Raw genomic sequence first — 72,089 nt, 5'->3', positions numbered from 1 at the left:
AAATTGCTGACAAGCAACTCAAGAGTAACGAAGATTTTGTTTGGGCTGTTGAGGTTCCTGTAACTGGGAAATTCATCATCGAAGTTGAATTTATTGATTTGAAGATTGCATCTCCTGAGGTACATTTCTATTAGCTAGTCTTAATGTGTTCCCTTGATTGATCAACACGGATTATTATTACCTTAAAATATTTGCATTTTTAAAATTTAGATACCTGTCAATTTGATGGAATCACTAATAATTATTCAGGATTGTAATAATCCCATCTCTAGAAGAGACATTATGCAGTTTACAGTAATTGAGTGAAACTAGTAAACATGAAACGTTTTAGTGATTTCGATACCTGTACAGGCCATTGTTTTTCTTTTTATGTAACTGGACAATCACTAATGAGACCAATACACAAAAGTAAAGTATGCTAAAAATGTAAATAGTGTCATCCTCTCTCTCCTTACTTTAATTTCATTTTAGCTGATGTAATTCACATAACACACAGGGTGAGGAACCTTATTCTATCTGGGCTGAAGAATTTCCACAAAAACAATCGAATGCAAGAGCCCTTACGTCGCTTGGTAGAATGTTATCAGAAGGTATTCACACCGACATTGTAATCAATGCTTCTAATGGAAGCATTGGAGCCCATCGTGCAGTTCTTGCCACGCGGTCACCTGTCTTCCGGAGCATGTTCTCGCATAACCTCAAAGAGAATGAACTATCCACCATTGAAATCTCCGACTTGTCTATCGAAGCTTGCCAGGCTTTTCTTAGTTACATTTATGGGAACATACAACACAAAGAATTTCTGGCTCAAAGGCTGGCACTTCTTCGAGCAGCTGATAAGTACGACATTCTAGACCTGAAAGTGGCATGCCATGAGAGTCTTCTTGAGGACATTGATACTAAGAATGTGCTTGAGAGGCTTCAATATGCTTCTCTATATCAATTGCCTAGACTGAAGACCTGTTGCATGCAGTATCTTGTGAAGTTCGGTAAGATATTCGACATTCGAGATGATTTCGATTCTTTCCTTCAATTTGCAGACAGGGAGCTTATTGCTGAAATCTTCAATGAAGTTCTTGCATCCTGGAAAGGCTTCTGAAACTCTTCCTATGTGTCTGTAGTTGTTGGTTATGTCCATGAAATGGAATTGTTTGAAGAATTGTGTGGTGCAAAAATTGTTGCCAAGAATATTTATATTCTTTTGGTTCAAATTCGATTTGTTCTGTGTAAAATGTACATAATATTAGTTTCAATGAAACAGATCTTACTACCCTGTTTATATAGGTGTACATGGTCATGAATGTGTCATAATTCAATTATCACTGATGTATAATGTCAAAAATATATATTGTTATTTAAGCAAATTTACCTGTGTTAATTTTATTTATTTATTTTTATCTTTATCAAGATGTTGATTGGGGTTTTTTAAGTTGTTGCTAGTGCAAAATACTCGTAGCCCAACAGTTGGGTTATTCTCCGTAATCCCACAAAGTCCCAAACCTTTGCACTCACTAACTATTAATCTAACAATAGTTTTACTCTTTGAATTGAAACAAACTAGAATACCCTATTCAACAAAAGGCTATAAAGTAACATAGCTCTCATTCTAACATAAATCTCTTTTCGCTTGGGAACCTTTTTTATTTTTATAAATTAAATTATTTTTGGAATTCCATCTGAAAACGTATGATTTTACCGTTACCATATCATCATGTGTGTTACAACTATGACTTCATCATATTCTGGTCCATTGGATGGAATTGTATGATGTGTTACTACCATTGATTGAGAGTTCACCATCACCAAATATCCCTGCAGCACCAAGAAACACCAAGGCTATTTCTGGTACAGTGGAAAAAATAAATAAAATAATATAAAATAAAACATTTTAATAAGGGCAATTTTGGTACCATTTTACAAAATTTCATTAAAAATGCTTGTCATGTAAAATAGAAAATAAAATAAAAAAATAAAATAAAATAAAATAAAAAATGTCCTTGGTGTCAAGGGCAGATCCATGATTTCTTAATGGGGTGAGCTAATTTTGGATGAGGCTAATTTTGGGGTGGGCTAACAGTGCTATTTTATTTTTTTTTTCTTATTTTTATTTTTTTAGACTGGATTAAAAGTAGTATAATAAAAAATAAAAATAAAAATTTTTTTTTGGGTGGGCTGAAGCCTCCCTCCGCCCACGCTTGGTGGTGTTGTATACTTTCTCCTTACACACTAAGGGCCTGTTTGGAGGCCCATATCTGTTATTCGTTTTCATGTTTTGGTTTCATTTTTGGGCCAATATCATGTTTGGAGTGGGTTGATGTGGTATTGAACAGTGTAAAAACATTTTGAGATTTGGGCCAAAACCCATATCAAAGAATTGGTGATATTGGGTGATATGGTTTACTGTAGCGACCATACCAACCCAAACCTCAACCCTCATTTAACTGTAGCAATGATATCAAGTATAAAAAATCGCATATCAGAACCGAGCCATTTTTCATCGTCATTTTCTCTCTCATCGCGCAGCTCCTTTGGAGGCGATTTCATGGGCGATTGGTCTTCTTTTTCGTTACACCTTCGTTCCTAGGCTACAGATCAATCAATCCTCCTATACTTGGTTTTCAGCTCAATCGTCTCTCTGTTATGTATTTGTGTGACCCGAATCTGAAACCCTAGATTATTCTTCATCATCATTTTCTCTCCCATCGCGCAGCTCCTTTAGAGGCGATTTCTGAAGCCAATTGTTCTTCGTTTTCGTTACACCTTCGTTGCTAGGCTACAGATCGATCAATCCTCCCGTACTTGGTTTTCAGCTCAATCGTCTCTCTGTTAAATGGAGTGTGACCCGAATCTGAAACCCTAGAGTTCTTCGCAACCATAGATCGACGCTTCTTCTTTGGAAATTTCTGTTGGTCATACATTTTGTGTATTGATTTCGTCAAGGGCGATTCTTTCAGGTGCTCTTTCTCTCTCTCTCTCTCTCTCTCTATATATATATATATATATATATATATATATATATATATATATATATATATATATATACAGTAACAAAATTCCAGATTTAGTTCCATAACTATAGTTCCACAATTCCATATTCTTTTAGTAGCAAATATAGTAGCATAATCCAGATTTAGATATAGTTTTATTTTCTGCAAAGTGATGAATAATTCTGTGTATATAGAAATGGGAGTGCATAATTTCATAACTCAATTTTAATTTTATAGCTAAAAAGTAAAGCCTATTTCAGCAACTTATGAAAATTTATAAAGTATCATTCAAACCAATTATTTGGAAATTTAGCCTTTGTTAGTAACTGAGATCATATAACATGTTTAGAAATATAAATTGTCTGATTCAATTAAATTAATAAATTAGAAATAAGCATGAGAATAAAAATAAAATACCTAACTTTATGTCATACAATCCCTATCCGGCCTTATTATATTGTAATTAGATGTGAGATTTTTGTATCCTCATATTTTATGCAATTACCAGGCACAATAAAATGTGAGATTATAAGTTGCATTACCTTGAATAAGTTGCATTACCTTGAATCTGATACGTTGAGAGAGTTTTAAGATTTGAAATCATATACTTTGACAGATGTAATATAATAATTCTCGTCTGTGTAATTTGAAGGTAGAAAATTTAAGAACAATGTAGGTTTGGATCGTGATTACTGTATGTTGTTCACGTGTTTGGTTTTACATGAGGTCATTTACACTCCAAATTTGCAACATAGCCTGAAAAAAGGTTAGATATATCTTGCTTAGTACTGTTAAATTACTTCATTTCTACCATGTGTTATTTTGTTTATCTCTAATGTTGTTCATGTGTTTGGTTTTGCATGAGGTTATTTACACTCCAAATTTGCAACTTAATGTTAGATATATCTTGTAGTTGTTGGAATAGTTTAAGAGGAAAATAGGCAATTTTACTTGGATTTGTGGATTAATTTTGTGGGCGGTGTCCCTTATTAAATTGATTGAATGAATTTTGTGAGCGGTATCCCTTGTTGAAATAATTTTGTGGATGTTGTCCCTTGTGTTTATTGTGATAGGTTCAATTTTGAAAATGTCTATTTTTAAGGGGAAACCATGCCGGATTTTTGAAAAAAAAAAAAAAAAGAAAAGGAATTTAAACTTTGATTCCAAAAAGACATGTGGTTGATTTTTTTAACTTGAAATGGATTTTTGAAATATATAACAGTAGAAAAATGTGAAATATATAACTGTGAAACATATAACAATTTTTCAAGCTTAGTAGAATGCAGCTGTTTCGTGGTGAAGTTAAAGGACATGGTAGTAAGTTGTGGGCAGTGGCACCGGTGGGATTTATAGGAAGCATTCTCCAGTTGTTGCAACTCCAGGAAGCTGGTGATCTCTAACTTAAGCAAATGGAGGCTTATGCAAGTATAAAGAAGTGTGTGTACATTTTACAGAATGAATTTTAGTGATTTCTAGATGTAGATGTGTACATTTTATGTAAGTATAATGAAGTGTATATGTACACACATACTAATTTTAAGGAATGTCTAGCTCCCTATACGTGCAAGTATATATGTGAATGGTGCAACAACAATTTATTAAGTTTGTGATGTACCAAAAAAACTTCTCATTCCATGTCTAGCTTGTGATGTCTAGTTTTCTTGATTGCTTGCTTCTAATAATATTCCTATTTATCATTTCTAATTATGGTTGGAGATTGTATGAAATATTCAGAAGTTGGTTATCAAAATAAATACTCAAAAAAAGGAGAAATGGTCTCAGGAGTTAATAATAAAAATATTAACACTTTGAAGGATCTCCAACACAAAATTTCAAACTAATCTCAGTGAAGTAAACCCATTCACAAGCGTCAATGTTCACCAAGTCTCAACTCTGACCAATTCATGAAGATCAACGTTTTGGCTTTACTTCTTGTTAGTTTCAACTACAAGAATCTCTCTCTATCATTCATAATGAATTTATATAATATATATATATATATATATATATATATATATATATATATGAAATAAAACAAAGTTAAATGGGGCGCAAACCAAAAGAAAAAGATAAATAGAGTGCAAAGATCTACTCTCATTAAAAGATTATTACAAAGTTAGATTTGTACTTTGGTTGCCACTAATCATATCTATGCCTCATAAACATCCCACATGATCTTATTTATACATGTAAACTTATTCATATTTTTTTTTCCCAACTCTTTAATGCAAAATATTTTTATTTTTTTATTTTAACAAATTATCTCAAATCATAAAGAAAATGGACTATTACATTTAACCTTATAATTATTCATATTTATTCAAAACAAAAACAAAATAGTCTTTACCAAACATATATTCTGTTATTAATTCAGAATTTTTGAAAACAAAACAAACTTCCCAAACGTGTTTTGTTTTCGAATTCTTTAAAACGCATAACATTGCCAAACGTGTTTTCATATTTTTGATATACAATTAACAAAAACAAAACACTCGTTATCAAACATGAATTCGATTTCTACTAAAAACATACTAATACCAAAACGATTGTTTTCATATCATACCAAACCATAGCATATAACGTTATTGCAATCCAAACAGGCCCTAAGACATGTGATTTAGTGATATCTGTTGGAATGTGGCCTCGCGGTAACTCTTGTTCATTTAAATAAGGTTCGAATCTCTCTAGTATATAATTGGAAAAAGAAAAGAAATGGGGAAAAAGCAAAAGTTGCAAACTTTGAGTCTCCAAAGTATAAAAAGTCTAAGGTACGAGTCTTCCCAACTGCATAATTTGGAGTTATTTGTCAGAAAGAAAAGAAAAGAAATCAGGGGATATCAAATTTCTTACTATCTCCACATCTGCATATTTATTTTGCAGGCATATTCAGAGCAGATGATTGGGCAACACTAACCCACCAATTTATTTATTTTGCCTATTTTGATATTCAATGAGCCTGCTTGTCTTTAGATTAATATTATTTCAACAAAAATTAAATAAATTCAAGCTCCCTATTTTGATGTGTTCCATTAGTCAGTTAATTCAGTGGTTAATTGCTGTTTTGAATGTTAATTGATTTGTTTAAGGGGTGTTTAGCAAGCAAAATGTATGATTTAAACTGGTCTGATATACTAATTCATACTAATCTAAACTTGAATCTCAGAATGTAAATGTTAAAATAATAAATACATTAGCACTGTGTTTGGAATGCTGAATTTGATGAAATTTGGATTTGCAAAGTTGTTTGAAATCATCAAATTATAAATGGACGCTTTCCATCTTTGTTTCTTTCTTTTTTTAAATACAGACACGGAACACAAGTACCATACAAATACAGGGATGTGACAAATATAAAAAAAAAAATGGAAATGAGTAAAGCATGGATCAAAAAATAATATATATATATATATATATATATTATTTATATATAAATAGTAGTATTTTTTTGCCATTTATCTATATAATCATGAATAAAAATCACTAATTTAGAACTCTCCACCTATATATTTGTTATTTTTATTGTCTTACATTTATGTTATTTTTTAGATAAAGTGGCAAAAAAAACCTCCCATATAAAAATGTGTAAGAAACACTCCCACTATTTTGAAATTTAAAGCAAAGTACCTCCTCATCATTAATTTTGACCTTTTTTAAAATAAAATAATTAAATAAATAAAAATTACCCTTTTAAGTAACAAAAATGACCTTACAAATTTCTATATGAATAATGACAGGGAGACTGATGAATTAATTCCAAATAAATATCGAATCTCACGTGTTTTTGTCTACCTTATCTACTTAAACAGTTTTCAAAAATAATTATTTAACACGTAATAAGAATGATCAACCACATTAAATCCGATATTATAATTCGGTGATTTCTTTTCAATTTCTCAATCATTACTCTTTCTATATATATTTAAACAACACAAGGCCTTGTCTGGTTATGACATAGTGGCCCAAATTCAGCCACTTTACAGTCCAAAGATGTGTTGTTCTTTTGAGCTCATTTGAATTTTGAACCAAGTGGCCCAATTAGGTTGGAAATGGCCCAATCTGTCTGACAGTTGTTGGTAATGTGACTAATGTCCATGAAATAAATTATACTTTCAGATTGATATCATATGTGTCTATATATATATTGTGAGATTAAATATGAACAAATTAAATTGTACACGAACAGTTTAAATTTGTCTTTCAGAATTATGAATGGTTATAAAAATGAAATTATAATTATGCATAATTCTTCAGTTTTCGCACACTTTATTCCCTCTCGAGGGTCAATTTTCATTGCTGGACTTATTGAATGTTTGGTTGGCGGGAAGAATTAGGAGGGATGGATGATAGGAGGGATAAAATAACTCCTCGCTTCGTGTTTATTGGATGGAAGGGAGTATAGGGAGGAAATAATGAGGGATAAAGTATCCCTCTTTCATTTGTATTTTTTTATCACCCCAAAATTAGGGGAAGAGGAGAGAAAAAAAAAAAAAGTTATAACTAAGATATACATAATTTACATTTTTAACCTTGTCCCAAAAGTTTACTTGTTAAGTCCTACAGCACAGCATTAATTAGTATATATTGGTAAAAATAATATCAAACTCTATTTTTCTTTTTCTTTTTAACCATCACCCCATGTATCATTTCTATTATTCATTCTATCTAATAATAAGGGTGCAGTTTGGGCGGGCTAACCCGACCCAGCCCGAATCCAACCCAATTTTTTTTTAAAATTTGGACTTTTAAATTTACAAATCGGGTCGAATTTCGGTTAAGTTTTCCCCAAGCCCATCCATGTTCGGGTTGGTCTCGTATTCAACCCAAAATTTAAAATGCTTCCTTTTTTTATATCTAAAATACCTTCTAAATCTTTGATATATACGTATATTGTATATATGTACGGTCTGTTGGTCTTTGATGTGTGTGTGTGTGTGTGTGAGTGCGTGTGTGTGTGTGATTCGAGAGAAAACCCAATTGGAGAGGGTAAAGAGAGAAACAGGTTCCGGCGACCACTCACCTTTCGGAGATGGCGGTTGCCGCCAAGGCAACCTCTTTGGTCTCCGATGGCAACTTTTTGTCGCCGTCCGTGACAAACACCAGGTCGCGCTCCGGTGACATGGTTGATCAAAAAAGGAGAGATGACGCAGCGGGTTGCTGTTATTTACAACCGGAATGTTGCACTGGATAGTAGACTATGTCGTCAGAGAAGAAGGATAATAGGTCGTTGTACATTGATGTAAAGAAGGGACCCTTTGGGTCGCGGTTCTGGCATCATCTCGCTGTTGTAATTGCAGAGAGGTGGTCGTTGTTTTTCAACCCCTCTCTTTCCTTTTCTTTTGTTCAACATCTTTTGGTTTGTTTTAGGGTTTTTTGAATAATATAAAAACAAAAAAAATTATTTAATAACAAATAGAAAGAAAAAAGTTTTTTATTTTTATATTTACAATATAATAAGGTCAATTTAATTTTTTTTATTAAAAATAAATAAATTATAGTTGGAAGTACATAAAAAATTAATAACCCTTTCGAAAAATAAAAAAGAATATTGATGAATTAAAAATTTCTCTAACTAATTGATATTTCAAACCGAAAAAAGAAACAATTACATTTGCATATTTCTGCGTAAGAAGAAGATGAAGAAAAAAAAAAAAAGTTGAACGGATCAACCCGTCCGGCCCAAAACAATTGGGTTTGGGTTACTAACAGAGTCCATCTTTGTTTGACATTGGGCCGGCCTAGCCTAACCCGACTGCGGGTTGAGGTTGGGTTAGGAGTAGACTGCGTTGGGTCTGCCCAACTTACAGCCATATCCAATAGTGAGAGAGAGAACTTATCTTCCCCCTCATCCATCCCTTCCCCTGTCCCAACCAAACAAGTACTACTTACTGTTTGTTGTATGTGAAATGTGTAAGCCAGTGAAACAACACATAATTCATGAATCATAAAAAGACTCAAGATTGAGTATCAACTCTTGATGGAACACAAATAAGAGGTTATGTCCACGTGGCAGAATCACATCCAGATATAGAATGACCAAAGAATCGATTGTACGATTATCGTCATAATCACCACGTACTGAACCATGTTACCACATTTACATAAATACATGTGTAGCGACCCGAACCCAGGGGTCCGAATCCCTAACCGGGTTATTACCCGAATCTGAGATCATGCAAGGTACTATGGTCATTTCTCATTAAATTAATACTTTAAGGCCCAACAAGGGTAAAATAGTCCTTTACTAAGGTCCTCCAATGATTATAATGAAATCCGGGGGTAATACAATCATTCTTTTGGCTAAAATATAGTTACTGTGTTTTACTATATCACACGGTGTGTAATGATATCCTTAAGTGAGTAGAAGAAGGCAAAAGGAAAAATAAATCATGTAAAATAACAGGAACTGGTCAACGTGTAACGCTTACCCGTCGACTGGTTTGAGAGAATCAGTCGACGTGAACCCTTTTACGTCAACCAGTTTGTGCCGTGTATAGTGGAAAAGCATATTGTCCAAAATTTGGACCACGTGTGGGTTCTTACACGTTGACCGAAACTTCCCAAGTTTATGTATATTTGCTCCTTATTTGGCCAATCAATATACACTCAATTATATCCACTTACACCACCACTAAAACACAACCCAAAACATTGTCAACGTGTGTCACTCATTTAATCTAATTACAATTGTAATTGTCTAAAACATAACCATCCAACAGCAATAAAACACACGATGCATGCCAATAAATATATATACACACACACATACATATATGTGAAACAACATTTTAGGATATGAAATAATAAACTATCTCATTCCATGTAATTATATATACATATATATACTGTAATGTTTTCAAATTTCGTCATTTTCTATTTTCTGGAATTTTTCTGATTTTTTGAGGGTATTTTTGTCTTCTCTCGTTTTGCGTGCCTGACATCGTAGGGTGTGCTAGGTGTGTCAGAGTGTTTATTAGGACATTTCCTTGAGTCCAAAACTCTTGAAAATGTATTGGTTACCATTTCGGCATTTTCTTATTTTTCGGACCGAAAGGTCCCAAACGGGACCCGCTATCGGGATCGTTATACACGGAGGTTGTGTCATAGGTCCATTGCATTTCATACATTATTATTTTTGTGCATAAATTAATTGTTTAAAATGTTTATATGTGGTTGTGATTTGATTAGGGTGTATGTGTGTGTGTGTGTGTGTGTGTGTGTGTGTAATAGTAAGTAGGGAAGATTTTTTATGTTTGTGGGGCCCACCCCCTTTTTACTATTTTAATGGCCAAAAGGCCATTATTCTACATCAATTTCTCTCTCTCATTCTAATCTCTCTCTCTACACCATTTCATTTTCTCTATCTACAATCAAGCTCTTCAAGGCTAGATTCCTCTCACTGCATTTAGATTTTGTCTTTGCCACTTGAGGCAAAGTTGAAGAGCTCGCCGAGATCTTCATTTTGATCGGAGCAAAGTGTCGTTTGGCCACTCTTTGGGATTTCGAATTTTGGGTGATTTTGGGGCTTTTTCTTCAACTTGAGGTAGGGGTGCTCTAATCCATGACTTTTTTGATTGTTTGTGAATTTTCCTCTCTAATTTGACCTTAAGCATGCTTAATTTTAATTATCTTGTCCATTATTGTTGTGGTTGTATGTAGTCAAGATGATGAATGTGTTCTACATGTTAATTGGGTTCATATACATGACTATTTACATTGTGGTGAAAAAGCATACTTAATATTGATATATTTTATGTCTTGTGATTTTCAATTGCTATGAAAATTGATGTTATAGTTGTGAAAATGAATGTTTAGAATTCCCTATCAAAATGTGATGATGGTGTAGATGGAATGTGTGGAAATTCATTGTTCAACTGGCATTTAGAAACATGAAGCATTCATGCATTCATTGGGAAAGAAAAAGGGAAATGTTTTGAAAAGCAAATGAAATTATTTTGGGAAAATGTTTTCGAAAAGTGTTTTGCAAAAACCCGTACGCCTAGGAGTCGCCTAGTGGTTCGTGGCATTAGTATGGTCTAGAGGGGATTAGGGAGAGACCCTAGCGTGGTTGAGTTGCCTAAGCCTTTTAACGACGCCTTGGAGTTGCCATATGGTCGGGGATAATCAATCAATCATCCTCTCGTGACACCATGGAGTTGCCATGGGTCGGATTGCACTAACGGTTTGGAAAGGTGAAACGGTATTGTTTCGAAAACGGGGAGCGACAATGCATAACATTGCACTTCATCGGCATATATTGTATACTTTGTGGTCGGATAACTTATATACATTTTGTTGTTGTTATTGTTGTTTTGCTTGTTTCCCGTAGCATGATCCCATTTACTTACACCCTATTCTCTGTGTGGATTTATGGGGTCTTAAGAAGTGTGTCTTAAACATTTTCTACTGAGCGGTTGGCTCATCACAATTTATATTTACCATTTTTCAGGACATGAAAAGAAAGTGACGGATAAGGATCCACCACAAGCTTGAAAGGGACTAGGAGTTTATTTTTGCCATCTTTTGTAATTGATCTCGTTCTTTTGTAACATATCATTTTGGAAATGTATTTGTTTTGTAAAGTATAACCATGTATTGTAACTATAATCTCATGACAGTATTTTTGATGTAATTTGAGATTATGTTGTTATTTTGAGTTGAATGGGAATGATAGGGAATTTTTGGAAGTTTATTTATGTCATGATTATGGGGTATAATGTACATTTTTGTTGCCGTGAATTTGGATGTAGAATTGTATCAAGTTTGGCTCATAACGAGCCCTATTTGTTGGGGATCCAGCTATAAGTTTTTGGTGTTTCAAGGCCTGTCGCCTGGCTGACAAGGAGTGTCAGCCGACCGACATGGCATTTGTAGTCATTCTAGAGAGTTGGGTCTCTAGAAGTATCGTTTCTGCCGGCCGACAAACCCTGTTACCGATCCCTCACTTTTAGCCGACCGAACCCTCATCTTCGGTCGGCTGAGAGACCATTGTGGGAGGAGACCGAGAGCATGTACTTTGGTGCATCATTTCAGCCAGCCGACCCTTTAGGTCAGCTAACCAATCCTTGTGTTTCAGTTAGCTGACAAATGGCTGTCAGCCGGCCGATCCTCTTCTTATTCCTTGCATTGAGTTCCACCAGTGTATGTTTGTGGTTTGGGAGAGTTATAGACTATAAATGAGGTTCATGCATCGTGTTGACATAAGAAATGACGATTGTACCCTTAGTCGACCTCGGGTTCGGGTAAGGACCTGATTAACGGTTCGGACCCTCAGGTTTGGGTCATTACATATACATAGTCAAAACATGCCAAATAGTAAAAATAAATAAATAAATAACATTACTAGTTTAAGACCATTAAAGTCTTGATTACAATGGCTTATACAAAAATAAACGAAGTACCGACATTTTACAAATAAATTACATCCACTAAGTATTAATTACAAAATTGTCAAAAAATGTATCCGCCAATCCTAACTATACTTGTGAGGTCCGTCTTTAACCATATCATAGTCATACACTAAAAAATGATAAAGGAAAGGGTGAGCACGGAAGTTCAGTAGGAAGTGCCTAAAACGCATTCCTTAATAATCTCGTGAATCCAAACAAAGAATAACGTATCAAATGGAGGGTCATGTTTATTTTAGGAAAAATATACCATCATACCTTTCACATACAATCCACACATAATAAGTGCAATGCTATGCAAGCTCAGGCAATGAGATATCACTCCCCATTTCTAAAACCATTTTTTCAAAACAATTTCCTTTCCTTTCTAATAAACCAAATTTCCCTTTTTCCCTACCCATGCCAATGCATGAATGCCACATACACTTCAATGCCATAAAAACTCATACATTTACACCACAATCATACTTGCATGCTTTATCTATCAAGTATTAATGCAATTCTCATGTTATCAACCATACAACTATAGCATGTTAATATGTAGAGCATAATTCAAATATGCAAGAAACCAGCACAATTGCCACATAAGAACACCTAACATACTTTTTAGAAAAACTCCAACAACCATAACAAAATTCATAATTTTAACATGTTATACTCACAAAATAGGAGATAACTCCCTAAAATCAAAGGAAATATGGTTTAGAAACTCCTACCTCAAAAAAACTAAGCCAAAGCTTCCAAAAATGTGATACCCCTCGAATCCGAGACATGGGTTGATCAGGCCCAAGCCCAAACCTGAGGGAATATCAAACAATTAATATTTAAAAACGAACATGAATTACAAAAAAATGAAATAAGGAATAAATAAATAAAAGCTGAAAGAATTCTAAAAATATAAACCTTTAAAATTAAGCACTTTAAAGCCAATACTTCCAAACTTTCCAAAACCTCTAATACTTAAAGAACTTGGGAATCCATCTCTAATGGACCCCTAATAAAAATCCAAACTGAAATATAAATAACTGAAAGAACATTCAAAGTTAAACCACGAAGAGAATTCATACGTCGTCGGAAGAGTGAGTGATAGTCTCTGCTCAACACGATCAAGCCTAAGACTGCAACTGTCGAATACCTGAAAAAAATAGAAGTAGTTCAGGCCCACTAACAAGTTTTATCCTACTACAGTCCATACAGAGACTCGATACGCATGTACATCATAAATAACTCAACAATATCTATGTAGTCCATACATATATATATATATATATATATCCATACTACGAGACTCTCACTGGACTATGAAAAGGGTCTCAACTTGAATAGAAGGTAACATGCAAAACGCACCTGAGTGGGCATGAGTACCTAAGCCTAAACAGGGTATACCTCAACCAACATAGCTAGCTATGCATCGTACTGCATAGACGCTCCCTAACCGTCGATCCTGAGACTCAAGCTTATATCGAGGTATCATAATCATATATATATAATCCTATCCAATCCATCCATAAGAAATCCAGTAAGTCATTCAGCTTGTGCAGCTTCTTTGACTTAGCATGAATAACAAGTAATCCATTTAGTTCTTCAGCTTGTGCAGCTTCTTTGACTTAGCATAAATAACAAGTAATCCAGTTAATCATTCAGCTTGTGCAGCTTCTTTGACTTAAATATAAGTATGATTTATTTTATAATCCATTCCCTTATTCCGTATAGGTAGGATTTAGTATTTTGAAACTAATCCGTCCCTAGTATGCCACCGTCCCATACCGATGCATACAATCCATACATCCAGTAGTTGATAATACAGATAATGAAAGTAAATATCAACTAATCTATACATCCAACAATTGATAATTAAAATATTAAATATAAACATCAATTGTTCCATACTAAGTATGATAAAATTTTGTAATTTAATAGGCTTATTTGATACTACTCTGTATAGTCCATTAATTGATAACACAGATCATACATGTAAACATCGATTAATTCCAAGTAAGTATAATAGAATATATAAATTCACATGCTTATTTTATAACACTGGAACATGATTTAACTATAAAAACCATTCATGGAAAATTGTTAAAATAATATTGAACAATTTTAATCCTCCGCATCTAAAAACAGTATACCAATTTGTGTAAGAATTTTATACTATTCAAGCTATAATACAAGGTGGTTTACTATGCATTAACAAGGCCCTTGGGAGTTTTAAATAAGCTTAGGGCGCCTCTGAGAACCTCCAGTATAACTTCTAATTAAATTGAAACATCAAAATCCAAGTACAGAAGCAAAATCCATCGCTGAAATTAAAAACTAATTGAAAATCCACAAAGGAGCAGGCTCCAAAAAATGTAGAGGATGCTCTAATTTGAGGTAGAGGAGGCTCCAATTCAAGCTAGAGCAGGCTCCAATTTTAGGTAGAGCAGGCTCCACTCCCCTTGGAGCCGCCTCTACATCATGTGGAGCCAGCTCCACTTCAATGGAACCGCCTCCATTGAAGGGTGAAGCCGCTTCCACTCTTCCCAGCCTCCGTCTTCCCCGACGCCGGCTGTTTTTTGACTTTCTGATTGTCCTTGCTAAGGTTCCTAACCCTCTGTTCTAGGTTCCAAACAATCCCAACAATTTATTAAATTCATTATGCATCAATTAACATCATTTAAAACATAAATTATGCAAGGAAAATTTACAAACAAGCAAACACCAATTCATGTAAAGGCATACAATTATAATTAAAATTAACATGCGAACCAGATTAATCTTTAATATCTATTTACTCCTGGAGTTGTGTTAGGCATGTAAAGAACATGAGTCAAAGAGAGAGAGAGTTAGGAATAGAACTTGCCTGCGAGATTTTGAATTAAAATCTCTACGCCATCTTCTGAGATTTACCGGCAGTTCCCACAGTTCCCGACTCCTCTACTGCCCTTGGTTCCAACCGCGAACCACACTCCTTCCTTGTCACCCTGGTCCGACCTTTAATCCACGGCCGAGACACTAACTAATTCCCTCTGTTTCTCTCACAAGTCTCCCTTTATTTCACTCTGCCTCCAGTACTTGAATAGGGTTCTCAAACCCCTGGCAGACTTATACACGTAGTTTTTATAGGCAAATAAGTGTACCCTAATTCTAGTCCTAATAAGAGACGAAAAACTAAAAGAAAACCAAAACTAGTCGGCTCAAAACCTAAATACCTAAACAGAATATAAAACCCTAAATTATCGATGAATAAAAACCAATAAAACAATTAAATCAAATATCCACGTAAACATATATTAAAGAAAGAAAAATAATTAAAACAACTACTCAATTAAATAATTCAAGTAAATAAAACAATTTAAATAAAACAACCACGACAATTAAATCAATTAATTAATAACAATTAAAACAAATAAGCAAATAGCCAAATAAACACATAAATAGTGCAAAAATTATAATAAAACCATAAAATAAACTACCGAGGCTATCCTTTTAAAATTAAGGGTATTACAAAAAGCCCTAAAACTCGAAATCCCAAAGTGCTCTAAATTGAACTTTTCTCCAATCAAATCAAAGCTCTCATCGTGCTTATTAACTTTGCCTTCAATGGCAAAGTCAAAATCTCAAAGATGATGAGTGAATCTAAGCTTGTTTGTATGGGAAAAATAAAAATAAAAAAAATATAAAAAATGGATAGATAGAGAAAGCTACGTGAGTGGGAGGAGAAAATGATCAAACATTTGGTCACTTGTAATGGTTGTGACCATCAGTGGGTCCCGCAGTTATAAAAAATATCTCTTTAATTATATATATATATATATATATATATATATATACACACACACACTAAACACATCACAACCACACATTTCTAAACACATAACCTCATAAAATTACATCAATTAATAATGTATGACATGCAACAGCTCCGAAAAATAATTCTCGTACACCACAAATCCGGTTGCGGGTCTCGCCCGGGACTTTTGGGCCCGAAAAATTGAAAAATACTAAAATGGCCGGTGATGCATTTCTAAAAGTCCCGAACTCGAATAAATGCTTCAATTAACTCTCAAAACTCATTCGGCACACCCCACCTTGCCCAGCACGCAAAATGAGGTGAAGAAATAAATAATCCGAAAAATAAAAAAATCCCCGAAATTAGAAAATAGGAAAAATCAGAAACGTCACAACATGTATATATATGGACAATTTTTGAAAACCTTTCAACTCTCAACTTTGCCATATTTAGTGCAAGTTCTGCAATGTGCAGCATTTCTGCACTCCTGCCATCTCCACAGACAATTTCAGAGTTGGTAATTAGGCGACGCTAATCCAAGTTGCACTTTCAATTTTACATAAGAAGTCTCATTCTGGTGCAGAGGTGGGTTGTTGTTTTGAGGCCTATAGAAAGGCTATGTGGTGCAAAGTGTGGACTATTAAAGCTCATAAAAAAATTTATTATTTCTTTGGCAATCTCTCCATGAGAGAATTCCAATGAACCATCTGTTGTTTTTACATGGTAGTTCGGAAATCTCTGATTGTCCTTGGTGTGTATCGGCTGTCAAGACAATGGATCACCTTCTATATACTTGCCCTTTTGCTGCTTGGTGTGGAAATTAAGTCCTCTTAGATTGGATTTCAGTAGCCAAGGTCCCTCATTTTGGCTAAAACGTTGGGTTGATCTATCTGAGATTTGGAGTTCATTTGCAAACTAGGTGGAAAACTTTAGTTTGGCGACGTTCATTCGTTGGACTTTATGGAAATGCAGACATGACCTCATTTTTAAGAAGAAAATATGGGACCCTTTCGACGCAGCTCAGAAGGCTTTCTGGGATTACCAAGAATATTGGGAAATCTCTCACCAAAGTAAGTTACTCTCTTTCTCTTCTCCCTTATGGCCCTCAACCATTGAGGTGGAGTGTTCCCGATGAGGTATTTCAAACTTAACTTTGACGCCTCCTTTGATTCTTCTATGCAGACTTGTAGGGGTGGTCTAATTCTCAAAAACCATCTTGATTTTCCGCTCAATACCTCTTGGCTTTACTTCTTGTTTTCCGGAACCTGTAGGATTGGGATTGAAGTCCATCCCTTCCCAGAGGTCCAAGAGTTGGTGAATGGTTACCACAAAGAGGGCCCGAACTCCTCAATTCGCCTTGAAGATCAATATGAAGAAAGCTTACGATACTGTGTCAAGTGGAACTTTCTCTTTTCTGTCCTCAAGCATATGGGATTGCCTCTATAGAGTGAGAAATTGGATCGAGCAATGTATCACCACCCCTAAATTCTCTGGCTTGGGTTCCTCGGGGGAAAAATGTTGTAGCTCATGTTTTGAGCAAGGAGGCTTTTGCAGCCGCTCGTGGTGATTTTGAATGGAGCATTTGGCCCAAGTGTCTGTTAGATGGTCTTCTCACTGATTGTATTTTTCCTTCTGCTATGTGATTGTTTCCTTGTTGGTGTCAAAAAAAAAAAAAAAAAAAACCAATATATTTACTTTTGTCCAAATTGATATTCAAAAATATTTTTTCTTTGTCTTGCGATTGATATTTATATATATACACACACACACATATGAAAGTTGTAGCTCACTATTTTGTTGTGTTTCAGAAGTAGGTTTATAACCAAGCTCTTATGGTCATTAGGACAGAATCAATTTTTGTATGAAACTATTTCAGTGGATAATTGTTACCATATTGAATAACAGTTGTTTTGTTTTAGGGATGAGAATGCATGCAAAATAGATGATAAAAGGTATGATATCGTTTTTCTCTAGCACTGCCTCGGGCAGCTGTAGAGTATATAATATTAAGGTGTTGTTGGATAATTTAATTTCAGATTAAACACTTATTTAATTTATTTAATTAAGTGCATTGAAAAACGTCACTTAAAATGAGATAAAATTTTAAGTAATATTAACATTATTGGCACACTGAAAATTCAAAAAAATATCAAAAAATATTTATCATTTAATTAACACTTAAAAACTTCACTATTTAGGTGATATTTTATAACCCAATCAACTCTTAATTCTGAATAAATGATAATATTTAATAACTGAATTCAACGCTTAATTTTGAACGTTGTAAGCACATATTCAAATAAAGTGTGTGTTTGATAACACAATTTGAATATTACTGCATTTACTGTTTGATAATTCAATTCATTAAACGGAGTAAGCTTAAATCCAATTAAATGCGTTTCATAACCAACTTGAATAACATTGAAAAACTGTAAAAGCCATTTAATTTCGAATGCAATAAACTCAGATCCAATTAAATGTGTTTCATAAGCAATTTGAAAAAATGATAAAAATCGCTTCAAATTAAGTAAAATTTTAAGAACATCACTTATAATTGAATTTTGAACGCTAAAAATTTAAAAAGATAATAAATTTTATTTAAATTACCATTTAAAAATATTAGCATTCAAAAATTAGTTCTTAAAAATTTGGCACATAATTTTCAATTTTATTAAACAAAAAGTATTTACTCAATTAAGTTCTTTTTACCATGAAATTTGGGTACCACTTAAAATATTAAGCTCCCTCTAAAAACGTCATTTATCACATAACACTAAAAATTCAAAAGGTATATTAAAAAAAATAATTAATTTATAACTAGTACATAAAGTTTAAACAGTTAAATTAAGATCTTAAAATTCGACAACACTTTATATTTGTTGCAAGATTTTTAAAAGCAAAAAATATAAAAACACTAGGTAAAAAAATGTGAAGGGCTTACAATATAAAAAAAGCTAGTTTAAAATGCCATTTAAGAATTTTTTTTTTTTTTTTTTGAGAATCTTTTTTTTATCTTTTTGTGGTATATATATATATATATATATATATATATATGTGTGTGTGTGTATATATATATATATATATATATATATATCGGTACAATGTTTTTGCTATAAAGCAAAAGTAATCGGAAACAACAAAATTTGATTTACAATTTTAACTTCTTTTTCGAAAATATTACTTAGCTACACTAACCACAGTGAATGCCATCGTAATTTTCTTTGTTTTGTAGAATGAGAATGTTAGAGCTAGTTTGGTGCGGAAGAATGAAATAAGGTAAGAATAGAATGAACCAAATAATGGAATGGGAATGAAAATAAACGTTATTTATGGCTTAAAAATGAAAGCTATCTATATATGTAAACCAAATAAATATATATTTTCAATGTATATTTGGAAACTAAGGATGGAATATCAAGAGAAATTTATGTAAACCTAATAAATATATATATTTAATGCATATTTGGAAACTAAGGATGGAATATCAAGAGAAATTTTCTTTTATTGGATCTCTCTCATCGACATAAAAATTTACTCTCGTTTCTTAGTCAAGAATACAATTTCAACTCTCGTTTCTTAGTCAAGAATACAATTTCAACGACACGCATCTCTCTCATCAACATAAGCTTATCAATATATGCTTATTAATTATCGATCGACTTCATTGGATGCAAATCACCAGTTGATATCGGATTGATTTTCGATCAACTTCAATGAATTAAATTACCGGCTGATATCATATTAGTCGTCGATCTACTTTAAAGGTTGATTTTCGGAAATTTCGAATTAATCGTCGAGCAACTTCAATGGCTAATGACTAATTTTGCGCTGATTGCAAATTCGTTGTTGACCGCCTTCAAAGGTAAACATTGACCGCCTTCAATGTCGATCTCTGATGCAAAACTGATGGACTCAGATTAACTAATAAAGTTAAGTCCTACTTATTTTTCTGTCAGGTCAACGGAACAGTTGGATGACATTTTATTAAAATAATATTTGGATAGTTTATTTTGATGGTTGGATAGGACGGATTTTACAGATATAATTATACACCATGATATGAGCTTGAGTCTCAGGATCAGTGGTTAGGATGCGTATATTGTCAGGGATGTGTAGCTAGATATAGTGTATTTGCGTACCCTGGTAGGTCTAGGTACTCATGCTGATAAGTGCACAAAACTTGCAATTTAAGGTTAAAGAATATTTTTGGGATGACCCCTACCTATTTAAGTATTGTCAAGATCAAATCATCCGTAGGTGTGTCCCCGAGGTAGACCAAGAGTCCATCATTTCCTTCTGTCATGATCAGGCCTGTGGTGGCCATTTTAGCTCTAAACGGACCGCTGCAAAAATCTTACAATCAGTCTTTTATTGGCCCACCCTTTTTAAGGACACCCATACCTACTATGTAGCATGTCCTAGATGCCAACTCTTAGGTAAGATTACCAAAAGGAATGAATGGCCCCAACAATCCATACTGGTGGTAGAAATCTTTGATGTTTGGGGTATTGACTTCATGGGACCCTTTATCTCTTCATATGGGTATACCTACATCCTTTTGGCAGTTGATTATGTGTCCAAATTGGTAGAAACCTTAGCCACCAAGACAGCCGACCATAGGGTTGTGGTGAAATTCTTGAAAGACTAAATTTTGTCTCGCTTTGGTACACCTCGAGCCATAAACAGTGATAATGGTTCACATTTCTGCAACAAAGTCTTTGCTCTCCTAATGTCTAAATATGGGATCACCCATCAGGTAGCCCTATCTTACCACCCACAAACCAATGGTCAAGCTGAGGTGTCCAATAGGAAAATCAAGCATATCTTAGAGAAAACGGTTAAACCCACAAGAAAGGATTGGAGTCTCCGCCTTCATGATGCTTTATGGGCCTATCGTACTGCTTATAAGACCCCTATAGGAATGTCTCCATATCGATTGGTCTATGGCAAAGTTTGTCACTTGCCTGTCGAATTGGAACATCGTGCTTATTGGGCCATCAAGGCCATGCACTTTGATTATGATCAAGCCGGTGAACGTAGGACACTTCAACTTAATGAGTTAGAAGAAATCAGAAATGATGCCTATGAGAGTTCGAGGATTTATAAAACTAAGACTAAATTGGAACATGACAAACAAATTTTAAGAAAGGAGTTTTTCCAAGGCCAAAAGGTTCTTTTGTATAACTCTCGTCTTGCATTGTTTCCTGGGAAGTTACGGTCACGATGGTCTGGTCCATATTATGTACACCATGTTGCTAGTCATGGTGCCATTGAGGTACAAGATCCCAAAACTGGAAAACTGTTTAAAGTCAATGCACATCGTTTAAAACCTTTTCTTGAGTTTGCGGCTCACGTCATTGATGAAATTTTCCTCGTCAATCTGGTCTATTCGGACTAATCTCTTTTGGGGGAACTTCCCCCATTGCGTCTGGCTGAAGACGTTAAACTTAGCGCTCTTGGGAGGCAACCCAGCCGGTTGTGTCTATCCAGTTACCTTGGATTGATTTTCGTGTCTTAACCAATTGTATCTCACTCCTACTCGTTAGCTCCGTAACTGTTTAGTATTTGAATATAGTTATATTTTGTTTGGGGGTGCTATATTTATCTGATATGGTTTTCGATTGTTTTCCATAACCTCTTTTGCAGAAATTGTACTCCATATCGAACCAAGTGAGGTAATATGTTCCAATGTTTCTCTATATATCTCCACCTATACTTGTCCATTTAATTTCTATATTCTTTGGTTCCAACACTAGGGACAGTGTTGTCTTTTGTTTGGGGGTGGGGTAATGATCTTGCTTCAATGGAAATTATAAGTTGAATTGCATGTCATGTCAAATTTGGGTGAATTATTATTCATGTATGATTGGGAATTGGTATTTTAGGGCAATTTTGAATCTTTAAATTCATGTTTTGGTATATGTGGTCCACATCATTGTCCAGTTTGACTATTGTTAATGATAATTAGTCCCTAGTGTACTTCACTTCTCACAGATGCACACTAGTATCTTTTTGTGGGCTATAGGCCTAACCTTATGTGATATATTACATGTGTTGAATACGAGTTAATAGACCTTGAAAAGTAGATGTCCTTGGCATAATGATAGAGAAATATGCATTATTGGTTAATACCTTTCATGAAGTAATCGGGCCTCTTGCCTCAGTAATTAGTGAGTGTTTGCGTCAAAAAGTGGAGGGTTAGGAAAAAAATGAAAGTGTTGGTTTAGGTTCGAAGCCTAGTTGACTTGAGTTAATAAGCTTTTTGGGGTGTCTTTACACCTAATGCCCTAAAACCATCTGGTTGGGAGTCATTAGCCTAAAGCTCGTTACATGGGTCATCTAGAAAGCTTAAGGGACTTATAAATTGCACAGCTTGCATCCTAAAAAAATAAAATAAAATAAAATAATAATAATGGAAGAAAGAAAAAATGAAAAATTCACATGCATAAGTAAAGTCATGAATTCATGCCTTGGGTACTCTAACTTGGAAGGGAATATTAATGAGTTGAAACTATTGTGATGTGTAATATAAGGATAAAAGGGTAAAACATATAATTGGATGCTAGTTCACTTCAAACGGAAACTAGGGATTGATTATTATTGGAAATATGTTGAAATGAACTTTATGTGGGGACCATAGTATTATTGCATGTAATTAGAGGTTTGGGATTGTTTGAGAATATTAATCTTTCTTATACTTGACATAATAGCTAACTTGATGATAATGTGTATGCAATAGTTTCTGATTCCATGGAAGTAATTGAGCTAAGTGCAAAGTGTGCACAATTTTGGATGTTTGTGGGTATCATCTCTGGAAACCCTCATGAGGCTAAAGCTTGTCCACTAGGGTAACTTAGGCGTTTAAGGACTTATTGCATATGGTAAATGCAATTGAAAATAGCATGCGAAAGTAATACATTTTTAGTTAGGAGTCAGTTAAAGTAACAATTTTGTAAACTTATCTCTTTTTGCCTTTAATTGCTAGAGGACTAGCAAAAGCTTGTTTGGGGTTAATTTGATAAGTGCACAAAACTTGTTATTTTATACTTAATAATAAATGATTAATTAATATTTTTTATTAGATAAATGTTCTTATCCTTACTTTTCATGTTTTGTCGGGGTTGATTTCAGAATAAGAAAAAAAGAGATAAAAAAAATAGCAAGTTTATGAGATTATACGATCAGTCAAATTCAAATTTGACTTTCCATCACATCAAGTCAAAGATCAAGCCAAAATTGGAAAATATAAGACAGATTGGAAAGCACGTCAAGTCAAAAAGATCAAGCCAAATTGGAAAGCAGCAAGATTTTAGAAAGATATTATTTTCTTTTATTTTCACTTCTGTAATTAGAATTTTCTCCTCCCGATCGTTCCATTCTAAACTCTATAAATAGGGACATATATAGAGGAGGTAGGTATGTACATTCTTAGTGAGATAAAATAATAAAAGTTAGAGAATTTTTGTCTTCAATTTATTTCTTATAATTTTTGTTATGAACATTGTTCTTATTTCTTTATTTTGTTTTCTTATTATGCTACCTTAAACACCCCTTCTCAAGGAAGTGATGAAGCCACCATGGCTGAAATATAAGTAAATTTAGTTTAATTCTTTTATGAAATTTTCTCTTTAGAGCATTATTTTACTCTTCTATTCTGTGATCATATTTCGATAAAAAAAAAATTAGAAAGAAGATTCTTCGTGTTTGCCAATTAATGGTAATTCAGAGAATGCCTATTTCTATTTACCAAAGATATATCAAATTAAGTAAAATATATTTTCAAGCAATTATTATTTCACTCATTTATTTTCTTTCATATTTCCAAGTTGTAATTGAATTGGTGGAGTGATTTGCTTATAATAGGAAAATTTACATACAGAGAAATATACAAATTTATTTATAGTAAGCTATGGTGGTGGATTCTTTCCTTGAGATTTTTCTTATTATTTGATCAAAATTTATTTCGTCTTATTTATTTATTTTATTTTTAGTTTATTAGTAATAAATCATTAAATTGTTTTAAAAGTTATTCTTCCTTAAATTTTGGTTTTAATTTTGATTAAATTTTGGTTTTAATTTTGATTAACGAGTTTAAATCTTGTATGGTTCGACCCTGCTTATTCTATACCATCTTTAATTTAGTTTTTGCAGGTTTTTTTTATTTTTGCACGAAGTGTAGAAAAACAACGACAGAATCCATAATTCTACATTCGTCATATGCCCACTATATGTGTGTTTTGCATATTGCCTACTATTCAGGTTGAGACAACTCTATAGTCTGGTAAGGTTCCTTCAGTGTGTATATATCTATATATGGACTATTTAGTTATTGTTGAATTACTTAGGATGTGTATGTGTATCGGGTCTCTGTTTGGGATGTAATAGATTAGAACTTGTTTGTGGGTCTGACCCACCATTATTTTTTAGGTGTTCGTCAGTTCCATTCCTAGAGATTGTTCGTGCCGAGCAGAGACATTCATTCACTCTTCCGACTCTGCGTAAGACTCTTCTTCATGTTTTACTTTTTGTTTTATTTCAGTTCAGTTGTTTCAGTTAGGATATTATTAGGGGTCCATAGTATGGATTCTCGAGTTGTAGTTTAAGTAATTACTAGTATCAGAGGATTGGAGGATTTTATTATTGGATTTTTAATTATTATTTATTTAAGGATTTTTAAATAAGGATTTATTATTTAGTTACCTTCAGTTTATTATTTATTTATTTCTTTATTATTCTTTTTATATTCAAATGCTTGTTTAAATACTTAATTGTTTGGTAACCCTCGGATCTGTGCTCGGACTTGATCACCCGTGGCTCTAGAATCGAGGGGTATCATAACCTCCGTCGGTCATAGTGATCGATGGACCTCCTTCAGTCATAGTGACTGAGATACCTTGACCATTGTTAACTATGAGCTCAACACCTTATCTAAATCCTAATGACCTTAAATCTCGATCTTAATTTCGACCACCATCATTAAAAATAAATCTTTTGCCCCGACACAATCGTGGGCTAATCCATAATTCAGACCTCGGATTTTTTGACCACGTGGCATGATTACTTTGGTTCATATTTTAGGTGTTAACAGTATCCATGTGAAACGTTATAATAATAAATTCAATTTCTTTTTCCTCAACCTTTTTTATGTTAGTTTTTTAGTTTTCAAAAATATTTTCTGCCAAAAATTAAAATCAAGCTCATCCCATTATAACTCAATGTCAGTGTGAAGAGACAAAAAAAAAAAAAAATTAAACAACAATACCCGTATAATAAAAATATACATTCGAGAGAAAAAGATGAATAAATAACTTAAAAAATAAAGACTAAAAAAATGAAAAATAAAAAATAAATAAAAATCCAGAAGCTATAACACAAAATAGAAATGGACCAAGATCACATGCCTTAGAATCTAAGTTGATGCACAACAAAAACCAAAGGGGACTCGGGACCCAACAAAATAAGAGGAATCTCCTCTATAGCCGAGCGAAGAAAAAAAAACCCCACGCATTTGAACTTATGTAGACCTACAAAAAGAACAACAAAATAAAAGATCAGAAACAGAAAAAATAAATAAATAAATAAATAAAAAGAAAAAATAAAATCGCAAACATCAATGTATAGAACCAATCATATAAAAGATCGGAAGAAAAATGGGGAAGAAGAAAGGAAAGGGAGGAGTGATCGAAAATATTTAGAATGAGTAGGGTCGGAAAGGTAAACCAAACACATTTGCAAACCTTTCCATTAACTCATTCCATACACTTCCGAAAACTTTCTTCCCTCTTCATTTTTCTCTCAGACAAACCCAAAATTTAATATGAAGGTTAGCTCCTTTATATAGAAGTTTGAAGAATTTAAAATGCCAGCTTTTTTATCCATCAGCCATAGGATATATAAGCATTTGATCCTGGCTGTCCGTCAATGCGTACCAAAAGTTTCTAGAATGTACTAGCCCAGCCCAAAGTTTGCTGTAATACCCCTAATTTTAGAAAGGATAGTCTTGGTATTTTAATTAATAATTTTTGGATTTTATTGTATTTTTATTGAATTATGTGCTTATTTGTTTAATTGACTAATTGTGTTTATTTAAATTAATTGTTTAATTGTAATTGTTTGCTTGCTTTACTTTAATTGTTTAATTATGATTTAATTTAATTAGTTGACTAATTGGTGTTTTTAATTACGTGTTTTATTTAAATGGTTTATATGACTTCATTGGTTTATATTTGGTATGTGTCGTATATAGTTTAGATTTAAGGTTTTACTTTATGAAGTTGTGGTAGCCGACATATAATTTTGGTTGGAATTAGAAGTAGGGTTAATACAAGCCTATATATATAGAACAGTATACGTCTACTAGGGTTGGAATATCCTATTCACATAGTAGTGATTTGAGAGGCAAAACAGAGAGGGTCTTGACAGATAAATAGAGAGGCTCAAGGAATTAATAAAGGGAATTGCTCATGGGTTGAACCAAGAAGCAACAGAGGAAGAGAACAATGATTAAAGGAAGACAACAGTCTTGGGGTTGCCGGAACTCAGAGACAGTGGTTTAGGTTTCAAAACTGAAACCGAAGGCAAGTTTTATTCTATCTCCTTCCTGTAAATTTATGTTCTGTGCATTCTATATAGTCTCCAGGAATCTAATTTAAATTTTAAAACGGATGTTTATGTATAATAGATTAACCTGGAAACTTATTTTACGTTTTTGTAATTGAAATTACTTTTCTTGCATAAACTGTTTCGATTAGGTTTTGAACTTTGGTAAATCAATTCATAATGAAATTTGAGGAGTTTCTAGGACTGAATAGACTTAAATTGAACCCTAGGAATGTTAAAAAAATTGGGACAGAGGACATGTACTTCGCCGGAAGCGAAGAAGAAGAACAGAGGCGGAGAAGCTGAGCTCTTAGGGAGAGAGCCGACTCCCTAATGGAGGGAACCGGCTCCCTAGGTGAGAGAGCTGGCTCTCCATGAGGGAGATCCGGCTCTGGAAGCTTGAGAGTCGGCTCCCTTGATGGTGCACCCCTACGGAGTGTTTTTTTGAGGTTTTACTGGTTCCAGGGGTTTAAAGGTAATTTCTGAAAATTGATGAGAGGTTTTAAATGTTTAAAAGTAACCTGTTAAAACCTTAAAACAGTTAGTATATGCTTGTGTGCTAGTATTGAGGGACATCATGAAATATAAACATATAATATGCATGCTGTCAAGGAAGGAGGAAGATTTAAATTGCTAGTTTGTTTTAGCAACTTAAACGGACTGGTAAGAAATTACTTATGGGATGTTATATAAATGATATATATAATTTAATAAAGGCCAGAAAGGTTGGTTTAGGATATGGTTAAAGACATCATGAACTTTAGATACTAAATTGCATGCTGTTAGGAGTTATAGAAATTTTAGTTGCTAGTTTTGTTTTGGCAAACTAAATGGACTAGTATGGGAATACTTTTGGGGTTTCATATAATGTACTCAGTGTAAACTTTTGAGTGTCGTTATATCAGGCACAGGAGTTATAGTTGAGGATTAAAGGGATGTCATGAAATTTAAACATTAATTGGCATGCCGTCAAGGATTGTGCAAGTTTTAATTGCTAGTTTTATTTTAGCAAACGAACTGGACTAGTATGAGAATATTTTTGGAATTTCATATAATGTGCTCAGTGTATACTTTTGATTATCATTATATCGTGATATGGATGTTAATTGATGAACTGTTATAAATTATGTTCGGTCAATTATATGGATGTGGATAGTTTAAATTATGTATCATTACTCTAGCAATTTAAAAGGAGGTTCTATGATTATAATCATATACTGGATGCATAATAGGATCTTGTCTATATCTGATTTCTATTATGTTTGTCTCTGGATGGATTTGATGGTCAAGTGAGTGTGCATCATTTATGGATAATATGCATTTTATGCACCGATATGGGACGGTGGCATATTAGGGATGGATTAGATCAAACCGCAGTTAAATCCTACATAGATGTATGTCCTGTCAACTAAAACAGTTGAACGACATATCGGATGTTTATTTATTTTTCTGTATTATGAAGGATTTATGTATATACTTATGGTATCATGATATGAACTTGAGTCTCAGGATTATGGTTAGGGTGCGTATATCGCAAGGGATGAGTAACTAGATATAACTGAAGTTCCCTGGTAGGTCTAGGTGCACATGCACACCGTAATGTGTGATTTACATGTTACCTTCTATTCAGGTTGAACTACACTATAGGTTAGCGAGCGTCCTATAGTGTGTATTTATATTTATATAGACTATTTTAGTTATTGCTGAGCAATCTAGGATGTATCTGCGTATCAGATTTATATATAGATTGTAGTAGGATGGAACTTGCATGTGGGCTGACCCACTCTTATTTTTCAGGTGTTCGTCAATTCCAGACTTAGAGCTTGATCGTGATGAAGCAGATATAGACACTCACTCTTCCGACTATGTAAGACTTCCTTTTATATTTTAGTTTTGGATTTGGTTCTGTAATTTATTCTTCATTTGGAATTATTAGGGGTCCACTGGATGGATTCCCGAGTTGTACGGATTAGAAAGATTAAATTATATTAATCTATTATTTTAGAGGATTTTTACATTTAGAATTCTTTTCAGCTTATTATTTTATTCTTATTTCATTTTTGTAATCTTGCTTGTTTACATATTAATTGTTTGGTATCCCTCGGATCTATGCTCGGACTTGATCACCAGTGACTCTAGAATCGAGAGGTATCACATTTGCCCACTTTATTATAATCCAAAGGCTTTCATACTTGCGGACCCTTTTTTTTCACAAAATAACTTTCATCTTTTTCCCTATTTGAATTTAATTTTAAATTCTTTTAAAAGATATCATTATTACTTATATTTTTTAGTATTGAAAAGGCGGAATATTACTTACCTTTTTGGATTGGGCAGCTTAATCTCTCTCTCCTACGTGCATATTACACATATTAACCACCATTGATCCTTTTAAAAAAAAAATTATAACTTTATCTTAACCGTCCATTCTTGCATCTAAAGGATCTCATCAAACCCTAGAAACATTCGACCCCTATTTCTTCTCACCCAAACAAGAAAAATAAAAAGATTTGAAATTTTCAATTTGAGTTTCAAATATAGTTGACCAAATCATTGTTTTTTTCACCACCCACCCCCAAACACATTATCAAAGCCAAACAACATCGCTTATCTGCATCATTCAATACTCTTCGCTATCAATTATTTTAGAGATCTGTTTTAAAAAAAAAATCACAACCAAACAACACCCTTTGTCTACATCGTTTTTTTTTTCCATCACCCCACTCCCAACCACACCATCACAGCCAAACAACCCAAATTGAAGATTATACAAATATTGTATAATGAAAGATTAGGTCGACCCTAAACTATTAAATCAATTACTTGGCGCTAAGCTCTTGAGCCACCGGATGATAGAACAAAATGAGAATGGGTAGTCAGCTATATAAAGTTGGCTAATGTCGGTGACTTTGCCCCTTTTCTCTTTTAGCGTATGCATGAGGAAATGTTCTCTGCTAAGATAAATAAGACACCCAATTTAGAAACCTAACAACAAGTTTAGAAGCAAGAGGCAGAGGTCGAGGAGGAGGAAAACAGCCGCGGTAGAGGAGGGAAACGATGTCGGCAGAGGAGGAGGAGGTAAGCAGCGGCACGTGGTGGTTAGAGCTGCAAACGAGACGAGCTGTTCGCGAACAGCTCGGGCTCGGCTCGATTTGAGCTCAGTTCGTGTTCGTTTGCTTAGTAAACGAACCGAGTTCAAACATAATAATTGGGCTCGTTTATTAAACGAGTCAATCTCAAACACCTCCATACTCGGCTCGTTAGTTTGTGAACATGTTCGTGAACAGGCTTGCTTAGGTACTTGTTTTAAGCTCGTGTATATATATATATGTTATACAATTATATAAAATATAATATGTGTTTAGCCTAACATACCAAAGGTCCAATTAAGTGTTTAAGAATCTCACACTTTTATTAGGCTCAATTCAAACCTCACTTCTTTCAAATACCCAATATCTCACGACACTCTCAAGCCCATCATATCTATATATTTTTATCCCTAGCTCAGTCACCATATTTAGCCTATTTCGAACAAAACCTTTACCGTCAATCACCATGTACATCTCTAACAAGAGAAAGCCACCACTAAACCAAAGCTCTCAAATCTCACATCGTCATCAACAGAAAAACAAGGATCGTTGGCGACCTTCTATATATTAACAATACTCTATCAACACCGAACCAGTGAAAGATTAGCTCTCTCTTATCTTTTCTTTTGATGGTATCGATGTGAAGATATGTGTATATATGCATAACGTATACAAAGATGAAGTATTGTTAACAAAAGATCAATGTGAAATGCGATACTGGTGTCTAGGGTTCTTCTTGATAAGTTTCTACGTATGTGTGTTTTTGTGTGTTTCATATATGTGTGTGTGTGTGTGTGTTGTGTAAACGAATTTTGAGCCGAGCTCGAGTTTTTGGCGAACACAATTGAGCCAAGTTCAAACACTGAAGCCGAGGCTCGATTTGAGCTCGGGCCGAGCTTGAATACTCCTACTACAAATCGAGCCGAGCTCAAACAGCCCACTACTCGGCTTGGCTCAGCTCGATTGCAACCTTAGTGGTGGTGGATTCTTCTTTGAGCAAAAGGAAAATTATTTTTTTAGGAGTTGCCTAAAGGACCGCAACTGGTTTTATGCAGAAAAAATAATAATAATAAATAATAATAATAATAATAAAATCAAGTTGGATGGGTTGGGATGGGGTTAGAACAGTTCTAACCCGAAGCCAACCCGAATTGAGCCCAGGTTGAGAATTTCCAACCCAATCCCAATCCAAGCTTCTAAAAAAGCAAGTCCATCTCAAAAAATTTCAAATTGGGCTTGGGGGGGCTGGGCTGGGCTAACCCGCTCAACTTGCACCCCAGTAAAAAGCCTACACAGTAAGTTTTTAGTATATGCAACTCAACAAGAGAAGAGTCAGTCAACACTAACATCTGCTACAAGCCTGGATTTAATACAAGACAATGTACCTACTTGTTTGTCAGCAATTTGATCAATTAAGCATCCAACTGCCTTCATTCAATAAACCCAACACGTAAATTTACTAAAATAATTTTAGAGCTTCACAATTGAGATTATAACGGCATTGTTATCATGATGCTCTTGTTGGGGAATATCATCAACAGCGATTGTTATAATGATGCTCTTGTTGGGGAATATCATCTAGTACGTTGTGTGCTGCAGCGGGTCTGAACCTCCCCGGGTTTCCGGATTGAACATTTTAGGCCGGCAAATATTCAGCATTCCTTCGGTCGTGATTTGGTGGTTTTCAGGGGGTGGAATGAGAGGGTGCTACACAGAGAGGACCACAAAATGGCGGGAGATAAGGGCAATCTAGACATTTTACAGGCATGCCATGTTTCGTGTGCCAGTGCTACAGTTACGTTAACGTTTGATTTTTCAAATGTCACTTGCTTTTTTACCATAAAAGAGTAGAGAGATTCCCGCGTACCATATCAAAATCGGTGCTTATTTCATTTTGCTATAACAGTGAAAGTTGTGTAAATGTGCCGCCGGTACCAGCCAAATTTTAATGCAGGCTAATAATATTACTCTATAAATGTCAGTAGCTTGTATTTTAACTGTTTTAATAGCAAATTTATTAAAACATTTTTTTTTTTTTTTCCTTTCTCCAAACATGCAACTTTCTTTTCTTTTTTTTAGTGTAACCCTTTCTTTTCTTTTCTTTTCAAAGATAGCAAAATTAAATTGAAGTTTGACAGTAACTTAACAACACTAACACACACTAAGAACTTGTTCAATGCTTTAAATTAGTATTCTCTTTGTTTCAAAAAAAGTGTCTCTTTTGAAGAGCCCTAACAAGTCAATTTGTGAGAGTCACTTTTTAAAATTTTTAAAAGCGACAATTTTTTTGGGGATGAAAGGAATACTATTTTCCTATTTTCACTATTAATTTATTTCAAATGCACTTAAACAATTAAAGCATCAATTCTAATAAATTTAACAACATATAAATTAAAATCATCACAATGCTGTAATTTTTGTGATCGCAAGGACCTTGTGAGGTGCACTATTGCAGTTGAAGCTACACTACATATATTCAGGATTATAAAGTGGGCTAAACAAACTTCTACAACTTATTCTTTCATCTCACAACTTCAGAGCAGTGTATGCCGCGACTTGGCTCCTTTTTATAAGACCACTGGCTCTTTCCCCCATCATTACAAGATTTTAATTCTGGCCGTCAATACTCTCTACCATTGAGCCGTGGCCCAAATTTAGCCCACTTTATACTCCAAAGGCTGTGTGACCTGTGAATAATGTCAAAAATATATAGTATATATTGCTATTTTAGCTATGGTGCCTGAGCTGTCCTAATTTAATTAATGTATATATTTTTGTCTTCATCAAGATGTGGACTTCCATCCAAACATTGACCCAAGTCTTCTAAGTTTGTTCCCAGTGCAAAAAATACTGGATTCTATCCATGCAATTTTATATTCTTTCAATTGGAACAAATTAGAATATTCAATTCTTTATTGCATCTAGATCATAAAACATTTTCAAGAATAAGTAAATTATAATGATTTTTGCCTCTTTTCAATGATATTAGGATGAATTCGTCAAAATTCTTATTATACTTGAATCAAGGATAAGGGTGTTGTGTAAGCAAATTAACAAGGTTGAGCTTCTCAATTACTATAGCTTGTTTGGCCAAATCTCAAGACCTTTCATCTAATTTCAATTTAACTTTAATATTATTTTTTATTTAGCTCCTAATAACGCTCACTTCATATATCATAAAATCAAAATTTACTTAAAATTAGATAATGCTCATAAAAAAAACTTGAAAATATTATTTTGTTCAATTGTTGAACTAATTAAAATACAAGAGTTATAATAGTCGTTCAACACTTTTATTTATTTTTTTTTGAAAGTTAAATTTAATTTATAGAAAAATATGAACAAAGTACAAGCCCAATAAGGTATCGAGCCCAAGATGATACAATATAATGACCAAGTGCAAAGAAGCCTATGACCCATTACACCCAGCCCAAAACAACATTCAAAATGTTCCACAAGACCGTTAAGGCCACCATTGAATCCGGCGACCATGGGATCAATCCCCAACGACAAGCCTAAGCTTCGTGGTGCTTGATCATGCGGTTTCGCCGGTGGACGAACGGCATACTCGGGAAGCTCCCATTCTGATGCGACCCAACTAGGATTGTAAGAATCCTTGACTGGACGAAGGAGGAGCTTTGATCGAATGGATTCAAGGGTGAGATGAAGGACTGAATTGGCTGACTATTGCTTCTTCTGGAAGATCCTTCTGTTGCGCTCAATCCAAATGTTGTAAACCAGGGCTGACAAGCTTAATTTGGAAACTGAATTGCTGTGGAATTGTGACATGCCTTTCCAGTGGTGAGAGGCCCAAGTGATGAGATCAGACCATGAGGATGGTTGTATGTAGAACCCACATTGTGCTTGAAAAAATGCCCATAAGGCTTTGGTGAATGAGCATTGGAAGAAAAGGTGATAGTGGGACTCCAGCTCAGCATTGCATAGGATGCAGATTGTGGCATTGATATATATGTGAAGTGCACTTCTGTTCAAGGTTGGAAGTCTGTTGGATAGCAACCCAAAGAGTGAAGGAGTGCTTCGAAATTGAAGGCTTGGACCAGACTAGATGAGTCCATGGCAGAGAAGTCAGATCCTTATTTAGGTATTTCGATTGTTGAGGCTATGGTGAATGTGGTTGAATCAGAGGCCAGGTATCCAGATGAGTTTGTCCCTTCTTTGAGGATTTGGGGATGGCGGTGCTGAGAAGGGCTGAAGCTGAGGGAGTAAGGTGAGGATGGAGGTGGGGAAACTCCATGTGAGATTTCCAATGAAGGTACTGAGTTTGGTGGTGCTGTCATGACCTGAATGGAGTATCTGTTGTGGGGAAATTAGTTGATGCAGTGGCCCTAAGTGACTCCAACTGTCAAACCAGAAATTGGAAGAGTTCTCATCTCCAATTTCTAGCTTGACAAGTGGTTTGATACTGTGAGGCTGAGAAGCTTTCTCCAACTCCAGGAGCATTGGCCAGGAACTTTGACCTCCCAAATATTTCTTCCTTTCAACAGGTAAGTGTCTATCCATTGCACCCATAGCATTTCTTTTGAGTTGATAATTCTCCAAAACTGTTTCATGATTACAGCTTCATTCCAAGTAATGAGATTAGGGAGCCCCAACCCACCAGCTCTTTTTGGGAGACAACACTCCTCCCAAGCAATTTTAGCCCCTGAGGTTTTCAGAATAGGACCAGCCATAGAAATGCACCAAAAATACTTTCCAATTCATCAGTGATACTAGCTGGTAATATGAACTTTGAACTCCAATACATCTGTGTTGAGAAATGAATTGATCTTATTAGCTATAGTCTACCAGCAAAAGATAGATTTTTACTGGTCCAATGGCCAATTCTAGAACAAGTAAGGTAAGTGTTATTTCAAAATTATCATGGAGGTCCCTATTATTTAAACAATCCATAGAGATGTGCATGAGTTTATTCACAGGAGCCTAGCATAACAAAAAGAGTTATCGGTTATTCGAATTCATCTTGTTTATTAAGATGAATCTTAAATGAGCTGAATCACACCATTGCTAAATGAAAATGTTTCACCCAACAAAACCCTACATAAATATATCAAGATTCCAAGTTCATACAGCAACATCATTTTATAAGCATTTATAAATATCAATCCAATAATTCATATATCTAGGCCAGGTTGGAATTCTGATCCGAATTCAATCCAATAACTCGGATATAAATTGAATATTTGATTTGATAATCCATTAACAATTCAAATCTAATAATTCATTAACTAAATAAATAGGATGTGAATGATGGTCCATTCGTGAAGGAAAAAGACCAAAAAAATTTATGGTCCATTCGATCCATCAAAATATATAATATAGTAACATGTACAACATATACTCCATAATCCGTATCAAGTACATAGTAATTCGTTTTTATCATTATTTTCTCATTTTTCCCTATCTTTTTTTTTTTTTTTCACTTTTAAAGTGTTCTTTTTCAAAAACAATTAATAAAAGTTTTTTTTTTTTTTTTTTTTTTCATATTCTTTCATATTTTATTTGTGTTACGTTTTCTCTTCTTTTTTGTTTAAACCTTACTGATTGAATAACAAATTGAATAAAAAAAATAACCTTATCAAATTCGGATCAAATCTATAATCCCCTCGAGCTCTATATATCTGGCCTCATAAACTTTTTTATTTTTTTACAAAAATGCAGAGCTTCTACTATTGCATTAGTTTTTTTATTTTGATATGATAACCTATGATTTTAGCATTAACATGTCATTGTGTGTGTTGCATTTATCAGCTATGAGTTCATCATATTCTGAGCCATTGGATGGGGGTGCCTACAGTTGGTGCCACGGCCTGTGGTTGACAGTTCAGCACCAAGTAACACAAAAGGTTTGTTTGGTTTGGAGAAAAATGAAAGGAAAAGAAAAGGAAAAGAAAGGAAATTGCTTGATGAGTAGGTTTGACTGTCCTCCAAAAATGGGAGGAAAAATAAAGGCAAAGGCTAGAAAGTTTAATGAAAATGACATCATTTGCTATATATTTGAGTGCAATTTCTTCAATGTATGCTGCACTGCTGCTAGCTATCTCCACAGCCAAATTTCAGGGCTGGTGATTGGGCAACACTGATCTACTAATATACTTACTTATATATATATATATATATATATATATATATGAAAGTTGAAGCTCAGTATTTTGGTGTTCTACGTAAGTTAACCAAGTTCTAATGGTCATTAAGACAGAATCATTTTTTGTATAAAAATTATTTCACTGGGTTAATTGCTACTATATTAATGAATGACAGTTGTTTTGTTTTAGGGTGTGAATGCATGCAAACGGGTTGATATTAACTGGTACACAATATATTAATTCATACTGATCATCCAAAGTCCAAACTTGAATATGAGTTTGTATTTTAAACATGAAAATGTTATAATAGTAATTAAATTCATCTATATATATATATATTTGCCTTTAGGCCCTTTACCCTTCTTTTTCTTCTTGGTATTCTACAGATACCCTAATTAATGTGCGTGTGTAATAATAGCATCCCTAGCTTAAAAGAAAATGCACAGCTTTTAATATATATGTGGGTAACTATCAGCTAAGTAGAGTTTTTCAAATTTCTCTTTCCTAATATTCCAGCCATGACAACTTTGATATTTCAAATATCTCTTACAGTACTTTTTACCTTATAATACTGAAAATTCTGCAATGTGCCATTACTGTTCTGTGCTGTGCTATCTTCTGTCCAGGGACCAGACAAGTTTTTTTTTGCTGGCACATTAATTCTGAGGGTTGGTCAACACTATCCCAGGAATATATATAGTAGCTAGTTGCTTTTGTCTGTTCTAGTATTCAACATTGTGTGTGTATACATAATATATTTATATATATATATATATATATATAAGTTCTATCTGCCTATTTTGGTGTTTTCCAGAATATAACTAAACAAGATTTGGAGAAAACAGTTAAACAGTTATTTCAGTGATTAATAGACTTGTTTAAGTGGTTTGTTTTAGATGTGTTTGAATGCAGGCAAAAGGTATTTTTAGCTGGTTTACTACTCAAACTCTGGAGTCCGAGAACTACAATAATAGTAATTTCAATAAAATAAAATATTCTTTTTTTCTCCGAACATCATTAAAATAATTTCTTTCTTTCTTTAGTGTTATCCGATCTCCTTTTTTTCAAAGATAGCAAAAATTAAAACCAAGCTTCTCATCATAGCATGATTAATATTACTATTTTCCTATTTCCACTACTAATTTATCCTTGCTGTTGACTAATATTTTATGCTTTAGTTTAGACAGTGCTATGATTTTTGTGATAGCAAGAAAGCACGGTGTAAAAATTAAAATTTCCAGAAAATTAATTGTTGTATAAAATGTACATTTGAGGAAGGAAAAAAAAAAAACAAGTACAATAAACAAAAACCAAAAAAAAAAACTCCTCAAGCAAAGCCAAGGTCAGAGGATCTGAGACAAAGAGCAAGCTCAAAACAGATGGGCAAACTCCTTCAAAATAGCTCCTCAAATAATGTTGACCTGCAAAAATAATAATAAAACAAAACAGAAAAAGAAAATCAAGAATTAATAAAATACGAGATCAGAAGACAGGAAAAAGAAGGAAAGGGAGGAGTGATCGGAAATAAATGGAATGAGTAGGTTCGGAAATATGATACTTTTAATTATTTAAAATAAAAAAAAAAAGTACCAACTTTTCGACCACTCATTCCACTCACTTCCGACTACTCTCTAAACTCCCTCTCCATTTTCCTCCTACACGAACAACATCTAACACATTCTTTTTTCATCCTTCTCCTCTCAACACTTGATCAAATAGAAGGAAAGAGAGGAGTGTTCGGAAATAAATGGGATGAGTAGGCAGGTAAGAAATATGACACTTTTAATCAAAAGTGTGACTTTCCCACCTCTCACTTCCGACTACTCTCTAGACTTCCTCTCCGTTTTCCTCCTAAACAAACAACTTCTAACACATTTTTGTTTCATCCTTCTCCTCTCAACACTTGCCTTCATATAGAAAATCTTCAAAACCTAGTTCTTTCCCCCCAGCCGTAGGATTATAAGATTTTGATCCTGGCCGTCAATGTTCTCTACCAGAAGTTATAGAATTACGCACTATTGCTCATTGTCATTTAACGTGGCCCAAAGTTAGCCCACTTATAGTCCCACAAAGGCTTGAATATTTCAGAGTTATTAATTTGTTGATCTTTTGAGTTCATTTGAATTTTGGATTAAAATGGCCCAGTTGGTTCGAAATCTGGCCCAATTAGGTTAAAACTGGGCCCAGTTAGGTTAGAAACAGCCCAACCTGTTCTTAAATCTCGCTAGTTTAGGGCTCTATTAATCAAAACCTCGAGCCCAAAGGGGTGAAGAGCAAGAGAGCAGAGAGGGAGCAGCCGTTACTCGAAACCTCTTCGTGTCAACTGTCAACCAAAAATTCACTCTCTTCTTCTCAGTGTTTGACATTGAACGATCGTAAGTAACCTTTTTGAATCTTTGTATGTCTGTTTATGTGCAAATAATGTGTACTGAATCTATTTTTTTCCCCAACTAGCTGTCTAGGTTTTTGTAATCCTTTGATTTTCTTTTTTACGTGCTTCAGTATTTCAGTGCTAGATTATATTGCATTTTTAATGTTAGGCCTTGACGATGCGTGAATTGTGTTGTTGTTCCATGATAACATTGATTTCTATGATATAAATTAATTAAATATTTTGAGAAATTAGCACCTTGTTTTTCTCTGGCCGGTACTGCCTCAGTCAGCTGTAGATTATGTAGTGTTTAATGATGTTTGATAACCCAATCAACACTTAATTCTGAGTAAATTATGTCTTTATTCAATTAATTTCTTTTGATAATGAAATTTTGGTACCACTTAAAATATTAAGCTCCCTATAGAAATTCACATTTTTCACTAAACCACATTAGTACATAAAACTTAAGCCCTTAAAATTTCCAATATTTAATTTTCACTTTTATCAAACAGGACCTTAGTGCCTCAGGTCGTGTTTTGCCTTAATTCATACCATATTGGTTTATAAAATTAAACAATGTATCTTTTTCTCACATACAACACTCATGGCTCTCCACGTAATAATCATAATTTTCTTATTCTATTAAAGTTCTAGCCTTTTGTTTGCATTGTAGAATGTTACCCAATGTTAATCCAGCCACTCCTGCCTACGCAGGATGTGGGAAGCAGCTGACCTAGCCTTCGGCATTATTTTGCACAAGGCTACTCTCAAACTTGAACCTGCACCTTCACACTTTTCATCCGAGCTTTTACCATGATACCATCACACCAAGCATTGGTGACTGACCCCTGCTGTCAGCCTGAATTTTTATCGATTTCCTTGTACCATAAATTGTTCTACATTGTGAGGGTATATTTATCCAGTGAAGTGAAATGATCTGGTATATTGCAAACTTTCCCTTGGAGTGAGACTGATTTTGAATAGACAGGGTAATTATTTTAATTTAGAGTAGGAAAATACATGATAAGGAAATTCTTCAATTCAATGTGTAGACTGAGCTGGCAAAGAAAGCTACTCTAGGACTCACATGTGCTATGAATTTAGCCATATTCAATTTAGAGAAATATCAGACATATGTTTCTCTTAAGGATCTGTTTGTTTTGACTGAATATTATCTGTGGGAAAAAAGTTTCTCATGAGAAAATGATTTAATGACAATGATATATTTCTTCCAGGAGGCTAATGGGGGAGAAATTTATATCCTGCCCATAGCTTCATGCTAAAATACCTATCAAGGCGTACCATTTCCCATAAATTTCTCCTATTAACTAGTAAACATATACAAATGGTGAACAAAATTATATAATAAATGGCCCCTAAGATAGGTTTTGGTTTTGAGACAGTTATTCCACACCTATGTAAAGCTTAACTCTCCGATTGGTAGGAGGAATGAAAAAATAGATGGGAAGGCATCCCTGAGGAAGGAGTGTATCCATCCCTCCTCCTGTTTGGTTGAGTAGAAATGACAGGAAAGGAACTATATATTATTTTCCTGTGATACCCTTAGATTTATGATGATAATGACCCTTAAATTCATGTATTAATACACTTAAAAGAAGGTATTTACATCTTTTCAAAATTATTTAACAAACATCATTCTCTCTCTTTCTGTCCTTCTCCTGTCCGTGTTGGAAGAAAGCAAAAGGACTCCAGAGGGATGCCTCGTCTATTTTCCCATCCTTCCCATCTTCCTCTGCTCTCTTCTAAACTATGAAAGTCCGCTCAATTCCTCCTCTTCCCTCCCTCCCTCCCTCCCTCCCCTTCCTTCACTCCTACTAAACATAGGCCAGCAGATTTTAGCTGCCGGGGAGATTGGCGTTTAACTGCTCCCACGTTAAGTTGACATATCTCCCCTGGTGGCATCATCTCTGTTTGAGTGTCTGAATACCAAGTTGATTGGAGCAACTTGTAATTTCTTGGAAATAACTAACAAAGAAGTGATTGGGATAAGAACAGGTACCTTCAGATATTTTTATGCAGATGACCATTTGGGCATAAATTTAGATATGCCGGACTTTGGGAGTTCCCTTGCAATTCTAATAAGGGAACTCATTGAACACCTTAAAATGATGTGTTCTTGATCTGGGAGTGTTTGTTTCCTCTGCATATGCGGGCTATATAGCTTATATACTTTATTAGTTGATCTTTTAAAATGTAGTGTAATAGATATAATTTTTGTGTTTCTCTGCTACCAAGTACCAACTGTTTTTTCCATAAGCTCTTTCTACGGTATCGCTGAATTTCTTATGGGTACTTGGTTAAAGAGAGTTATTGACACCCTCAGACTTGGGTCTGACTGAACTTAGATCTTCATAATTCAATTTTATTGTTTACATTTCTAGGGAGGTTCCCAACAGAGTGAACAATGCAATCCGGCGAAGGTACCATTTCCATACAATCTAATGAAGACACCAGTTCCATGGAAGTTGAAAGAGTTCCAGCCGAACCGGAACCTGTAAAACCTGCATACGGATTTTTTCCAAAGCCAAACTTTCAGCCTTTGAAGGCTCATGAGATGACTGAAGGTCAGGTACAGTTTCGGAAGGTTTCTGTTCCGCCGCATCGGTATACACCTCTCAAAAAAACATGGATGGAAATTTATACTCCAATATACGAGCAGATGAAGATTGACATCCGCATGAATCTCAAGGCTCGCAAGGTTGAACTGAAGACCAGAACAGACACACCTGACATCAGCAACCTCCAGAAATGTGCCGATTTTGTTCATGCATTCATGCTTGGATTTGATGTGATAGATGCAATTGCCCTCCTGCGTATGGAAGAGCTCTATGTAGAATCTTTTGAGATCAAGGATGTTAAAACCCTTCGAGGAGAGCACCTATCTCGTGCCATAGGAAGACTGTCCGGTAAAGGAGGTAAAACAAAGTTTGCTATTGAGAACTCTACAAAGACGCGGATTGTAATTGCAGACACCAAGATTCACATATTAGGATCTTTTGCAAACATTAAAATTGCAAGGGATTCTCTATGTAGCCTTATCTTAGGTTCCCCTGCTGGAAAGGTATATTCAAAACTTAGAGCTGTCACTGCCAGATTGGCAGAAAGGTTTTGATATTTCATATTTGCTATTATTGGAGGCTATGTTCTAAATATTGGATTGTCTACTATAGTATTTGAGTATTTGAGCATTATTGTGTCGTTTGATATGAATTTTCTGGTGTGTAACTTAGCTGTCTGGATGCTTATTGCTATTGAAGCAATTGTACCTGTATTAATTTAATTAATATATTTTTATTTTTATTTTTATGTTTATCAAGATATGTGCCAATACTGGATTTCTATCCATTCAAGTTCTATTATTTTACTTTGCAAAAAAAAAAGTTATTTTCTTTGAATTGAAACAAACTAGAATCTATTTCAACAAAAGGCTACACAATATTTGTTAAAATTTCTACTTGATACATCTGCTCTCATACTAACCATAAATCTCTTTTCGGTATTGCCTGTGAACCTTTTTATTTTTAACAAAAAAAATGATTTTTGGACTTCGAGATGAAAACTTGTGATTTTAACATTACCATGTCATCATGTGTGTTAGAGGATTAAAGCTATAACTTCATATGAATTTTACACAAAGTGTTGGTTAAAGTTGGTGCTGCTACCATTTATTCTCGGGGATGTTTAAGGAAACTATTTTTAATATAAATTTTGTCCTCCTTTATAAAGATAGGGTAAATTGCAATAACAGATTTTGGTCAACGTCACTTAGCGGTCAGATTTCGAACCAACGCACTTCTTTACATACACACCTCCTCAGGTTTGAAAAGTAAGCTTACATACACACCCCTTCTAGAGTCTGACACACGAGAAAATGACCATATAGCCTATTCTCTCTCTCCAAAAATTTTGCACTCTCTCTATCCTCACCACCACCTCTCATCCGTTGCTGAGGCTTCGACGTTGAAACCCTAGAAGATAACTTGTTTCAACTCACTAATCTCTCACTTTGATCTTCACCTCTCCAACTCTAACTCTGTCTAATCTCGAGTCTCACTATTGCCCTCTTGATCCAAACACACCTATGATCAAAGGATTTATCTCTGGGCGATTCGGCGAGACCCAACTCACTGACCTCTTTGATTCACCTCCAACTATCTCTAGAACTCATTAACGTCAACGTCAATTTGGTCTTGGTGAAGTCGGACGGTCATATCAGAGATGACTTTTTGATCAAGAGCAGGGTCCTTTATGACAACATTGTTCCGGGATTCGGCTCCTCTCAGTTAAAAGCCCCCTCTGAGCATCTGTGAGTATTAGATCAACGGTAGGAAGAGCTGCGACATCATCATCCTAAAACAATACCCAAAATGCTATCGTTTTATTTAATTAACGATAACGTCATCTTCAAACGGAGGAGCCGAATCCTTGTTTCCTTCTTGTTGCAGCAAAAGCCCATCCACCAAACATAGGGAACAGACCACCACCACTATCGCCATCGATCTGAGAAGCCATCGCCGGAACGCCCCATCCGGGACTTGGAGCCCCGCACCCTTCCTCCAAAAGAAAATCCGACTACGACTATCACCGTGACCACCACCACACCCACCACCGTTCAGACTCTTTACCATCTAAACCTCCTTCGGCACCCATAGATCCACCGCCCAGAACCACCACCGCGGGTCCGCGCCCATGGGACAGCTCTTTTCCCCTGTTCTTTCTCCCTCCCTCTCCGAGGGAAATATGTGTCAATCAATTCTGCTTCCACGGGCAAAGGCTTGGGGATGAGTTTGAGCAAGGATGTTCAAGGAATCTTACAGTTCAAATTATTCCCTCCATTTGATTCATTTGATTACCGTTTGTGCCCATGTGTAGTTGGAGGAAGATTGGTGCTAAATTACAGTGTATTTTGGCATGTAATTAATAATTTTTGAATGTTAGTGATGCTTTTAAAAGCTTTTTGCTCATATTTTTGGTATGAGATTCATGTAATTTTTTAATGTAAATGGTTGAGTGTTCTGATTGCTATATAGCCTACAAAAAAACCCTTTTTCAATGCTTAGAATTTGGTTCTGGGATCCCTTGGAGTTGGGGTTGTAAAGTGGAATGATTGGCATTTACAGAGTAGGAAAGGAGACTTGGCATCTGATATCGCATTCAACTCTACAAAATTGACAGACACAACAGCGAATTGAAAACCACACTTCATAATATCTAATACACATTTAGAAGCTGTCAAATTCATAAACAACGAAACAAAGTGATTTAAAAAAATTTATGTAACTACATGGTTGTCTCTAGTACATTGAAAACATTAAAATCTTCTATGACATTGCAAGATTGTAATTCAAACAATGGAAAAAAAATTGTCCAGACCAACAGCCAAAAGCTAAGAGCAGCAACTTTAAAGACTTTTGTTGCATCAACGAAACACAGCTACTACAGCAACCAAGATCTAGATAACAAATCAGCAACTTCAAACACTTTAGAGCATCAACAATTTCCAAAAGCAAAAGAGGAGCAGCTTCACTACAAAAACACACGAGAAGAACAAAAAATCAGAAAAAGAAAAACTAAATAGCAGTACCATTACATAATTACAATATTGGATTATCTTATCTTTCAACATGAATGTAACTGCCATCACAATTCACATTTTAGTTGATGGTCTACTCAAGCAAGGAAAAAACATGGTTAGTTTGTTACTTTACCAGCCGAAGCACATTTGTATATTTACACCTAAAATGCAAAAAAATAAGAATAAAAATAAAAAATTGAAATACTAAGACTCACCCCACCATCACCATATGATGTTGCTCTAGTAAAACCGTTGTTAATTATAACTCCAGTAGGTCCTGTATGATTCATCTATACAATATTCCAAATTTTCTCATTAAATCATTCATGAGTATTTCCTTTAATATAACAATTATTCACTGTTACCTGAGGACACAGTGGACTATTTGAAGCTTGGGAGTATTGATTTAATATTTGTGGTTGTGAATATTCAACACTCATCGATGCATAAGCATTAGGTAACTCCTAACCCTAAAAAATTAAGTACGTAAGTTAGTATATAACAACAAAAATTTCTCATGACAAAACTGAAAATGCACTTACATTAAACGTATGGCACATAACTGATGAGTTGCTGGTATTTTCATTCAAAAATGTTGATTTAGTAGGTATCTCAGCACCCTAAAAAGATTAAGCAATACATTTACATGCGATTTACATTTTATAATGGATTAATAAGAAGTATATCACATGAAAATAGATAAAAGTACCTGAGATGGTCGAGTGAGAGAATTCCTTTTTTTTCGTAGAGCCTTTTCAATTGGTGATTGGAACCTTCGCCATCCCCTAGAGGCCTCCCTTCTCTTCAAACCCTTCGCATGTATACCGTTTGACACATTTAAGAGATGCCCATCTTCATTTGCACCGCAAATAATGAAAGAGGAGTTTGGATCAATATTTTCTTTTTGTTTACCACTGAAATTTAGCTTCTAAATGTCATGAACTACCTTGCATAAATTGTGTGCATGTTGGAGAGCCACTTTGTATGATTCATCAGTTTCAACTGCCAAAAATGATATCTTAGTAAACATATAGCATAAGTTCCTATATCTAAATGCCATTTCTAAATTAATATCCACTTGTACGTCACGTCCACAATTGTCTTGGACCAATCCCACTTTTGCATCTCTTGTCTACCGTTTCAAAATATATGCACTCGGTATTTCTTTAATATGCACGATTTCCCTAAGAATCTTTATTATGTGACTTCACAACACACCCATCATCTCAAATTGTCCACAATTGCATGATAGAAAATCATTAGGGAACCTTTTGACTTGACGCTCTCTAGCTTGGTTATCATCAACTGTATATATATAAATTTCACCATCCTCCTTGCAACCCTTTATATCAGCCTCCATTGAAAATTCATATTGCCTCTGAAACTCCTCAAATATGGCATTAGTGTATATAATACCAGCATGCACTAGCATCTTCAAGTGCATCTTTATTTTAGGCAACTTGTAACATAACCCATACTCAGCTTCTAACTCTTTATAGCGCTTGTTATGAAGCATTCTCTCAAAATGCTTAAAAAATTATGGCAAATCATGGTCAGATTTTAAGTAGTCCTTTAGACTAGCATTTAGGCTTTCACTTTGTTGTGTGCTCCTCATACCACAAACCATTCCCCTTTCAAGTATGCCTTTGCCCATTTGGTTCTTAATTCAAACAATTTATGCAACCAAGTATTCTCACGGACATTATACTTAGATCGAATGTTGTCCCATGCATTAGTAAACTCATTTTCTTCCTCGTAGTCATCCATTAACTTTGTCAACACAGCTTTAATTCCATTTGAAGTTCTAAAAAGGCTACTTAAATGCTTCACAGCATTTTGCACGATAAGTCATGTACAAAGTTGATGGCATGTTTCTGGCATCACAAGTGTTAAAGCCTTTGCCATTGCTACATCTTGATCTGTAAAAATAGTTTTCGACTTCTTGTTAGACATTGCCTCCAAGAATGTTTCGAACAACCAAATAAACGAGTCAATGGTTTCATCATACATTAGTGCTGCTCCGAAAATAACAGTTTCACGATGATGATTAAACCTGGCAAATGGTGCAAATGGTCGGTTGGCTTGATTTAGTTTATATGTTGTATCAAAACTCACGACATCTCCAAATTGACCATAATCAATAATCATTCTCGCATCCGCCCAACATTTATTCGTTATTTGCTCATCTTTATCTAATTGCACCGCATAAAAGAATGAGGGATTTTCTAAACATTGTTTCTGGAAGTACTTTAACAGGCTTCCTGCCTCTCCATATGCCAAATCTCGTTGTCGTTTAGATCGTATATAATTCTTTTGATCTCGTTTAGTGTACCCAAGATATTCCCTTCCGCCAACATGCCTTCCCAATTACTCATATGCAGATCACAAAGGAATACCAGACTCATCTGCCAAGTCCACTTTAATTGCTTGAGTTGTAGAAAGTTTGCGTTGTAATGGCATCATATGAACACAAGCTTCCATAACCAATGAATGATTATGTTGTTCCACAAATTTATTAACCCAAAATTTTCCATTACTTCTGTTTAGTTTAATGTTCATCAAAGCACCATTACCCATCCTAGCCTCAACTCTAGGATTCTTTGTCAAATAGTCTCGTTTGTCTTTCCTTCGAAAACCTTCCTTACAACAAACATACAATCGTAACATAACTTCTCCTATGACAGAATTTTGTTGGCATGATCTTTTCTCACGCTGAATCCAACTCTATGCCATACTCGTTATAAAATTCAAAAGTCTTTTCTTCATAATCAAACTCCATTCCATACTTAGGTTTCCAATCAGCTTCACTCTTATCCATTGTGGAAGTATCAAATCAGCAACTAAACTGTATAAAAAAAATTTGGAATAATTCTAAATGTGTATAATTTTTTTTTTTTCTCTCGTGCAAGTATAATATTAGACTTTTATTAAATTAACATGCTTGATATTAGACAATCAGAAAGGTTAGTAAGAAGGCAGTCTCTCCCACTACTTAAAATCTCAATTAAAATTTTTTTTTTGTCTTTAAAGGTGAATGGAAAAAGTTTAAGCCTTAAGACCTCTTCTGTTTTTTTTCTTCCGTTTTTTTTGTTCTTTTAAGATTCTCCTCTTTATTCAGTTACTTCAAATTATGATACAAAACATAGTTATATAATTTATTTACAGATAGCATAATGTAACAAGAAATTGTTAAAATAATTTATCTCAGAAACATTAGGAGCGATGTAAAATTTAATCTATGAATCATAAAAATAAAATAAAAAGGGCTGAAACACATAAAATATTTTAGATTAAATTAGTGTAATTTCACATAAAACCCTAAAAATTAAATTTGTGTAATTCAACATAAAATATTTTAGATGTAAAATAATGAAACACAACCTCCATTATTTCACTCCAACCGAGGGAAAAAAAAAAAAAAAAAAAAAACAGAACATCATCTAAAATTTGGAAATAAATCTGAATTCATTGTCCCATTTAAGAGTAAAGGGTTTTGAAAGAGAAAAATAAACATACCGTCAAAATAACGATTCTTTAGTGGAACTTCTAGGCTAATTCGCTCTCAACAAAGGTCAAGCAATTGATCCACTACACAGAGAAAGGGCAAAGAGGTTCTGGATCTATGATAGGTATGAAATTCTCTAAAAGCTTGAGGAGGGTTTTGGAGACAAATATTAAGATCTTCGGACCGACAGAAATTGTGAGTTGGGGAGGAAAATCAAATGAAGGGAACAATTTGAGAATATTTGTAAGGAGGGAAAATTTGAAAGTAAAAAAAGATGAGGGAAATTAAGGAGAAATCGTGAATAACGTTTGAAGATGAATGCGTTTTGGGTATTGCTTCAGGATGATGATGTGGCAGCTCTTCCTACCGTTGGATCTAATACTCACAGATGCCCAGAGAGGGCTTTTAACTGAGAGGAGCCGAATATGTTGTTCCGAGGTCGTGGTCCGGTTCGCCATTGTAGAGTTCTATTGGCAGCGCATGCGTCTACGCGCTATCGACTATGATGCTGTCCCTTGTAAACACCGACGATCTCAACGAGCTCTCTCTTCTCTACACTGTTACTGTTAGTATTCGTCTTTGGTTTCCCGGCGATCGGAGTATTAAATTCTAGAGAGGAAGTCCAGCTTTTTGTAGCCGAAGCCGCTCTGGACCTCTTGCTCCATGGTGGTTGCGGTGGGGTGTGATATATTTGGGTTAGCCATGGCTTTTTGCTCTGGTGGTGTGGGTTATCCGTGGCTTAACGATAACGGTTAGTTTTATGAATTAACAAACTTGATATTTTGCGAATTAAATATGACTTTTGAAAAAACTTTGTTGACTGGACCAAAACCTCAAGGTATCAGTGCAATTTACCCTAAAAGATAAAATGGTAACTGAGGTTTTGTTAATGCAGCTCAAATGCAGGACATTGCAGTGTGCATATGCATTCCCTCCAGACCTGACCACCTTAAAATGTCCCAAAGGGCCTTTGACTTATCAACAACCGCATTTGAATCCTTCCAACAATTGAAGAAAAGCACTAGAGAGTTTGAAAATAAAATCGAAATATAATAGGATATTTTTTTTATTCCATATATCCTCAACAAGTACAGAATCCCTAGTTTGATTTCAAAATCAAAATGTGCATAATTATTTTGCAGTCATATTCTGAGCTGGTGACAGGACAACACATCAATTCATTTATCATGCCTATTTTGATATTCAAAGATCTGCTTATTTTGGGAATGATATTTTTTTTCAGGAAAAGAAAGAAAGAAATTTATATACATATATATACTATATATATATATATATAGTATAAGAGAGAACTTGTTCCCTACTTTAGCGTAGGTGTTGACCTTCTGATGTTGATTTGGACAAAATCAATTTCTGTATGTCCCAAAAGTTATTTCAGTGGTTAATTGGTTGTTTGCAACCCTTAAAATTGTTTTCAAGAATAATTTTTAGAGTATTCTAAAATAGAACAGTTCTCACTGTTTTTGAGTTTGAAAATATGTATGGTTGGAAAAATTACCAAACAATTTTAAAAAAAACAAAAACTCATAAGCTTGGCTTTACATGCCAATGAAAATTAGCTAAAACAAAACCTTTTAGCTTATGGATATCATGACAAGTACTTACATATATATATATATATAATTACATGAACAGATATTAAAAAATAAATAAACAAAATAAATAAATAAGAATTCAGGCAGAACTAAAAACAAATCAATACGGCTAAACCAACAATCTAAAGCAATTTAAGGAAAACCTCGGATTATTATAGCCCTAATTTTTTTCTATCCACTTCATCAAGAGAATAAAAGGGCTACATTCCTAGAAATTTTAGGCGAATACAATACAAAGTAGAGCATCATACACAAGGGAGCAAATCTGAAGAAATTCATAGACAGAATGGAGCAAACAGGTATATAACTCGAACCTACAAAATACAACAGAATATCAAGTTCAAACCATAGAACAAAATATCAAGTTCAAACCATGGAATCAATCTTATTCTTATACGTGATCCGAAGAGGGGAAGAAGAAGGGAAAGGGAGGAGTGATCGAAAATATTTGGAATGAGTAGAACCGGAAAGGTAAACCAAACCCATGTCAATATTTGTAAACCTTTCCGTCAACTCATTCCATACAATTCCGAAACTCTCTAACCCCCCTCTCCATTTTCCTCCCAGACAACCCAATATCTAAACCGAAGGTTGGCTCTTTCATAAGAAGATTGAAGAATTTTAAACGCCAGCTCTTTTATCCATCAGCCGTAGGATATATAAGCATTTGATCCTGGCCGTCCGTCAATGCGTACCAGAAGTTTCTAGAATTATGTAATAGCCAGCCCAAGTTAGCCGGCTTTAGTATAGTCCAAAGGCTTTTTCATACTTTAGATTTGGGACTAAAGTGGCCCAGTCAGATTAGATAAGGCCCAACCCCGTTCTTGTGTCTCGCTACTTCGTTAGTTTAGTTAGGGCTGAGAGCTTTTAGGTCAAAGCCTCCAAGGGGAGAAGAACGAGAGAGGAGAGAGAATATAGCGCTACTGTCAACCAAAATTCACTCTCTTCCTCTCGGCGTTTAACATCGACGATCGGAGGTGAGTTTTCTTCCAATCAATTTTTTTCGTTTTGTTTTTCTTTTGGAACCTTTTTATATATATATATGCACACACGTCTGCTTTAAGACTGCAAAGGGGAAGAGAAGTCCTGCCATCCTAAATCTAGATTCTAGATGACAGAGAAAGTCGTGTATTTTTTAAATTCTGTCTGCTTACATTAAATTTGCAGGTTGCCATCTATTATTATTATTTTTTTTTTTTTTTTTCCCTAGTTGGGTACTCACACACATGCTTCCACCGAAGCCTCGAACCTGACCTCTCCTTGAAAAAAAATTATAAAAATAAAAATAAAATAAAAAAATCCCATCAGCAGTATGAGTTTTGTAATCCTTTTTTTGTTTTGTTTTTTTTTTTTTTTTTTCTTCCTTTTATGCTAGATTGTGTTGCTTTTTTAATGTTATTCCTTGATTATGCGTGGATTATATTGTAATTGTTTCACAATGCTTTTTATGATATGAATCAATTAACGGCTTTTTTTGTTGTTTTAGAGGTAGTTGTTAAAATTTTTGGTACCTAATTTTCCCTTTTATCAAAATCACCTTATTGCTTGGGATTGCATTTTGCCTTAATTCATTTTATATCATTTGATAAAATAAAATAAAGAATCATTTTGTCGCATATAACGCTCTCCACAAAGTAATCATAATTTTCTTATTCTATCAATTAAATTTCTTGTTAAATGAATTACTTTGTTTGTGTAGTAGAATGTTACCCAATGTAGGTCGAGTCCTGCCTCTCCTGCCTATGCAGGATGTGGGAGGGAAAGACTGGGAGCTCGCCTAGCCTTTGGCATTATTTTGCACAGACTTGAACATGCACCCTAACACTTTTTATATGAGCTTTCAGATAATTTTATGCGGTTGATCATTTGGGCATATATTTAGGTATGCCCGGTCCTCGAGAGTTCCCTTGCCATTCTACTAAGGGAACTCATTGAATACCTTAAAATGATGTGTTCTGGATCGGGGAGTGTGTGATTTATGGTTGCAGGGTTTTTACTAGGACAGGCAAGTAGGGCCATATAGCTCATATACTCTGTTAGTGGATCTTTTAATATGTAGTGTCATAGATATAATTTTTGTGTTTCTCTACTATCAACTGTTTTTCTCTAAACTCTATATAGTACATTGAATTTCTTATGGGTACTTGGTTAAAGAGTCATTGACATCCTCGGACTTGGGTCTGACTAAACTTAGATCTTCATATATCAAATTTGTTGTTTTCATTTCTAGGTTTGGGTCTGACTAAACTTAGATCTTCATATTTCAAATTTGTTGTTTTCATTTCTAGGGTGGTTCCCAACTGAGTGCACCATGCAATCCAGCGAAGGTACCATTCCCATGCAATCTAACGAAGACACCACCAGTTCCATGGAAGTTGAAAGGGTTCCAGCTGAACCGGAAGCTGCAAAACCTGCATACGGATTTTTTCCCAAGCCAAACTTTCAGCCTTTGAAGGCTCATGAGATGACTGAAGGTCAGGTGCAGTTTCGGAAGGTTTCTGTTCCACCACATCGGTATACACCTCTCAAAAAAACATGGATGGAAATTTATACTCCAATATACGAGCAGATGAAGATTGACATCCGCATGAATCTCAAGGCTCGCAAGGTTGAACTGAAGACCAGATCAGACACACCTGACATCAGCAACCTCCAGAAATGTGCCGATTTTGTTCATGCATTCATGCTTGGATTTGATGTGATAGATGCAATTGCCCTCCTGCGTATGGAAGAGCTCTACGTAGAATCTTTTGAGATCAAGGATGTGAAAACCCTTCGAGGAGAGCACCTATCTCGTGCCATAGGAAGACTGTCTGGTAAAGGAGGTAAAACAAAGTTTGCTGTTGAGAACTCTACAAAGACAAGGATTGTAATTGCGGACACCAAGATTCACATATTAGGATCTTTTGCCAACATTAAAATTGCAAGGGATTCTCTATGTAGTCTTATCTTAGGTTCCCCTGCTGGAAAGGTATATTCAAAACTTAGAGCTGTCACTGCCAGATTGGCAGAAAGGTTTTGATCCTCCATATTCTATGTTCGAAGTTTAAAGTATTTGAGCATTATTTTGTGTCATTTGATATATGTATGGATTTTTGTTGGGTAAACTGAGTCAGCTGCTAGGATGATATCATGAAAGGATTTTTGCTGGGTAACACCATGGAACATGTTTATCCGTATATTTATTTTTGTTTTTATGTATGCTTGGGTGGTATTTTGCGTGTGTGAAATCTTGCATTTGTTTTAGTAAAGCCATGATATAGAAGATGCACTAAATGTTTCCCGCGTTTATTTTGCATTTTAAGCTTCTTTTTCCTTTTTCAGAAGCTTGGAAATGGCGAAGAAAGTGTCATTTGTAATATCTCAATATGTGACGCCCCTAGGTATACTCTGCGTAACACTTTTATCTCTATTTTAAAAAGTGTACAAAAAATATCCCTAATCTTTTTACATTGTGCAAAAATACCCTTTTTGACATAAATTAGTAATGTAATACTCGTTTTTCCTTTTTACTCTTCCAAAAATGGCAGGGTATATATCTTACTAATCTTAAAGTATTGGGGTGAGGGGTGATGTACACGTTACCTTTTTTTTTTTTTTTTTTTTGAAACTTTTTTTCTCTATGTATATCTCTATACTTTTAAAAAAAAAACTTTGAGAATTTGAAGAACAAGGATTTGAATTTGTTGAGATTTCAGTTTACTATTTTCTACTATTTTTTTTTTTCTTCGTACCAACAGATTTATTTTTTTTAGTTTGCACTTTATTTTCGTTTCTTATTTTCTATTTTTATCTTTACTTTACCTTTATATTTTTATCTTTACTTGTCCATTGTCGGCGTACTCTAATAGTGTCATTTTCAATCATTTTACAAAATTATTTATTTTTATATATTTTATACAATGGTTCAATAAAGATAATTTAGTTAACTTAAGATTTAAACTTGTCAAAGAAATCCATTTCCACCAAATTTAAACTTTATGTTTTTTGCACTAGAAAAACATCCTCCAATAATGTCATTTTCAATCATTTTTACAAAATTATTTATTTTTATATAAATTAAAACTTTAAAGTGTCTTTTTTTTTGGCGAAAGGGGTAAGGGGTGTGAGGTGTGATATATATTGGAAGTATACTTTAGAAGTGTTTTCTGCATTTGACCCTTTAATAAAATATAATAATCTTTTATATATAGAAAGGGCACCCCTATTGTTAAATAGCTTTATAACATCCATAAGACTGCTGCCTCAGCCTTGGACAGATCATCCAACAAACCTGTATATGCAAAAACCAAAACCAAGCATGGATACAATTTTCACAGGCATAAATTTTTTGAATTATTGTCCCTGTTGTAACACCACTGCATAATTAGGTGTTCAACCTGTATATGCAAAAACCAAAACCAAACATGGATACAATTTTCACAGGCATAAATTTTTTCAATTATTGTCCCTGCTGTAACACCACTGCATAATTAGGTGTTCTACAAAATCAACTGCTCATGTTTTCATTGAATTTTGTTAATCAATGAATGAGCAAAAATCAATGTTATGATACAATTCAGCAATCAATGTTGTGGAAATCAACACTAATTCAGGAATCTATGGAAACTTTAAGATTGAATTTTTCTTCAGCCCCCAAAAAGATAAGCAGCAGCCTGCTCTTCATTACCATCAAAAAATTTTAAAGCTTGTATTGCCGCATCTCTTCCAAAACCTAGCTCAACAAGCTTTCCAACTTTGGCTTCAAAATCAGATCCCTGGAGATGAACAATTTTCCTTCAAGTCAAATAGACACTGACTTCTGCCTTTATGTTTTGGTGGCAGTAAGTTAAAGATCCAATTTGAATAGATAAATGAGTAACCAAAAAATGTAGAGTTCAAGAAATGGCAATTGAACAAAATGATATCTTGTCAATTAACAAACAAGATGGAATAAACAATTACAACGAATTTCTGCAAGTTGAAATGATTAAAAGAAAATCACCTGTGTTAAGTTGCCAGGTGCACTTCCTGCAAGGCAGGGGGGATATGTGGCATAAGTTAGTTTCATTTTCAGACATCAATGTAAGAAATTTTGAATGACATGGAAAAGGATGAAATATTGATTTAATGACAGCAAACATTTTGTATTCCTGGCGATCAGCCTCATTGAGGTGATTTATCAGTAAACAATGGGGTTCACATAACATCGTCCTTAGTTGAAGAAAAGCTCACGGATCAAACCCACCAATATTTACCTTGATATAGCAAATTTCATGCTTCAATGAAATAATTAAGGAAATTCTCATTTGGCGGATATGAAACAAATGAATAATAGTGCAAAGCTTGCGGGCTATAAAAGCTGCATTTGGATTCTAGAACCTACCAGAAGAGTGACTGCCAGGAGGGTTACTGCTCTCTTTTGCTCCAGATGTGGCCTAAATAATAATAAATAAATAAAACAAATCTAAAATTACTTGTGACACAAAAATATACTCATGCTAAAAGAATTGCAATCACAAAACAGAGATGCAGCAACAATTGCATAACACACGACTAGAATATGTTGCATACATCACAAAACCTTTTAAAGTTCAATAAGTCGATTAACCCAGGTGTGTGTGTGTGTGTGTGTTAACCAATTTTGTCTACAGTAATTACAATATCAAAGTAGATATTCTAAATACAGCCAGCCAGGCAGCCAGCACAGAGCCCAAATAAGCCATTAGTCCAATACTCTAATAGAACACCAGCTGCAGCTAAAGTTGTATCTCCTCATTCCCTAGTCCCTAGGAGATGCAGGGCTCATCTCAAAGATTGTCACTGTGGGAGTGGGGTTTAAGTAGGACAAGGCCACCACCCTTTGTGTAGCCCATGTCATGGGACCGAAGGAAAAGAAAAGAACTCCATAAGAAAGCTATCCACAATTTTGAAGTTTCTGAACCAGAATAGAAAGTTTGCTCATGCTACTTGTCAGAACACTTGCAACTGGAAACAGCTAAAAGAGAGATGTCGGGTGGTTAACATGGCTGAAGGCTGTTATAAAACTACTTTTCTTTTTTTCCTGGGTAAATAGTTACAAGTGTACATTCAAAGTGGGAGCCACCAAAATTGTTAATGTAACGGCATGTGTTATGCATGCACGGCTAAAATTAGTCCGGTGCACGGTGTATCGGGCGCACCGAATACCTAAATAGAAAGCAATCTCCCTCCCCCCTTTCTTAGGCCTAGTTTGGTATACAAGAATAAAATGACATGGGAAATGAAATAGGAGGGGAGTGGAAGAGAATAATCATTATCATTCTATTGTTTGCTTACAAATATGAAATTATGTAGAAATGAAATCACCATTGTAAATGATAATGGTGAAAGGCGGTGCAAAGTGGTGCACCATACACACCGCACAAACAAATTTTTCTTCCCTGTATGGGTTAAATTTAAAATTTTGAACCTTTTCATAGGGTACATACCCAAAAAAAGACAAAAATTATAGTGGGAAGAAAGACATCCTCTGTTTTTTTCTTTTTTCTTTCTCCTACCAACCAAAGGAAATAAATGACTTCCATATCTCTCCCGAAATGAATTGTAACTTAATAATATTTCTTTAGTTTTTTAAAAGTACAACTGTACAAGGTTGGGGATTCGAATTTCCAAAGGTAAAAATGGGTGTTTTGAGTTTTTTTTGTTTTTTTTTTTTTTACTATGTCTTCTTTCAAATTTATGCATTCAGGATCTCTTTCGTAAAGACTTTGCATAATGCACCTTGGATACTATATTTTGAACCTCTCCACGACGTAATTACCCAAAAAATAAAAAAATAAAAAGAATAGTGGGAGATCACAAGACATTCCTTTCTTTTGTTTATTTTATGTCTACCAAACGAAGGAAATGACTTCCATCCTTTAATTTCCTTTACCCCTAGCTTCTAGCTATAATATTCCTTCATTCCAAACAGTGGGGGTACCAAGGTTCACAATCACACGACTCCACCATCGCACTAGTTTGGGTAGACATGGCATCTATCAGTGCTGAACAAGGTTCCTATCACTTGGCTCTGTCCAAGGTTATTTGTCTGGTAAAGCTCATTAAATATTATGACAACCTACCAAGTCTTTTCCCAAGTTTAGCAGATTCTCTAAACTGCCAAAAATTAACAAACACGGCTTTAATTGGTGGACCACTTGTTACCATCCATAGCCATTTCATAATGCATGCGTTACTGCTCTTCCTCTTAGCCACTCCCCCCAAAATCATTATAAAATCCCTATATATCTATACATTCATCACATCCACCATTTCATTGCACCAACACTTCCTACCTCATACATCTCTCTCTCTCTCTCTCTCTCTCTCATATTTTGATCCTCTCTCTCTCCTTCATATCTTGATCTTGAATGACCATTTGATATATATATATATATATATATATATATATATATATATATTATAATAATAATTTTAGAACAACAATGTGGGGCCTCGCTGGACAGTTGCTTCATGTTTTTCTGTTCTTTTCTCATTTCTCTCTTTTATTTTTTTTATTTTTATTTCCTTCTTGTGGCATAGGAAACATAGCTTGATGTATCATTATAGATGATTGCAAACCAACCAATATCAGCATTCTAAGTGTCAAATAAAAATAGGACATCTTCTGCGAAAATGAATTTCAGAAAGCCTTTTCACTCTGCTAGAGGTTTTGAGCACTCTCATGCTTCTTATAAAGTTTCATTCCCATTTACTATATCCAAGTCTTGAAACTAAAATAAACACCGCATGTAATAATGATTTGGATAGCTGCATAATTCTGTAATTCTTTTCATAGGATTAGCTCCACTAAGTAATATATCAAATCAAATATCACATATAAAATTGTGTATGCACTTTAAAGAAAACAATCGAAAGAAAACAGAATGTGTGAATACCACATTTACTAAATCAACAGGTGAGGCAAATATCATAGAATATATTGTTTGGTAAAAACACATAATCAAGAATATCCTTACAGCGTCTCCTGAGCTAGAAGCCTGCTTGGAGTACCTATCTTCATCCAGGAAACGAGATGGAATGTCTTTTTCTGAAAAAAATGAAACTTCAACCAATTAGTTTCTAAAGCAAGGTTAATAATAAAAGAAATCCTAAATATTACCAAGTAACAAACAAAATAATGGAGTGAAAACAATAAAGCAAGTATAGAAGACATAAGATAAACCTTGCAAAAATGGTACAGAAACCTCCCCACCACCAACTCTCAAGACATTCTCCTTCAAATCAATTATGCACTGCAACAGTGGCCATGTTAGAAATATTTACCAAATTCATGTAGAACCCATTAGTTAAAGACACTTGAAAGAAAAGGATGTTACCTGGTGCTTACGGAGCATATCCAGCCCAAAAAGGAATTCCATATTGGGAGAATCCAGTACCAAGAAGGAACAGGGGTAAAATATATTCCCAATCTACATTGTTGTTTAAAAAACAAAATGTCAAACAAACTCATGAAGGCAGTTTTCATAAACATAGAATGTGTCACATTATTGAATAAATCTATACCTGAAATGACAAGCATCTCACATATATTTCAATTTTAAACATCTTCCAAGATAGTACTAAAAATGCTAGCCAGAATGGGATGATAAAAACGAAGAGAATAGGTGTATGTCAACTACCACGAATTGAAAAAATATATTTGAAAATCTGATAACACAGATATCAACACTCAACCAAGTCCTCATAGAATTCCCTAAATGAAATGAGCACAATGAAGAAAGCTAGTCAATCAGTGTTGGAGGTGATCTATCATATTGAACACATGTCAAAATAACATAAATGAAAAACGGGGAAAAAAATAAACAGAATGCACGTGGGTACATGTCAAAATACTGTGTACATGTATCTCATCTATGAATGCATCAGTCGCATACAAATGCAAATGACACAAGCATGCACAGGAATAAAAAGATATGTAGAGGTCTGCTTACGCAATGAAACAAAAGACAGATTCCATTTTTAATTTGAAGGCCAGTGTATGTATTACCTTGATGGGAGCAACATGTATTCTACCCAGTATCTCTGTTTGCCCGACTCCATGAGCAATGCCCTTATAACGTTGATCCAAAAGCCTCAACAATCTGAAAGAGAACATGTCAGCAACAATAAATCTTCCATTTGAACAGAAAATTTCTAGTCTATGACGAAGAAAATGCTTCAATGATGACAATGAAGATGACATTAAGGGTGACGATTAATTAAAATATATCACTATAAAACCGATCCCAAGTAGTTGGATAAAGGCTTTGTTGTGTTGAGGTTTGTCAAGTTGCATTGCATTAAATTGGTCAATAAACCAAGTTTTGTTTCCATAGAGCTATTTTTACCCTTTGGCAGCCCGATTCTGCCTTTCCAAATCCTCCTTCCAAAAACATTGCTTATATGTTTACAATTCAAGTACAGTTACTTGCCAAAGTGCCCAAACTTGAGTTGTGATATAAGGATTAGTGAGTTCAACAAACTTAACTACGAAATAGACAGTGAGATTAAAAAATTAGTAATATATATCTTCCAAGTGCTAGGCATATCCATTAAACTTCAATCAATAATTCCTCTTCAATTTTATGTTACACTGAAGTTGGTATGAAAATTACAATAGTAGGGATGTCAACCATCATTTAAACTGAATCACTTGCACAATGTCATAGCAATTGCAAAACTTGCACGTGACTCTCAGTAAAATAAGTGAGAAAATAAATCTTTTTCCAGAAAATAAGTGAAGAATATCTCATAAGCAATGATCGCCTAATTTAACTGATTCACGAGCAAATTTGAATCACATCTTTGCACTTTTCTGATATTTAACAAACTTAATTTATGTACCAAAAGAGGATAATGTCAATAGTTCCTAAACACTCCAAAATTCTATTATTTTTAATCTTCAGTTGCTTTATGATTCCTGCCAAACCCAAGGCATCAGAAATTAAACTGACCACACACGAAACAGATGCCAGGGTCACAAGCATCAAGATTTTTTTCTAGACAGCTACTATGGACTTGTATTACACTAATATAGATCAAATACAAATGCAAATACTTGTACACGTGCATAGGGCTCCATGCATATGTATAGCAAATGTCAACACTAGTGCTTTTGTAATATGAAGTATATAACCAATTTATGTTGCATAACTCTTTTTTACTAAAGGAGTGAAACGATTACTGCTCCTAGCGAGCAAGATAAATAAGTTCAGAATTGCAATAGCCCATACCCACAACGCTCAGCACAGCTTTTAGATATTATTGTTGACTGAGCTCCACTATCAACAAATGCCTGAAATAAAGCAAAGCAAAATTCCCATTCTAATTTAAAGCAAAAGGAGAAAAACAGGATACCACATGAAAAATTGCACTAATCAAAGTAACACAAACTTTTTGTACTGTCAATTGCCTGCAAAAAGACTCATACAATTGTCACTGATTGAATACTCAAAACTTTTGATATCACATAAGACGTTAAAAATAGGAGAAATAATATTAAAATGAAGAAGGGAGTTTTCTTCGCTATATTTCCTTGTCACTACCTTTAAAGGCACACCATTGACTTCCATGTCGACATACAACATGACCTGAAAAGTCACTTAAGAAATTTAAATTCATTTCTAAACAAATAATAATAAATACAATTTTTACGTAGGTATTTAGACATACCACCCTTGCAAAACCTTCAGGATTGTGTTCAAGTGCAGTTGCCCAGTTCTCATCAATACCTTTCTGCAAACCATAATGCAAAGACCCAAAGAGAAAAGTAGATCTTATTAGGAAAAACTAATTCTATGTGGTAATAGTAGTTCAAGACTGCAAGTATAGAGATACAAATCAAGTAACTACAGAATTAATGAAATCAAATCATGAAATATTAGAACAATTGACAAAGAACTGTCTTACAACTTTATAGCAGTGTCCTGATTCTGGATACATACTGAACATGATGAAGCCAATTACTGTAGCTATTAAAAAAATTCTAGCCCCAAAAGACACAAGAACAGCATGCTTATTCTCATGATATAATGAGATCTGTTCCATTGCATATTAGCATTTAAAATTGTTTAAATCGGAATCTTATGCTGGATTAATAGGGGCCTTCAACATTAGATCATAGGACCGTGACTCTGTGAGAGCCATAAGATTCTAAAAGAATGAGAATAATATACCTAATAATGTTTTTACATCTTAAGAATTCTTAAAAACACACCATGAACAATCTTAAAACTCATGAAAATATTAAAAAATTAAGTCAAATATTTGTAGCAAATAAAATTCCAAAGTTCCAAAAGATCCTCCTAATAATTTTGGAGCACATCAACTCTCACACGTATAAAAAATTTGTTAGCATTAAAAATTTAATTTACAAAACACTATGATAACACCTTACAGTGTTAGATATAAAACATAACTTAAAAAAGTTCACAAATTATTATTCATCAATGATTATATGTTGTAGGAAACAATTCATATACATTTTAAATGAAATCTAGTTAAAGTGCTATGGAGGCTCAGCCACAAAAAGCTCTGAGGCAAAGCCTACAAAATAGGGGGGGAAACAAAAATGAGCATGAAGAATTTTGTTGATGAGAGATTGATTGCTTTGAAGCAAACTTGCTGAATCTAAACGAGAGAGAGAAGAGATCAAAATCAAAAGAGTGAAACACTGTTTTTAAAAAGACTTTTATCCCATTTTCCTGTTACATATCATGGAAAAATTACCAACCGAATGTTAGAATATACATCCATATAGAGAGGAAATAAAGTCGGACTCATTCTAGTCAAAATGAGGATCAAATTGCCTAAATTATTTTTTGAAGCTGTTGACAAGTTAGAAACAGACTAGTAAGAGTCATGTCCATTTAAAATGGGAAAAAAAAAAATAATAATTAACATAATGGTCTTACTTAGGACAATTAAACGAGTTTTGATCTTCATTTTATATTATTTTTAGGTTCTTGGGCCCTTACTTCTCATAAAGGAAGAAAATAAGTAATCTCTTCATCCCGGAATAAATGTTCCTTTTGGAGACTCTTTTTAAGGGAACATGCAATGTATGCATGTCTCTTTTAAAAATTACAAAACTAGCCTTCCACTAACTTAAAGATGCACATTGTTAATTTAAGAAATTTTGCGCTTTCACATCTTATTAACCCGAAATGATTGGGAAGAGGAAAGGTTCCTTTTTTAGGGTACTCCCAGGAACACAGTGGGGACAAGGTGGGGCTTGAAGCTCAGAGGATTAGAGCACGTGGCTATGAACCACGTTGTCAGCGGTTCGAATCTCTCCCCGCCGACCAAAAGGTAAGGACCTTTCCCTCTGGGGGTAGGGGAACCATGATCAGGATAGCGGACCAAAAGCTATGAAATACTTGAAGATAATCTAGGAAAGAATTAATTTCGTATATTGACTTTTCAAAGGGGACAATTCCTGAGACATACCAAAATGGAAAGGACGCTTATTTTGGGACGGAGGGAGTAGTAGCACAGCAATGTATATTAGGATTAATAGAATGGGTAGTCAACTTGGGATCACAAAGTTCCATAAAGATTCTACCACAATAGAGTTTTTTGTGCAATCTAAATCAATATGGTACTTTTGGATTATATGATTGTAAGATCACACGATATTGGATCAAGATTTTAACAACCATAGAACCAAACAGCAAGTCACAATCTCTCAAATGTTGGAAGGGCCCTTGCATTAAGCGCATGACAGAAAACATACAGTACAATCTACGTATGAACTTTAATGTGTGAAGGAAAACAAAAATGAAAGGTCCAAGTATCACACAAAATTCATGCCATCGCCATTAAAGAAACAATCAAGGTGCCAACTAATTATGGGATTGGTAACGGTGAATAAGCTCTCATTAATTCAGAAGTCATTGTGCCTAAAGCTAAAACTATTAAGCCACTTGCAAATATCATTTGTCACATTTAAGGTTTTTTGTACAAGAAAATTTGGGCATTCATATCTTATATAATGAAAACGTTGCTAAGTAAAACAGCAAAAGATACCAGGCATTAGTATACGAATTTGAGTCCCAAAGAAAAATAATGCTAATTGTTAGGTCTGCTTCCACCTTTCACAACACCCAGCACAACTGGTACCAACAATTTCTAGTTTGCCTTCCACTATGAAGATGTAATGAAGATGCACGATAAATGGAAAGGCCTATCCATGCATTTTTACCAGATAGTTCTCTTCCAAAAATTGCCAGGATTACTGACCTGGCGAATAGCAGCTTCAATTTTCTTTTGCGCTTCCACATCAAATGGATCTGCATAAAGTAGTGCCTGTGTAACAGAGTGACAAGAACTTGGTTAAATCAGCTTTTCTATAGAACAATATTGGACAATTTAAAGAATCCTAGCATATCTATAAATCAAGAAAACTTTCAAGGATAAACAAGACAGAAGTAGATACTAGATAGAGCAATTTCATTCGACCTTAAATCAGTACTATCTTAGGAACTTCACAGCATAAATTAGAATTTAATTTATTGATAATATGTGGTAAAAGATGTATACAGGATACATAGAAGCAAAGGCTATAAGTGAAGCTTCCGTAAGTTTTCTTCTACTTGTGACCAAGGTAAACTCTAGAGACATTGGCAATTAGGGTTTTCATCATTGTTTAAGATAAATGAATTACCATAAAATATTGACAAAAGTGCAAATCTAATTTTTTGAATAACATTTTCCAAAACTTGGACAAATTAAGAGCATATTCCATAATTGCTTACATATATACCAAAACAGGAAGAACATGGTTCAACAAAGATACATGATCATCCTAAAAGTATAATATAACAAGTGTGATTTGAACATAAGTATGACATATATACACACACATATATCTCGCTGAACATAGAAGAAACATATCCAGCCACTAAATTACTTAATAAAATTTAAAGCATCTTTTGCCACGAGGTGTCCATATACTGAATAAAACGTGTAGAACAATGCATAGGCACACCTCTGTCTAAACCTTGGTTTGAAACTTTGAAAAGCTTAATAAGCCCACTGCATAAAATTCAAAGTCTCAAAGCATCTTACAAGCACATCACCTTAAATAAGCGTCAAAAAACAAGTTCCAAATCTTCACTGCTGTGAAATTATGAAAGTAAAAATTGTGACTGTTGAAGTAAAGATCAATTAATCAAAGAAAAATATATGGTAGTATAATATTCAATAAATTCCAAGTTATTAGGGAAGAATAGTCTACAATACAAACTACTTACTAGCTCCTCGTCTTTTTGACGACTTAATTCAGATCTTTGGCGATGACGCTGTCTTAAGAGGTCCTGCAATCTGTTGAGATCATTTCCAAGAAGAAGTTGTGCTAATTCAGGATCCGTCTGTAAGTACAAAATAACATTTGTAGTGTCAAAGGAAGTTGCAAGCTAGGGGTAAGAACAATATTTAGATCAATAACAAGATGGTACAGTGATGGAAACCGTAATTTAAGTAAAGCATGTCATGGTACCAACAAACAACAAATCAATGGAATATTAGAAAATATTATCACTGCAGATAACTATATGCTTCCAATGACATGAGATGGCAAAAGAGGAAGAGAAGTATATCATTTTCCTTTAAAGCATCAAAATTCATTGCCCACAATGTTCAATTGCAAAATTCCATATATAAAATTACCAAACTACATGTCTCTTCTGACCCTTATATTTTAATGCTTCAATTTGATATTCTATTGTCATGTATATATCAGACTAATCAGTATATATGTTTTTGGATATATGCGACTCTAATTGATTTCATGTATTGATGACGACATAAAATTTGCACCCACCTTTTTCAAAACAATATTTATTGCTTTGGGATAACTTAAGTTTTATATGTAATTTTTTTTTTTTTTTTTTTAGGTGTAAAATTTTAACATGCATAAAAATGGATGTACTTAGCGGGTGTAATTTAAGGATGACTATTGAATATTGAACACCAATATTAAGGTAGTCGTTGGAAATAAGAGACATTGTTGCACTCAATAACTTTGATACTGGATTTATCTGCATCAATTAACTTCTGACTTTATTTGATTTATTAACAACATGCTTATTGGATGTTACATGCCTGAATACAGTAATAACGTTGAGCATGGTTGTGAGGAAACTATTGGAATTGCATGTTTCTAGTATTGCGTGATGGACTATGTTGAATATGAGTACTCGTAGTATTAGAGGTGTCCTAGAGGTACTATTCCCTGTAAAAATAGATTGAAATTGAAACCCATGGAATAAAAGTCCACAGAGCCACAATGGTGACGTGGAATGACGAGATAATCTGATCCCAATTGATTGAATGTGAATGCTATAGCTTGCATCGATCCATGATCCATCCAATGACAGTTTTAGGTTTGGTTGCTTTGGCTAAAAATGGTTATCCTAAGTATGGTTTTAATTGTATTTCAGGTTTAAATTGGTCCTTCCAACAACAGCTTCGTGTTGCATCGTCCTAATAAAGCACAGCACATATTCCGTTGACAACTTCAGGATATGTATATATATGTATATATATATATTTTGATAAGTAACTTCAGGTATATATATATAAGTACAACTGCAGCTGTGAGTTAGCATTACCACTGAACCTTCAAATGATAACTTCAGGATACGTACAAGTACAACTTTAAGTTTGCATTACCACTTATCAGTTCATCCATACCATACATGCTAATTGGATGTGTGCTCGTATGATTTTATATCCCGAATGCTAGTGTACATTCATGCATTTGAAATGAAATATTGCATGGACCTAGTATTTACGGATCTTAAGAAAAACGTTAGTTTTGTCAAGTAAGGCAAATGACCCCCACGGGGTAGCCAAGTTGATATGTCTCTAGGTATACATTGTGTTCACTCATGGAGGCGTCACAAACCTCCTCCTTGAGTTTACTCGATATCTATGGTTTGAGATGATTGCGGGTATCCCAGTGGGACACCCTCTGTTCTCACAAAAAGAAAAAAAAATAAATAAATAAAGAGTAATGGCAAACTGGGAATTGTCATATATTTGCGGTTAAAAAGGAACAGTAACATAAAAATATGACATAATTTTTTTTTAATGACTGTTGTACACTCCCGACCCAACACCGTCATGCGTAAGCCCCCTTTCTTTTTCATTTCTTTTTATGTAACCACTAACCAGGGCCTTGTTGTTGTTGGTTGACTGGGCTATAGCGTTCCTTTAAGGTCACGCAAATGGGCATAGAAAACAAGAAGACAAGGGGTGGGATTCGCGTATTAGGGCTGGGGTTGGTGTGACAAGTCTCCTAGCTACTCTATTTAAATATTCTATTAAGTAATATGAGAGTTGCTTTCTTCATTAAGTTCAGCTAGTTTAATATTTCTATATGGCCTTGGCCCCCTACACTTTTCATCTTCATATTCGTTTGTGGGAAGGTTTGGCTCGAGGACCTTAAAGTCGGAACAGGAAGGGGGCAGCTCTGTAAGCTTCACGGAGTAGGGTTGCTGAGTTGGTGTTGATACACAGTCTTCTCTCTCCTAGTCAAGGAACGAGGTGCAGTTTATTCATTTCACTCATTCTTTGCATCAACCCCGGGAATTTCGCTTAAACCCCTTTTTCGCTAAGAGGAGGATCAACAAATCGAAAAACGTCTGTCTCCCCTATATAGAAAAGTAGTCGACCCCATTTCGTCATGCTACTGGAACTCAGCGATTACTTATCATCCAGAAAAGAAGACTAGGCGTTTGCTTGAAACTGCCCAGGAAGAAGAAAGAACGGATGAAACAACCAGATCTGGATAAGGGGCTAACGAAATGCGAATGCTTCAACGCACAGTTCCGTTCCACGGGCGCTTACCTGCGTGTGTGGTAGTTACAGATCATCCTGCTTCTTGATTTTTCTTTCAATAGCCAGCCAAATGACTAAAGGATCATCGGTCTACTCTACCTCAATTCAACATTTCGAACCTTATACAGAAGGTTTTTCCGTACCAGCTCCCTCCCCATTTCAGCATATGTCAGACTATAATTGCAACTAGATTCAATTTTAAATATATATGTGTGCGCGCGCACAAATGCCACACTATAAATTACAGTGCACAATTCTTTTTCTATTTTTTTCTTGTTTTTATGGGTGTGGGTGTGTGTGGTGTTTTGGCGGGTTAAGTCAGAAACTCTGCACTCATTTTTGGGTCAACAGCTGTGACCAGCCGGTAGCTAATCATGATGTTTAAGGTTTCAACGCAGTTTCCATAACTTCAGCCACCAACAGGATCTCAAATCTTTGCTCCGTTGGTAGCATATATAGGAAATTTAACAAGATTTACAAGTCAAAGTACTAAAAATTAAACCACAATGAAAAAATCTAAACAAGGAAGAGCAAAAGATGCCCACGTTGTACTTTGTTAACTGACACAATTTTCTGACTCTTGATGTTTTTTCAGCTAGAAGCTACCAATTTCAATTTATTAATACCAAATATTATCGAGATGGAAAGAAATGCTTCAGGGAAAAAATAAAAAATAAGAAGACATTTCATCCTACCTGAAACAGCTGTGCCATCATATTAGAATCGCGGCGGATATGCTGCTGAAAGGCTGCAGGGTTCACTGCAGACCCGTCTGGATTGAAGCTCAAGTCATTTGCAGATGCACTGAAATATTATATATCATTACCATTTAGCATAATGACGTGGAGTAGGTTCACTCCTGATTTAAAGAAATATCTTTTAAAAATATAAAAGAAAAAGAGAAGCAGCAGACCCAATAAGATGCATGATTATAACAGACTGCAAGGGAATAGTGAAGGAAATTGCAAAGAAGCTACAGAAAGCATATAATTCTTCAAATGCACGGTCTCCATACATTTTGATGAAGAAAGGGCATCAATCAAAAACTATATACCGATGATGCAAAGCATGAATGATCAGTTTAATTCATTACAATATTTATCATAATTATAATAGCTTAATAATAGTTAATCCAGGTATGCTGCCATAAGTTGGTTCCTGCAGCTATTTGCATATTATACTTTGGTACATTCTTCTTAAGGACTTCACTAAATAATAGTAATAATTCACCTAAATCAGGCACTTCACTGCCAATCAACTAATTTTCAGGCACGTTTATTCTTGGGTGTCAGATTCATGAAAGAAGAACAAGATTATTCTTGATTGTAGCCTCAAATTTATAAGCAGTGTTTCCACCTTTTATTTTCAAAAGCATCACGACCTTATCCAAATCATAAAATCAATTCATATCTGTCCAAGACTCCAATTTTTTACACAATAACATAAAACTGCAAACTATGATGAATTAACCATGCTAAGAAGTTTATGACCAGCATGCCAACAATTACATAGCCCTTTGAACCCATAAAGCTATATAATCTTATTAACTTATCACCCTGTAACATTTGAGAAAACTAAAAGCAATAGAAATGCAAATCATACCTTGAAGAACCTTGAGAAACCATCATCACTAAATCTCCATCGTTAACACCGAGAGCACTCAGTTTCTCAGCATTCCTCATCTCTTTTCCATTAAATAGCAGCTGCTGTTGCTGAAGTGTCACTTGTGTCTGTTTATAATTAAATAAATAAAAACTCCATACATTAGTAATATATACAGATACATCTATGTATACCTATGCACACGTGCATGCACATATATAGAGACAGAAGGAAATTAAGATATCTCAGATTCTCGATCTCACCTCAACCTCAAGCAGAGCTTTCAAGTTTTCGACCTGTAAATGAGATCGATAAAAAAGTTAGTGTTGACGGAAATTACAAGAAAGAATCAAACAAGTAGCGCGAATAGGTGAGCTTAGGGCACTTGAAATCGACAGAACAAAGTGAAATTAGGGTTTGGAGAGAGAGGAAGAGCGGTACAGATTCGTGGCGATCAACGTCTAGCGTGATGATCTGCTCGTCCGCAGTCATTACAGTGATCTTCATCTTCCCCGATACGATTCGATTTTTCTCGGTGCAATGTCGTTCGGGAGTGTGTTTGTGGAAAAAATTTCTTTTCTTATTCGGAAAGTTTTCTTCGTTTGAAGTCTTATTTTCTATTTAGCTCGGTAAAATCTAGAATTGACAAATTTTTTATTATTATTATTTTTTTCTTCGCTCTTTACAGGTAACTTTGAATAGTTGAACTAATCTCAGCATATCTCTTGTGTTGGGAGTTTATTTTATTCGTAAATTTGATTCGATTTGATTGGGCTCTTGACATTCTTCTGTTTGGGTTGATTTTTTAATCTATCCGATGAATAGCTTGATTCATAAATAAGTATTCTTGTGCGGATCCAATCTGTTCACGAATTTAGATTAGCATAGATTTTTTAAAATTTTGGGTCTCAAAAAAATTAAACTGATACATGAATTCGATGGGTTATTTAATATAATACGGGAAAAGTACAAAAAATACTCTCCTGAATTATTGAGGTGTTGCAACTAACCCCCTTCAACTACAAAAATTCCCCTTGAACTAACAAATTGTTATATTTAACTCCTTGAACTAACAATAAGGTGCCGGAAAAGCCAAAAGACAACATTACCCTCAATTAACCAACCTCTCTTTATTTTGGGCCCTCATTTTTCTACAGAGAGGGAGAGAGAAAACATTGTTCATCACTGTAATACTCCTAATTTCAGAAGGATAGTCCTGGTATTTAATTTATTATTTTAATTATTTTTTTATTATTATTTAAATTGTTTAGTTGCTTGTGTGTTGGACTTAATTGATTATTTGATTGTTAATCGATTACATGCTTGTTTGTCTTGTGTTGTTTAAATTACTTGTGGATTGGTTTATTTAAATGGTGTTTTATTTTCTTTTATTATTATGGTTTTAATGGAATTATTTTAATTGGTTATTTAAATTGTATTTTGCTTTTTTTTAACTTAATTATATTCTAGCGTTTTAATTATTTATGTGGCTTTGTGATTTAAATGTAATTTAGTTGCTTCATTATTAGGGTTTTATGTTATACATTGTAGTTGGGTTAGAGCCGACTTGTTGATGGTTTAGGATTTAATATAGGATTTAGATTAAAACCTATAAATACATAAGCATACGTCTGCCAAGGGTTACAAAACAAACCATATTCAGCCTATTCATGAATACTGTGAAACGGAGAGTTATAGAGAGGAATACAGAGAGCAACAGAGAAGGAACTTTGAGGGTTTAATAGAGAGGCTCAAGGAGGAAGGAGTGGGTTGCTTCTGGGTTAGCCAAGAGTAACAGAGGCATGGAACAAAGTTGGAAGTTCAGAGACGTGGATTAGAGTTTCAAATCTGAAACTCAAAGGCAAGTTTCTGTCCTTGCTCCTTCCCTTTAATTCGTATTCTATGCATGCCTAGCTAAACTCCACGAGTTTAATTAATGCTAAAACAAATTAATTATGCATGCTTAATCAAAATAAAACAGAGTGTTGCAGAGTTATACATACATGTTCGTGTTTTTTTTAGTTTTGTGATCTTTATGCATGAACTGTTGTTTAAATTGAATATTTGCATGTTAAAACACTTAAAATAATTTAGTATGGATGTATGGGACGTAGGTTGAAGCTTAAAGGCCTTAGCAATGGAGTTTTAGGGTTTACAGAAGCTGAACGGACGAAGAAGACGGCATCAGCACCAACTTAGCCGACTCAGTTGGAGACTGAGCCGACTAAGTAGGCAACTTAGCCGACTCAGTTGGAAATTTAGCCGACTAAGTTAGGAACTTAGCCTGCTCAGTTGGCAATTGAGCCGACTAAGTTGGGCCGCGACCTGGAACTTAGTTTTAATTGCCCATAATTGTTTAAGAATCTATTTTAAGTAATCTAAATGGGTTAAATGGACTTTGGATGGTTCTAAAATGCATAATACACTTTTTATGCTTAGGAAATTCGACAATACGGATATGTAAATAAATTTTTATAAATTATTTAAAGGATGAATCAGTATAAAAGCATACAACTTAGCATACTAATAATGGATGGAAAGAACCAAATTGCTTAGCTTGGTTTTGGGCAATATAATGGATTATAATAAGATGATAAATCTTATATTAGATACATGATAGATCATTTTATGTTTAAGGTTTGAACTATGCATGCTCTGGATGTTAAGTGTTGGAATATCAAATTCTCTAGTGCAATTACATGAATTAATGTTGGAATTTATATTGCTGAAATTTTTAATACCTTTCTGCAATGATATGGATAATGGTTTGGATTGTAAACTACTAGCTTATTATTATGTTATGTAATTTACATGGATATGGAGGATTGTATGCACCGGTATGGGACGGTGACATACTAGGGACGTTTTAGCTCAAAACGCTTAAACCTACCCTAATGAATTAAATGATGGATTGAAAAATATTGAATTCAAATTGTGATTGAGTCAGATCAACTGCGACTAAGTTGAATGGCTTCCTGGATTAATGGATGGTAGTTAAGTCATATCAACTGAATAAGTTGAGTGACTAACTAATTTGTATATCGTATGTTATCTCAATAAGTATTTGAATGACATACTCTGGGTTTGGATGGACTTTATATATATGTTTATGGTACCACGAGATGAGCTTGAGTTTCAGACTCGTTGGTTAGGGTGCGTATATGCAGTGGATGCGTAACTGGTTAAAGTAGGTTGAGGTGTACCCTGTTAGGTCTAGGTACTCATGCCCACCTTTGGGTGCGTTTTTGCATGTTGCCTTCTATTCAGGTTGAGACCCCTACTGTAGTCCAGTGAATATCCCTTAGTGTGGATATATATATGTATGGACTAGATAGATATTGTTGAGCTATCTAGGATGTATCTGCGTATCGGATTACTGCTTAGATCGTAGTAGAATATGACTTGCATGTGGGCCTGACCCACTCATTATTTTTCAGGTGTCCGTCAGTTCCAGGGTTAGAGCTTGGACGTGCAGAGCAGATACAGATATTCATTCCTCCGACTACGTAGGAATCTTTTCTATGTTTAGTTTTAGACTTTATTTTAGTTTCAGTTTGAGTTTTAATAAGGGGTCCACTGGATGGGATCAATACTCTCTTTTGGTAATGATTGCGCACGGTTTGGAGGCAGCAGTCGGATTTTGTAGATAGTTGAACTCGTACATGAGAGTTTTCTATCAGGAAATAGTTGTTGGAAGGACTTTCGTATTGGAAATAATATTTTTGAAGGAAGGTCAGTTTTATGTATTACACTGACTTTTCCAGGATGTTGTTTCTCGATTTAGGCTGTACCATATTGTTTAGCGTTACTAAATAGCTAGCACTGGATGCATGGGAATTTTATGTGTCTGTTCTATGGAACTTGGAGGAACAAAGATAGTTAACCTTCGTTAACTATTGGGTAAGATTGGATCATTGATCAATACAACCTAAGAGTTGTACATTTATGCTATTGCTTATACATAAACACTCAGTATATGGTTAGACATGTTGGAATTTGGTGGGGCTCATCTCAAGAGGTTGTGCCACATAAAAACGGAAATGAATTTTACAAGGGCATTAGTTCAGAGTTTCGTGAATTTCGAGGACGGAATTCCTTTTGTTAGGGGGGAAGAATGTAATAACCCTAGTTTTCAAAAGGATACAATGGAAATTTAAATTTGATTTATTGCATTTTTATTTCATTATGTGATTTATGTGCTTATTTGCGTAATTGTTTAATTGTTTCTTTATTTTACATTAATTGTGTATTTGTTCTTGATTCTAAATTACTTGTTTATTTGTTTTAAAGTAATTGTTTAATTTTAATTGTGTATTTGTTTTAAAGTAAGTGTTTAATGTTAATTGTTTAGTTGTCTAAATTAATTGTTTTATTTGGTCTTGTATATGATATAGGATTAGGGTTTTATTTTTATATAGTATGGACGCAGACTTATATTAGGTTTTAAATTAAATTCGGTAGATATAGAGTTACGCAGATTAGGGTTTGGGACGTCTATATATATTTTCTTGTAAGTCTGCTAGGGTTGGGAACAATCCTACTCACGTAATATTTGTGAGAAGGAAAACTGAGGCTCTAGACTGGTCTTGAGAG

General features: G+C 34.5%; 4 protein-coding genes and 1 long non-coding RNA gene across 5 annotated transcripts in view; 3 read left to right on the top strand and 2 right to left on the bottom strand.

Annotated features, from left to right (window-relative positions):
- Nucleotides 1–1,364, top strand: part of LOC132308312 (BTB/POZ domain-containing protein At1g55760) — a 3,588-nt gene extending 2,224 nt beyond the window's left edge. Inside the window, exons 3-4 of the mRNA XM_059806356.1 lie at nucleotides 1–119; nucleotides 497–1,364. Coding sequence (XP_059662339.1) covers nucleotides 1–119; nucleotides 497–1,099 — 722 coding nt within the window. The 3' untranslated portion in view covers nucleotides 1,100–1,364. The remainder of the gene's footprint in view (nucleotides 120–496) is intronic.
- A 36,856-nt stretch (nucleotides 1,365–38,220) lies between these two features.
- Nucleotides 38,221–41,665, top strand: LOC132308311 (uncharacterized). The gene is made up of 2 exons (XM_059806355.1): nucleotides 38,221–38,333; nucleotides 40,735–41,665. The coding sequence occupies exon 2, from the start codon at nucleotides 40,758–40,760 to the stop codon at nucleotides 41,463–41,465; it is 708 nt and encodes a 235-aa protein (XP_059662338.1). The 5' UTR covers nucleotides 38,221–38,333; nucleotides 40,735–40,757; the 3' UTR covers nucleotides 41,466–41,665.
- Nucleotides 41,666–43,584: 1,919 nt separating this feature from the next.
- On the bottom strand, nucleotides 43,585–48,347 carry LOC132308310 (uncharacterized). Its single transcript, XR_009482413.1, has 3 exons — nucleotides 44,638–48,347; nucleotides 44,471–44,548; nucleotides 43,585–44,398 (listed from the first exon to the last, which is right to left on the bottom strand). It is a non-coding gene; the product is annotated as an uncharacterized LOC132308310 (long non-coding RNA).
- Nucleotides 48,348–49,872: 1,525 nt separating this feature from the next.
- Nucleotides 49,873–52,247, top strand: LOC132308309 (uncharacterized). Its single transcript, XM_059806354.1, has 2 exons — nucleotides 49,873–50,023; nucleotides 51,335–52,247. The coding sequence occupies exon 2, from the start codon at nucleotides 51,358–51,360 to the stop codon at nucleotides 52,066–52,068; it is 711 nt and encodes a 236-aa protein (XP_059662337.1). The 5' UTR covers nucleotides 49,873–50,023; nucleotides 51,335–51,357; the 3' UTR covers nucleotides 52,069–52,247.
- A 1,215-nt stretch (nucleotides 52,248–53,462) lies between these two features.
- LOC132308308 (protein DNA-DAMAGE INDUCIBLE 1) lies at nucleotides 53,463–68,146 on the bottom strand. Its single transcript, XM_059806353.1, has 16 exons — nucleotides 67,938–68,146; nucleotides 67,760–67,792; nucleotides 67,497–67,624; nucleotides 66,590–66,698; nucleotides 63,305–63,421; nucleotides 62,292–62,357; nucleotides 59,724–59,786; nucleotides 59,597–59,641; nucleotides 59,285–59,346; nucleotides 58,060–58,153; nucleotides 57,389–57,481; nucleotides 57,235–57,304; nucleotides 57,029–57,099; nucleotides 54,412–54,463; nucleotides 54,031–54,056; nucleotides 53,463–53,803 (listed from the first exon to the last, which is right to left on the bottom strand). The coding sequence occupies exons 1-16, from the start codon at nucleotides 68,001–68,003 to the stop codon at nucleotides 53,675–53,677; spliced, it is 1,224 nt and encodes a 407-aa protein (XP_059662336.1). The 5' UTR covers nucleotides 68,004–68,146; the 3' UTR covers nucleotides 53,463–53,674.
- Between the last annotated feature and the right edge of the window lie 3,943 nt (nucleotides 68,147–72,089).

The sequence above is a fragment of the Cornus florida genome, unplaced genomic scaffold, assembly GCF_030987335.1.
Source record: "Cornus florida cultivar Cherokee Brave unplaced genomic scaffold, ASM3098733v1 CherokeeBrave_3.0.0_Hap2_Chr05, whole genome shotgun sequence".
NCBI lineage: Eukaryota > Viridiplantae > Streptophyta > Magnoliopsida > Cornales > Cornaceae > Cornus > Cornus florida.
Note: the sequence above shows the minus strand (reverse complement) of the source record. Positions and strands in the feature narration are given on the sequence as shown.

What these genes read in the sequence shown, in the direction of transcription:
- LOC132308311 (XM_059806355.1), top strand. Translation starts at nt 40,758, where the DNA reads ATGCAATCCGGCGAAGGTACCATTTCCATACAATCTAATGAAGACACC.
- LOC132308308 (XM_059806353.1), bottom strand. Translation starts at nt 68,003, where the DNA reads ATGAAGATCACTGTAATGACTGCGGACGAGCAGATCATCACGCTAGAC. An exon ending in TGATGGCACAGCTGTTTCAG is followed by an intron (nt 63,422 to 66,589) that starts GTAGGATGAAAT and finishes TTGTACTTACAG; the next exon opens with ACGGATCCTGAATTAGCACA. An exon ending in TACATGTTGCTCCCATCAAG is followed by an intron (nt 57,482 to 58,059) that starts GTAATACATACA and finishes ACAACAATGTAG; the next exon opens with ATTGGGAATATATTTTACCC.
- LOC132308309 (XM_059806354.1), top strand. Translation starts at nt 51,358, where the DNA reads ATGCAATCCAGCGAAGGTACCATTCCCATGCAATCTAACGAAGACACC.